This window comes from Helianthus annuus, chromosome 2, assembly GCF_002127325.2.
Source record: "Helianthus annuus cultivar XRQ/B chromosome 2, HanXRQr2.0-SUNRISE, whole genome shotgun sequence".
In the NCBI taxonomy this organism is placed as follows: domain Eukaryota; kingdom Viridiplantae; phylum Streptophyta; class Magnoliopsida; order Asterales; family Asteraceae; genus Helianthus; species Helianthus annuus.
Window position 1 is genome coordinate 22,453,926 of NC_035434.2, and position 72,089 is coordinate 22,526,014.

Here is a 72,089-nt window from a genome sequence, read left to right on the forward strand (position 1 = left end):
TTATAGTAAACAGTATATAACTCAGTGCATGAAGCGAGTTTTAACGTCGAAACAAGCAATCTGATCCAGTCCCAGGCCCCCCTATTTATACCCGAATTTGGTACCTCCCGCGTGTCGCGGAAGAATCCACGACACTTGTCGCGTGTCGCGGGGCAAGTCCCCCTAGCCTAGGGTAGGCTTGTCACCTGGGTAACCCTGCTGAGTTGACGTACAACGAAAATTCTATTTAGACAACGAATTCGGAAGATAATTATCAATTAGGGTTTACCCCCCTGAGTTTTAGGGGCCCTGATCCTGATTCTAATTGTTCTGAAAATTTTAGGGTTTATGCAGAATTACTTGGGTTTCTTAGTTAGGGTTTCCTTATTAGACAATTAACATAATAAGTATTGATTTTAGTGAGAGTTGTTACATCCTCCCCACCTTAATAAAAATCTCATCCTCGAGATTTACTAGAATAGATGAGGATATTTCCGCTTCATTTCTGATTCCAGCTCCCAAGTGTATTCTGGTCCTCTTTTTGAATCCCACTTGACTTTGACTAGCACTAGTCGTTTGTGCTTGAGAAACTTGATTTTTCTATCTTCTATCTGTAGTGGTTTCTCCACAAATTTTAACTTTTCATTTACCTCTATATCTTGAAGAGGTACTACCAGGGATTCGTCTGATAAACATTTCTTGATATTGGATACATGATATACATCATGTACTCCAGCTAGTTCTTCTGGTAGTTGTAAACGATAAGCAACTGGTCCTATTCGTTGAATTACTGGAAATGGTCCTACATACCTTGGACTCAGTTTTCCTTTCTTACCGAATCGTACTATTCCTTTCCAAGGAGAGACTTTCAAAAGTACTTTGTCTCCGACTTGAAACTCTAGTGGCTTGCGACGATTGTCTGCATAGCTTTTCTGGCGATCTCGAGCCGTCTTCAGTCTTTCTTTGATTTGAGTTATCTTGTCTGTGGTTTCTTGCACAATTTCAGGACCTGATAATTGACTTTCTCCTATTTCTGCCCAACATACTGGAGTTCTACACTTACGTCCATATAGTGCTTCAAATGGGGCAGCTTCAATGCTTGAATGATAACTATTGTTATAGGAGAATTCAATTAAAGGTAAGTGGTTATCCCAGTTACCACCAAAATCAATTACACATGCTCGGAGCATGTCTTCTAGAGTTTGTATTGTCCTTTCACTTTGTCCATCTGTTTGTGGATGATATGCAGTACTTAAATTTAGTTGGGTTCCCATTGCTTCCTGAAAACTAGTCCAGAAATGGGAAGTGAAACGACTATCCCTATCCGATACAATGGAGAGCGGGACTCCATGTAAGGATACTACTTCGTCTACATATAACTTGGCTAACCTTTCCATGCTAAAGGTTTCCTTCATAAGTAGAAATGGGCTGATTTGGTTAATCGATCCACAATTACCCAAATCGCATCATTACCTTTTCTGGTTTTGGGTAACTTAGTGACAAAATCCATGGTTATGAGTTCCCATTTCCATACTGGCATTTCTAATTGTTGTAGTAGTGCTGAAGGTTTCTGGTGTTCGGCTTTAACTTGTGAACAAGTAAGACACTTAGATACATATTCAGCTATATCCTTTTTCATTCTTATCCACCAAAAATTGTTTCTTAAATCTTGGTACATCTTATTGTTTCCTGGATGCATGGTATACCTAGATTTATGAGCTTCCTCTAGAATCTTATTTCTTAATTCTCCCTGCTTAGGTACCCAAATTCTTTTCTTGTGGAATCTCCAATTCCATCATTTCCTTGCTCTAGTTCCTTTATGTATCCTTTCATTCTTTCAGCATCGTCTTCGATTGCTGTTTCCTGAAATTTCTTCAATTGTTCCATTAAATCTAATTGTAGATTTAATCTAAGCATACGAACTCGTCGTTGCTTCTCATGATACTTACGACTTAAGGCATCTGCAACTACGTTCGTCTTTCCTTCGTGATATTGAATATCACAGTCGTAATCGCTTAGGATTTCCATCCATCTTCTTTGCCTCATGTTCAATTCTTTTTGCCCAAATATGTACCTTAAACTTTTATGATCTGTATAAACAGTAAACTTACTTCCATACAGATAATGTCTCCAAATCTTAAGGGCAAAAAATATAGCTCCTAATTCTAAATCATGAGTCGTATAATTTTGCTCGTGTTTCTTCAATTGCCTGGAGGCATACGCAATTACCCTCTTGCGTTGCATCAACACACATCCAAATCCTAATTTTGAAGCATCACAATATACTTCAAAATCTTCAGTTCCTTCTGGCAAGGATAAAATTGGAGCATTTTTCAACCTATGTTTTAATATCTTAAAAGCTTCTTCTTGTCTAGGTCCCCATTCAAACTTAACTGCTTTACAGGTTAGCTTAGTCAAGGGTACAGCTATCTTAGAAAAATCTTTAATAAATCGTCTGTAGTATCCAGCTAAGCCTAGAAAACTTCTAACTTCCAAAGCTGATTGCGGGACCTTCCATTTGGTGATGGCTTCTATTTTAGAAGGATCTACGTAAATACCTTCATGATTTACCATATGTCCTAAGAATTGCACTTCTTGCAGCCAGAATTCACACTTCGAGAATTTGGCGTAAAGCTTTTCTTTTCTTAACAAAGTTAAGAGTGCATGCAGGTGCTCACAATGTTCTTCTTGACTTTTGGAATAAATAAGTATATCGTCGATAAAGACAATTACGAATTTATCCAAGTATGGTTTACAAATCCGATTCATGATGTCCATGAATGTCGTAGGAGCATTTGTTAGTTCGAAGGGCATGACTGTAAACTCATAATGACCATACCTGGTTCTGAAAGCAGTTTTAGGTATGTCTTCCTCTTGTACTTTCAACTGATGGTACCCGGAGTGTAAGTCTATCTTAGAAAAATACCTAGCTCCCTGGAGTTGATCAAAAAGATCATCAATCCTAGGTAATGGGTATCGATTCTTAATTGTAACCTTATTCAATTCCCTATAATCGATACACATTCTCATCAATCCATCTTTCTTTTTCACAAACAACACTGGTGCTCCCCAAGGGGATGAACTAGGTTGTATAAATCATTTTCTTAGTAATTCATCTAACTGCTTTTTCAATTCTAACATTTTAGTGGGTGCTAGCCAGTAAGGTGCTTTGGCTATTGGTGTAGTTCCAGGAATTAGATGAATTCTAAATTCTACTTCCCTGTCAGGTGGTAATCCAGGTAGTTCTTCTGGAAATACATCAGAATATTCTGAGACTACTGGGATTTTCTGAAGTTCCTTACTCTTAGTGTTAATGATTACAGAAATCATATACACCATTCCTTGTTTTCTTGAATAACTGACCAACTGCATCACTGAAATAAATTTCAGTGGCTTTCGAGGTTTATCTCCTGTAATTAAAATTACTTCTCCTGTGGGGGTACGAATTTCTACGGAATTTTTATCACATAAAATTCTTGCATGGTTGGCTACTAACCAATCCATTCCTAATACCACATCGAACCCAGCTAACTTCATAGGTAACAGGTTTGCAGAAAACTTATGGCCTAAGAGTTCTATCTTTCCTTCTTGCAAAACCTTATCTATATTAACAGAATTTACATCTGCTGTTTCGACTGTAAAAATCTGCCGGTGGTTAATGGTAAATTAAGAGCTTGGCAGAATGAAATATTGATAAAACTTTGGGTTGCACCAGAGTCAAATAATACTTTTGCATATACATTATGCACTAGGAACGTACCAGCTATCACATCGGGAATGAGTCTGCTTCTTGAGTAGTCAACTGGAATGCTCGTGCATTCTTCTTGATAGTTCCGTCGGTCGGTTTGGCTTTGTTGTCTGCTGGTTTAGTTAGCTTAGGGCATTTTGTTTGAAAATGTCCATGTTCTCCACAGTTGTAGCAGATTATTGTTTTCCTTCTACATTCTTCTTCCCGATGTCCTATAGCTTTGCAAAAGTTGCAGGTCACATTGCACCTTCCAAAGTGTTTCTTCCTACAATTTCTACAAAAAGGAGGATTTGAGGATTGCCCCGTTCCTCTTTTCTTAGTATTACCCATACGAAATCCTTGGGTAATCTTTTGAGCCAACTCCTTCTTTCAATCTTCTTCTCTTGTGCGCACCAGTTCATCAGTTAGGGTATTAGCTAATTCCACAGCGTCGTCAATGGTGCGTGGTCTCGCAGATTTAACAATGTTACGGATCTCTCCAATTAATCCCCAAATATAACGGGAAATAAGCACCGGTTCTGGCGAAGCCAGGGTTGGTACCACTCTCGCATATTCGAAGAATGTCGAAGTATATCCCCGACAGTCTACACCCACCATGCAATGGCTCAGAAACTTATTTGCCATTTGTTCTTTTTCATACTCGGGATAGAATTTTCTTTCCATTAATTGCTTAAATTCTTCCCAATTCATGGCATAGGCCACATTTCTTCCTTTGGCTTGAAGTACCGTATTCCACCATTCTAGCGCTCCTTCCTTGAAAAGATGCGAAGCATACATGACCTTACCTTCTTCAGCACATTTACTTATCATAAGTACTGCTTCGGTTTTCTCCAACCAACACAGTGTCGCAGTCGCCCCTTCATTGCCTGCAAATTCAACTGGTTTACAAGCAAGAAATTCTTTGTAAGTGCAACCAGGTGTTGCAGCTTTCATTTTCTTAAGGAGTGGGGCTTGCCGTGGATCATTGTCATGATTATCATGATTGCCGCCTCCATTTACACTATTACTGAAATTATCTTCTTGAGTACGTTTACTAGGAATGATTTGTTGTGGTTCGGCAGGTTTCTGAGCAGCAGCCAGGATTGCTGGAATAGCATTGGCTATCCCTTGGGCAACGATATTCTCGATATCTTGCCTAGTCATAAATTGATTTTCCTGATTTTGCTCAGATTGATTCACTTCATTAACTGGTTCGTTACCAGCGTTTTCCATCTTCTATTCCTTTGCCAACTGGCATTTTAATAGCGACGTTCCCTCTCGTCGTATTTCCAGGAGATTTGTTCTCCCATTTCCCGGATCTGATTCCCTATACCTATCAGTTCTTCACCAAACTGTCGGAGTTCGGCTAAGTTTTCGTTGCTCATCGGTGGGTTTGGTATAGGTTCTGGGTCGAACTGAGGGAGAAAGGTATAGGGACTATTTATTATGTTTTGAAACTGCCAGTCGTTAGTCCACCACTCGTCCATTCCTCCTAAAGGTTGAGTGTGGATTAGAGGGTCTGGAATAGCTGGTTCCAAATTAACTGGAAGTTGGGTTTCGGCAGGATAAGGGTAGAGATTGTTGTTGATAGGTCTAATGACATCACAACTTGCCAGTAGGCGATCTATTTCTTCTTGAAATGTTATTTCTTCAGTTTGCTTAGAACTTTCTCCGATTTCAATTCCCGTTTGCCTAGAATTTTCCCTGATTTCTATCCCTGCTGGCCTAGAACTCTCTCCGGTCTCGCTCCCTTTTCCTTTATCAATAGGGTTTTCTATTTTGGGAAGGTTCCTAGTTGCTGGTTTCCTCCTGCGTACTTTCCTCCATCCTACATATCTTCTTCTTTTCTTAGGCTTTGCTTTTTCCGGAGGTGGAGCTTGAAATTCCATGGGTTCCTCCACATCAGCAAAGTATCCAGTAAAGTCGTTAGAGACTTCGATTGGTACTGGATAGAGATTGAGATTCTGAAAAGCTTCAGATAGCTCATTCATGCTGTTTAGCATATATGCAAAATGCACAAAAATGCTAAGTTAAAATCTTATAATTTAAATAAATATTCAAGTTTTATTGCGTACCGTGCGATTAATTTTTTTTTTTTTACAAAAGATAACAGAAAATGAGAACATACTAAGATTTATTTATTTATTTACCGGGTAATGGGTTTCTGGATAGGAGTGCTAATACTAGATCAGGGTACTGGTAGTTTAAAGGTTTGCATTTTCTGCTACAGTAGCTAACATATAAAGATCTGCCCATTTTTCATCTAATTTGTCTTCCCAAGGTGGATTATTGCCTATTTCCTGGATTTCTGGATTAAACCTCACTTTCTTTGGTTGTGATTTCTTTCCTCTCTTCTGACTTTTCCTAATAATCGAATTTCTTTTCTCGGGGGTAAGAGGATTCTCATATTGTGCCATACGGACAAAGATTCCTTCTTCAATTTCTGCTGGATATTTTGAGGAAGTTCCTTTTTCTTTAGGTGAAGTATCTAATTTATGATAGATATCTAAAAGTCTTTGTTTACCCATACTGTAACTAACAAATAGTCCGTTAATAAAACACATAATCACAGAATGGCAGTTAGTAGAATTAAGTATTTTGCTGAATACTTAATTTGCTTAAATCAGTGGCTCTGATACCACCTTTTCCTGTCACGACCCTCGGCCCCGGTTTGACCCGGTCCAGAGCCGTGGGACAGGAAATCCCGTGGTATTTACTTTAGGCGACAGCGGAAGTCTTTAATACAGGATCTTTTAATACTGAAAAAAATGTCCGTTTACTTTATTACATAATTTAGGGATAAAACCCTGTAATTTACAATAACGTGATTTCACTGGGAAATCTTTATTTCACAAAACATGTTTCCTTTATTCATTTATATTGAGCCACTTCTCTAAGCTTGTAGTGCTTCACGGCACTTTTCTTGGATCACAACAGATCACCTGAAACATGTTTGAAAAAGGTTTTGTCAGCGGGGAAATACTGAGTGAATCATTTAGTTTAATTTTAAACGACACATTTGTTATAATTTACAGTATTAAGAGCGATTACAATGTTTCCATATCAACCAACTACCCACAGTATTTTTGTCACTCGACCGGATCTGTGACTGTGGTCATATCACTGTTGGGCCCGTTCACCCAAAAGTGACGTATATCATTATTTAGGTCCGACTGCCTAATAGTGTATATCATAATTTAGGCACGCTCACCTAAAATGATAAAAACAGTAGTAACGTGCACAATACCCCACAAACCGCTTGTAATTGAAGACTACAAAGACTTAATCCCTGTAATTATAACTTTGGAAAATAATTTGGAGTATTGTAAAATAGTTGATACAAAGAGAATGACTCACATTGCAGATTTAACGAGCAGTGTATAAGCCTACTGATTAGCCTTGTTTAACCTAATTTAAATAACAATGCACACAAACTGGGTTAGTAACTAATACAGCATCTACGACAATTCACGAGATTAAACCCTCACAACGATTGACAAAGTGCGATACTTAAAAATTCAGCGGACTCACAACGAATGACAGAGTATAGCCCGAGTTCGGGCAACACTCAAACATCCTGTCGAAATCACGATGAATAACAAAGTATAACCCTAATGCGGGCAGCACTTAAACATCCATTGGATAGTTTCAATCGATCGGACGTTGTATCGTAATAGCGATCGAGTTATTACCCTGTTTGTCGTGGCCGCGTTTCGTGCGGTGTGTGTTTTATAGTAAACAGTATATAACTCAGTGCATGAAGCGAGTTTTAACGTCGAAACAAGCAATCTGATCCACTCCTAGGCCCCCCTATTTATACCCGAATTTGGTACCTCCCGTGTGTCGCGGAAGAATCCACGACACTTGTCGTGTGTCGCGGGGCAAGTCCCCCTAGCCTAGGGTAGGCTTGTTACCTGGGTAGCCCTGCTGAGTTGACGTACAACGAACATTCTATTTAGACAACGAATTCGGAGGATAATTATCAATTAGGGTTTACCCCCCTGAGTTTTAGGGGCCCTGATCCTGATTCTAATTGTTCTGAAAATTTTAGGGTTTATGCAGAATTACTTGGGTTTCTTAGTTAGGGTTTCCTTATTAGACAATTAACATAATAAGTATTGATTTTAGTGAGAGTTGTTACAGTAACTAATACAGCATTTACGACAACTCACGAGATACAAACCCTCACAACGGATGACAAAGTATAACCCTAATGTGGGCAGCACTTAAACATCCATCGGATAGTTCCAATCGATCGGACATTGAATCGTAATAGCGATCGAGTTAATACCCGGTATCGTGGCAGCACCTTACTACTTTGAAAATGAAATTCGGACAGATTATGATTGATTTTGAAGGTTTCGTCGACACCATTGAATTGCTCCTGACCCAAGCTATTTATAGCTGAAAAATGGGTCTCTCGCGGCCCGCGTGAGCCATGGGCTCACCCTTACGCGGCCCCCGTGGCCACCTAGTCTACGTGTAGGTTTGCTGGGTCATGAGTAGGGTTACCAGGTGGATGCCACGTGGATGCCACGTGGACTGGGCATGCTTATCCGGTCAAACACATGTTGACGCGGCCCGCGTAAGGCTATGCTCAATCCTTACGCGGCCCGCCTGAAGATCAGTTTTCTTGTTTTCTTGGTTTTTCATGTACGTTAGGATTTCAAGGGTCCGGGTTTTCACTTACGAGTCGTTTAGGGACATTTTTGGCAGTCCTTACACACTAATGTTTAGAATGGCTTCTACCTCACTTAGCCATTCATATGCCTCAATAGCACATTTCTTCCCGTCGAATGAAGGAGGGTTACACAAAATGAAGGTCTTGTAGTTGCATTCTCTATAGATTTATGTTTATGTAGCTTTAGTTACTTTAGTATCCTCCTCCTTATTTTCTTGTTGAGGTTCTTCTCGTGGAGTTGGTGTAGGTGTAAGTGCTTCCCTTGCATTGCATTGGTCGTTGTTTATTCTGACATTCGCGTCCCTGTGCATTGGAAAGGATTTGCGTGACTCAGATGGCTATTCGATCGATCACATCATCTCCTTTCTTTACGGATTCGCCATGACGATAAGAGTCAACAGGCTGATCGATCGGTGGGTTAGGTCAACGATTATCATTAATCGAAGGCTCTACTGACATTTTCTAAATTTCTAGGAAAAACACTACTTCAATATTTTATTCATTAATAGGCAGTTACAATGATTATTTTACGTAGTACAAAAAATTTTCAAATATATCACATTGAAATAGGAAATCGGTACAAAGTGGTAACCAAATAAGAGTTTATAGGATGTAGTTATCATTATAAATTGCGCTTGATAATTTTGCATTCCTATCAATAAACTACTTATAAAAGTATGTAACTTACTTTAAACAGACCAAATCTCAAAGGTTGAAGCCTAGATATTCCTAGATATTATACTTACAATTATTTGTGGATGTTGGTGTCCAGAGTATTAGGCTAAAAAAATGGGCCAAAATTATTGAAATAACCTTTGATTTATGCCTAATTACATCTCCCCTCCACACATATGCTTTAACTTTGGGAGGACTAAAATGCAACTTTGATTTCTCTCTTGAATTAAACGTGTATTTCACTATTTTGTTAATTCAATAACCATGAAATTATAACGACCTAAATTTGAGTATGTTTTTGTGACGTGCTTTTTTTTATTTAACTTTTGATATATATATATATATATATATATATATATATATATATATATATATATATATATATATATATATATATATATATATATAGTTTTTTTTCTCAAAACCGAGTTGTGAGTAATAATGTACAAGTGATTAAAGCACAAATGTTATTATAATAACAAAATGTAATGCTTTATAAATTTCCAACTATGCCATTCTTGGTGCTACAGGACCACATCTTAAGAGACAGTGGCATATGTGGTATGGATTCTGATTATGTTTGTGCTTTAGTTTGTCTTCATCATATGATTCCAAACTTTGACTTCAGCGGTTTCACTAATAAGGACACCGCCCCCTAAAGCCCAACATGCATTGGCGAGTGCTCTTTTTAGTAAAATTGTCCACGACATTGAAGTACAGTTTAACTTGACCATTAAACAAAAATATGTTTTTAAGTGTCTACGAGCACCACATGCACAAGATTTTCTTCTTGCTATACCTATAGATGGGTTAGGCCAGCATATGTCGCCGGTGGAATACCGTACTATCTTTAAGTATCGCGTCATGATTCCTTTATTGCTAGATGATGAGATATGCCATGTTTGTCATAAGGTGTGTTTGGATTCTTTTGGGGAGCATATAGTTCATTGTAGAGAGCTCTCGGGGTTCAAACACCGACATGATTTGGTTAGGGATGTCCTTTTTGACATATTCAGGTGTGCGGGTATTATTGCTAAGAAAGAGGCACCCGTTAATTTCTTAACTGACCCATTGGAAGGGAGATCTACCCTTCGACCAGCCGACATTTTGGTCTTTGGATGGGTAGGAGGAAAACATGCATGTGGGGATCTAACAGGGTTTTCCCCGCTTGTGGGCATAGGGCGTAGTGCTTTCACGGTGGGTCAGGCTGCTTTGGGCAAAGTGACCAAACACGAGAAAGCTTGCCTTGACAACCAGCGTGTGTTTATCCCATTTGCTTTTGATATTTTTGGTTTCCTAGCGCTAGCAGTTATGGACCTACTTTGTCAAGCATGCATAGTAATGTTATGACCCCGAGATCTATGGACGTAGTTTTTAAAAGACTTGGTTTTGCTATTCAGAAAGGGGTAGCAGCGCAACTTGTTGCCTGATTACCATCTATCTTGATGTAAATTAAAATTGCGACATGTTTCTTTTTATTTACCTTTCGATAAAAGTTTTTCTTTCAAGATCGAATGGGTCAAAACCGATATAGTCCAAATAACTTTGATACATGTATCATTATTCTTTTTATGGTTTCTAGAATAAAATTCATTGAAAACGGAGTTCTATTGGTAATGAAGTATCTTTTGGTATCTTAAGCTATAATGAGTGTCGACAACATACTGGTAACGTGACGACACAAACTTACGTCGTCCAAACAATATCAGTGTCGGTACTTGTCTTCATTTTTATCCTTTTCTCTAATAATGAATGAACCGATACTGACTGAATTTTTGCAGTAAAATGCCGGAGAATTCCGCCGATTGTTAATATGCGAGTTATTGCATGTACCTTGTTTCATTATAAAAAGAATGATTGATGGTGATATACGAGTAAAATATTTATATGCGATTATGAGATGAAATATAATATACATTTAACTTACTAGAGTCCATATAACTGAAGAAAAAGTGGATGCATTTAAGTGACTAGTAAAACAACCGCCGTATCACATAGCTATAGGTCATAAGATGTTCCAATAATTCAACTTTAATAATAATAATAATAATAACAACAACAACAACAATAATCTTACTTATCTTAAAGGAAAGATGAGCATGACATCACAATGCTAACGTGGCATCCATCTAGGCTATCCCACAATGTCATCTTATGTCATTATTGCATCATTAGTTTTATATCTTCAATAATATTTAAATTTTATATTAATATTTAATAAATGGGTGGTTCTTTGATTTTGAAATTTGAATAACTCTGTATATGTCAGAAGTCATGTTTATAGGATTGAAACTAGGCCTTTTCACCATTCTAATCTACAAAAGAAATTCAAAACCTCCCACAAGAAAAACTCCATGAATACAAACCCTCAATACAAACCCTTTCCTTTACTTCCAATTCCTAAACTGCCGTCACAAACCCTAATGGTGAAACCAGAAGCGTGAATTTCATCTGCTTCTCAAAATGCAATCTTCGTCTGATAATCTACAATCACGTCAAGTTTAGGTTTTTTGTTTCTTTTTTTTTTCTACTTACACTTCCGACGATCTTGTCGGACGTGGATGATAGAGAGGCTGAGGAGGAAAACCGGACAAGGACTGCCAGTAGCGGCGGGTGAGGACGAGGACTGCCAGTAGCTGAATTAGGTTTAAAATATACTCCCTCCGTCCCATTTTAGATGTCATGGGACCCACATCACACAGTTTAAGAAATATTTGAGTATTATATTTTCTAAGCTCTAAAATGACAATAATGTCCTCAACTTATTTCGCTAAAAACCATTTTGTCTTACATTACACCATAATTGCCGCCTACTTTTTGCCGCCACATTTTCATGGAACCAACAATTATACTTTTACTTGTATTGTTTAAAAATGTTTGAATCCTTTATATTTTCACTAATTTTAAATTGTCGCCTACTTTTTTGCCTTCTATTTGAAACACCCACAATAAAGTGTTTGAATCCTTTACATTTTCACTAATTTTCTTTATTCCATTAAACTATGGAACACTCAATAAACCCACGTACAAAAACAAACTTGGCCAATGAGCAACGACAATCCACTTACCAAATGTTATTGCAACAAAGTGTCAATGGGGGGATTGAAAAGTGAATTCACAAGGGATGTGGCGACACTCTTCTCTGTATCTATCCGGACTATAAGTCGCATTTGGCATGACGCTAAACTTCAACTTCAACATGGATCAGTTGTTGATGTATCTTCGAAGAGGGCTAATGTAATTAGACGAAAAAGGATACAAATCGATTTTACTCATGTCTCACAAATCCCACTACGTCGTCGAACAAATATTCGGTCTCTAGCAAAAGCAATAAACGTTTCAAAATCAACAATGCATAGAAGAATTAAAGAAGGAGCTTTAAGACCACACACAAATGCGATCAAGCCGGATTTAACCGATCAGAATAAGAAAGCAAGGTTAGAGTTTTGTTTATCAATGGTTACTCGATCTTTTTCAAGTGCTAGTCCGACATTTTATGATATGTTTAATGTGATTCACATAGATGAAAAATGGTTTTATATGTCAAAACCATCCAAACGTTACTACCTTGTTCCCAACGAGGATGAGCCGTTAAGAACATGTAAATCAAAAAAGTTTATCACAAAAGTAATGTTTCTAGCTGCAGTTGCACGACCAAGATACAATGCATTGGGTAATGAAGTGTTTTAAGGAAAGATCGGTATATTCCCATTCACAACTTTGGAACCTGCAAAACGGTCGAGTAAGAATCGTGTTGCTGGAACGTTAGTAACAAAACCTATCTTATCGGTGACTAAAGAAGTAACAAGGTCTTGATTAATCGAGAAAGTACTACCGGCTATTAGATCTACATGGCCAAGAGATCACACGGGTCCAATTTTCATTCAATGATATGGAGTTCATACACGAGGCATCTAAAGATGGGTTTGATATCCGGCTATGTTTTCAACCTCCAAACAATCCAGATTTAAATGTGTTAGACCTCGGCTTTTTTCGGGCGATTCAATCTCTTCAGGAACAAGAGGTTTTAGGATCAATCGATGAATTGGTTAGTGCTGTTAAAACGTATTTTGAAAGAATTCCATCACATGAGCTTAACAAAGTGTTTTTAACATTACAAACATGCATGAAAGTTTGAGGTGGCAATAATTATAAAACACCGCATATCGGCAAAGATAAGTTAGAAAGACAAGGGAATTTACCACTACAAATCGAGTATGACGAGAACTTGATATATGAAGTCCTTTCGTATTTGGGTCAGTAAAGGAATCATATTTAGAGGCGAGCTTCATGTCTTTTTTGTTTGTTGGTGGCAATGAAGACAAACAAAGCTTCATATTTACTCTAGAGCTTCATGTTCTTAAGGAAAAAGAAAGAAAAGAAGTTTTTGTCTTTTCTTAGTTTTGTACTCGTACTACTCATGTATGGATGTAAAAAATGTGTATGTAATATGCTCACGTTTTGTAGTAAAATAAAAGCTCTGTTAATTAAATTGTCTTTTGTCTTTTATATACCACTTAAATGTTTGTATGTAATATTAAGGGCAAAATTGGAAATTGTATTTCTATTTTTTGGAAATGGACATTTAAAATGGGATAACAAAAAATGTAAAGATGGACATTTAAAATGGGACGGAGGGAGTAATATGGATTGCAAGTATGGAGGTTAATGGCTCGGTAACAAAACTATAAAAGAGCTCAATTCCATCAACGAGGATATCAACGTAAGTCTTTATCTTTGTCCTCTGATGCTATTAATCAAGTTGTTTAGGTCTTTCATTGTGTTCTTGTAAAAATCACATGTGTAGGGTTTATACGACTATGAGATATTTGGAAATGAGATCTCGGCGAGAAGTTATTGATGGTTTAAATTCCATTGTTTCAGGTACGTGTTAATATTTCTTAAGAAATTCCTTGTTTTTCTTTCTACATTTGTTTCGATTTGGTTTATTATTTATGCTATTTGAATCCTTCTGTTAGGAATGTTTATAAAGTTTTGTTTAGGGCTTCATAGTTGCTTAGCAACAAACGCATGTGAATTTGGTCTAAGATTTCTTACAATTTTCATCCTATATAGATGAGTCGTTCTTCAGCTGTTCCATGTTGCTTGTAAAGTTCCCAACATGTTGTCTAAAGCTGATTTGTTCACCCTGTTGAAACATCATGTGAGTCTATCACTAAAATTATTATGCTTTATATATTTTTCTAAGCCAAGTTATGGAAATAAATTATATAAATTGAAGGAGGGTGGAGTTTACTAGACTTCTTCCCGTTTTGTTTCTTCTAGAATGCCTGCGGAAGGTGATGCACAATTCACTCCTTGCATTATGCCTATAGATGTACCATAAGGGGTTGCATAGGCGGGAAGGAGCGGAAGTCCCAAAAAGTCCCCTGATGACGGCAATGGTAAGATTATTCAGTAAGTTTGCCTTTCTCAAGGCCAAAAGTGGCCTCTTATCATTGATTGTGTATGACTTTGATTGTGATTATTGGAAGTTGTAATGTTGAATTAGGCAATTATGAGTTTTAAGACATTCAAGTGGAGTTAAGTTACAAATTTGGGTTTATTATATATATCAAACCAATTACAGATAAAAGCTATCAAGGGTTTGTTTTGTTTGTGAAGTTTAGATTCGCTAGAAGTAATGCTCATAACATTGATGTAAATGTTTTTTTTGGGTTTTGTTATCTTGGATATTAGTATGTTGACGTTGATGTATGTATATTGTTGTTGAACAGAAGATCTGATTACCATGATAGTGGAATAGAATCAGATTGAGGTGAAGGATGAAGTTGCAGATGTAAGTATATGTTGTTTATTTATTTCTATTTTTTACTCTCAAGCATCCCTTAAATGTTATTATTGTTTTGACTCAATGTTACAAGAATAATAATTAGAGTAAACTGCCATTTTGGTCCCTGAGGTTTGGGCAGTTTTGCCACTTGAGTCCAAATCTTAAACCTTTTGCATCTGGGTCCCTGTGGTTTCAGTTTTGTTGCCATTTTGGTCAAAAAGTGAAATCAGCTCAAATTCCTCAAATTAAATCATGATGTTTTGTCCTTTTCCTCAGGGGTAATTTGGTCATTACAAGTATTATTATTTTAACAAATTATTAATTAAAATAATTAAATTAATTAATCCCTTTACCTTATAAAAGAAGCAGACTTATCATCCCCCAACCCAACCATCATCTTACATCAATTCAGAAACCCTAACTCACAGAGACAGTGGTCTACTCAGGTGTGAGATCGTGAAGCAGACGCCGGCCGGCGGAGAAGAGGGTTTTGTTGGTGATTGCAACGACAACGGTGAGAGAAAGCATGGTGTCGTCGACTTTTGGGGCGGCCGATTTGGGGATGATTGAAAGGCGGGGAGGGGAGGAGTCCGGTGAGGATTTGTCGGACGTACGGTGGTCTTCGCCGTCGCTGTTGCCGGAGTGTTTGTATATCTGTAATAGGTCCATGAATATACTTACAGGGTATTAACATGTTGAAGGGGGGATAAGGCTTACCCATGGCATTATAGCCTAGTGGTATCTTGGTGGTGGGATAAGGCTTATGACCATTAGGTCATGAGTTCGATTCCCACAAAGGGGGGTTTTTCCCAGATTTATTGGGTTTCCTCCTGAATTGGTGTATAGGCATTATTGCCTAGTGGAGATGGATATGATCGGGTGGTTCTGCTGGTGGCACGATGATACTCCAGTGGTCCGTCAGTGATCCAAATTTGTCGTTCAAAAAAAAAATAGGATGGCACATGTATTGTTTTCCTATTATATCATGATCTATTTTGTTTCGCAATTGGAAAGTGTAGGAACATAATTAATTCAGCTTTTATTATTTTGCCCATTAATTGTAGATCGTAACTTAATTAGGTATTCGTTTTTAGTTCACTCCTTTTAATATTAGGGAACCTTGATCTCGTAGATCATAACTTAATTCAGTTTTTATTGTTTTGCACATTAATTGTAGATCAAATGTAAGTGTACATGCTAGAAATTTGCTAAAGAATGAAGATCGAACTAAGTACATGAAGTGTTTTAAAGAGTCAAGATTCATGTGGTGTTATTTGATCATGAGCTCAGTGATGAAGCTGAGTTGTAGATGAGGATGAGGAGGAACGTCTCTTGAAGAGTCTAAGATGGATAGAAAAATGCTTAAACCAAAGTGCATTGATTGCTACACATGATTGAAACACTCTACCAAACACCAAAATACTTAAATAGTTTATCTTTATTTTTTAGGTCTAAGCATATTGATATAGTTATAGTTTTCCTTACTGGAAACAATCTTCGTTCTGATAAATTGGATTCTATTCCAGGTACATAGGGCTGTTGATCCCTGCAAGAGTGTTTTAAGAGGCTTGCATAGTAAAAAGATGGGATGGTTTAGAAACCTGCACATTCAGATTTGGATTAAGAATTTGTTCATAAGTCAGTTTACTATTGTCATTTTCGCCGTCGCTGTTGCCGGAGTGTTTGTATATCTGTAATAGGTCCATGAATATACTTACAGGGTATTAACATGTTGAAGGGGGGATAAGGCTTACCCATGGCATTATAGCCTAGTGGTATCTTGGTGGTGGGATAAGGCTTATGACCATTAGGTCATGAGTTCGATTCCCACAAAGGGGGGTTTTTCCCAGATTTATTGGGTTTCCTCCTGAATTGGTGTATAGGCATTATTGCCTAGTGGAGATGGATATGATCGGGTGGTTCTGCTGGTGGCACGATGATACTCCAGTGGTCCGTCAGTGATCCAAATTTGCCGTTCAAAAAAAAAATAGGATGGCACATGTATTGTTTTCCTATTATATCATGATCTATTTTGTTTCGCAATTGGAAAGTGTAGGAATATAATTAATTCAGCTTTTATTATTTTGCCCATTAATTGTAGATCGTAACTTAATTAGGTATTCGTTTTTAGTTCACTCCTTTTAATATTAGGGAACCTTGATCTCGTAGATCATAACTTAATTCAGTTTTTATTGTTTTGCACATTAATTGTAGATCAAATGTAAGTGTACATGCTAGAAATTTGCTAAAGAATGAAGATCGAACTAAGTACATGAAGTGTTCTAAAGAGTCAAGATTCATGTGGTGTTATTTGATCATGAGCTCAGTGATGAAGCTGAGTTGTAGATGAGGATGAGGAGGAACGTCTCTTGAAGAGTCTAAGATGGATAGAAAAATGCTTAAACCAAAGTGCATTGATTGCTACACATGATTAAAACACTCTACCAAACACCAAAATACTTAAATAGTTTATCCTTATTTTTTAGGTCTAAGCATATTGATATAGTTGTAGTTTTCCTTACTGGAAACAATCTTCGTTCTGATAAATTGGATTCTATTCTAGGTACATAGGGCTGTTGATCCCTGCAAGAGTGTTTTAAGAGGCTTGCATAGTAAAAAGATGGGATGGTTTAGAAACCTGCACATTCAGATTTGGATTAAGAATTTGTTCATAAGTCAGTTTACTATTGTCATTTTCATTCAGATTTGGATTAACAATTTTATTTTTACTTTTTTTCAGGCTGAGAAACTAATTAGTTTAGACATTTGGAATCATTTTCCCTAATGCACATGGGATGGTTTAGAAACCTACACAACTCCAATGCCCTCAAGGTACTTATTAACTATCGTTTCATTTTAGGTAGTTTTTGTTACTACAGATTTGTTGTTAGTTAAGTGTTCATATATGTTCTGATGCATTATTGTTACATAATGATGAGCTGTTATGCAGATTTGTTATTAGTTAACGGTTCATATATGTTTTGATGCATTGTTGTTGCTTAATTACTGTGTTGATCTATGTATCTGTTTAACTGTGTTGTTAGGAGAAAGTTTTAGGAATTAAAGGGTAAAATTGTCATTTCGCCAATTGATCATTGATAACGATAATAACTCTCCAAAAAATAAAGTCCGAATTTTGTTCATTCGATATTAAATAGTATTACAAAACTTAGATTTGAAAAATATTAAAACATTACATGCTACATTGAACACTTCCTAGGATTTCTAAGACCCTCGCCTTCTTCCATGCAATTTCATCTTTTATTTTATTTTGTTGATCAACTAACACATCACAAATCTTTTAATCCTGTTTCAACAGTTGTGTGATAAATTCTTCTGCCTTATCCTTGAACTTTGATGGAGTAGAATGGACAACTTCATTAAGCAATGCAATACTACTCCAGGTTTGCTTATAGTAATTTTCACTCACGATACCAACTTTTCTGTTGAGTTCTTCGTCTGTTCTCCGTTCTTCAAGTGACCATCTTGATAGTTGCGTTTTAACAGCGTTAGTATCTGCCCATTGGTAAAAACTTTTGTTTGCTATATAGAATATTTTTGGTGTTTTTGGATGGTTTGTTTTTGGATGAACAATTTTTTAAAAGTAAATTGTTGATGTTTTCAATTAAACTAATCATGAGTCTTTTATGATGTTTACAATGGGTGATATGGTAAATGAAGAGACGATTCCTAAATATGATAACTTGTTTTTGAAGGTTTAAATTTTGGCCTTTGGGTTTCTAGATATTTAATTTTATTCGCTTTCCCATGAAAACTCATTTTTGAAAGGTTTTGCATTAAATGGACACGAATTTTAAATTATAAATGTACATGTTTATATTAAATGTACACGTATTTCTCTCCTAAATCATCAAATGTACATGGATTTTAAATATAAATTTTTATTTAATGTTTGCATTTAAATCGGACATTTGGGCTGTTAGATATTTAATTTTTATTTCTCTATTTAATATTGATGTGCGTTAGGTGTTATATATTTTTATTGATATTTTAAGCCCATTTTACACATTAGTCAAGTTTTAAATTTATAAAACACGATATTTTACTAACACTAAATACACATATGGGCAAGTGCACCCATCGTGAGCGTAGTATAGCGTTGGTATGATCTGAGGTCGTCCAAGGACACAAGAGCTTTTAGTACCGGTTTATCCTCAACGTCTAATCAAATCAAAATTTTTAGAAGAGGATTTAAACATGAAAAATAAAAACTAAAATGCTGAAAATAAAAATAAAATAAAAAACAGATAGACAAGATGAATCTCTTGGATCCGACTCGCCTTTAATGTAACCTTTGATGATTTCCGCACTTTTGCACTTTTTAAGAGATTATCTTAGTTATAGTAGTAGGCCCCTCTTTTGAAGGTGACGTTACCCTCAACCCAGTGGTTTGAGTCAGCAAGGATAGAATCCCAAAGGGTCGGAATATTGGAAGATAGTTAATTAAGTTATTAATGCGTAAAGAGGTAGGCCCCTCTTTTGAAGGCGACGTTACCCTCGGCTAAGTGGTTTGAGTCAGCAGGGATACAATCCCAAGTAGCCGGGTTAATGTATTAATAGTAGTTTACATATGAGGGGATCAAGCTATTCGCACCCCCGCCATCCAATACCAATGGGTATTGAAGGAGGTCCTAGTAAGCTTGACCCAGGTCCTTGCAGGATCTATACACTGAACAAGGCAAGAACCTTACTAAACATTCCCTTAACCCCCGACCAGGTAGCCAACATATCTCTATATAGACCGTAGAGATATGAATGGTGAATTTCTTTTACTTTATATAGACAGTAAAGTAATGCCAAGACACCACGGACAAATGATAAAGAAGTTTCACCTTCAACATAAGAAACTAGTTATTAAAGTTATTAATACAAAACCAAATAAAAAGTGCGAAAAGATTAAAAATCAAAAGTATTACATTAAATGCTTGTCTTCACCAAGTGATGTAAGAGGCTTAGCCAAATATGGCCTTTGATTGATAAGAACTCTTACTATCAATCTTGGATCCCGAGACTACTACACACACTCTAAGGTGGATGATGGATGTGGGTGTTGTAGTGGTGGTTGAGTGGTGGTGAAGTGGGAGAGAAGTGGTTTGCCAAGGGATGCCGTTGAAGTGAACCAAGCACCCCTATTTATAGCCTGCATAGAAGCCCGGACACGGCCCCGTGTCCACTGGACACGACCCCGTGGCCATCCTCTTTCTCTTTCTTCATTAATTGCAATTGTTTGTATTAGGCTCCACACGCCAAACCGTGTTCGCTGGGCACGGCCCCGTGTGCAGAAGCGTATCTGTACTATCAAGATTTGCAAGATTCTACGAATCTTAGTGTTGACCACGGCCCGTGTTGAGCTGGGCACGCCCCCGTGCTGGGAATAGAAGCTTCTATAACTTTGTCATTTTCTGCAGACACCTGGCCACACCCCCGTGTCCGCTGGGCCGTGGTCAGCCTTCTATTTCTTGTTTTTGCTTGGCAAGATGCTGTCGAGGGGTTGGGCATGCCACGTTTATTCCTTTTCTTTGTATTTATGTTAATTTTTGCTGCATATTTGTTCCTTTTGTTCATTTAAGCTCATTTGGTCCTGAAAATACAAAAGGAAGACAAAAGCACGTTTTTCCAACATTAGTACTAAAAAGGGTTAGTTTTATGCCTCATTTGATGTAATTTATATGTTGCATTTTACACATATCAAATATCATTGCCAATTCAAAGGCATCAACTTATCACTTCAATATTTAATTCTTATTTCTCTAGATATTTAAGTTTTGCATCATACACTGATTCATTTACTTTATCAGTTCAATAATAACAATGCCATCAACTTCTGTACAATCTGATGATTTGAAGCAGCGATTTATTAAACAAATTGAAGAGCAAGTCTATGCAGATAAGGCTACTCTTCAAGAGTTGAAGAGGTGTTTTGATTGATTGCAACTTCGCCTACTCACAAGAGACCAGGTTTCCAGAAACTTGAGGGCGATGTCAACCACTTCCATTCGTGACTTGTGTGTTGTGAGTAATATAGAATGTGGTGATAGAGACTTGGAGTTCATGACAAAGCTCAAGGATATAGACCGATAAGTCCAGTATCGATGGAGTTAAAGTTAAAATTTCTTAATTCTTGCTATTAGATTTTAAATGTCTGGTTAGTTTTCATTTTCATATGTAATTGTTACTATTTTAATACTTTAAATTTTAAACATCTTACGGGTTGTTTGTTTACCTCTTAATGAGGCTCTTAATGGTTCAGACCTCTTACTGGTTTAGCACTTAATGGTTCAAACCGTTTGTTTCACGAGCAGATGTCTGAATGGTTCAGACATTTGCCTGTGAATGATTAAGCATTATTCAGAGTCTGAATGGTTAAGACCTCTAATCTGAATTGGTCAGACATTTGCCTCTGAACGGTTAAGAATTATACAGGCTCTTAATAGTTCAGGCCTCTTACTGGTTCAGACCTTTTACTGGTTCAGCACTTAACCATTCAGATGTTGCCAAACATCCCCTTAATCTTTCTTATCACAGTTTAGTTTTACTTATTTTTATGAGTTTAAAGATTTATTGTTTCAAATTATTATTCGTTTTATGTTGTATAAGTTGATTGCAAGCAGTAATATATACGTGTCCATGACAGACCAAAATCTAAAATAAGTCGCATGATCCAAAATGTTGAAAAATATCTTTGACTTTGCTCAGATTTTATAGTGTTCAGTAAATAGTTAACCGGTACTCGATTTTGGTAGCTTTCGATGTTATGTTCATATGGAGGATCTGTTGGTTATGGTAAGTTCTTATTTGATCCGTTTCTTGATCTTTATCGGATAAGATCTAACATACTCTATGATGCAGGAAAGATTCTACTAGTGAGCAGATCTGACAAACAATTTGTAGAGGATACTGAACAGATTGACATGTTCAAATTCAGTTGAAGTTCAGGTGTGTGTGTGTGTGTGTGTGTGTGTGTGTGTGTGTATGTTCTGATGCATTATGGTTGCTTAATGATGAGGTGTTATGCATATTTGTTATTAGTTAACGGTTCATATAGGTTTTAATGCATTGTTGTTGTTTAATTATTGTGTTGATCTATGTATTTGTTTAACATGTATGTTATGTGTTGTTTGAATTGATAGTGTGTGTTGTTAGAATTACTTTTGATCTGAATTGTGATGGATATATTGATGGTTGTAAATAGATCTGATTGTGATTATTGTGCTAGGCCTATAAATCTTGTCTGCTGGAAACGTGCAGTTTGTTTGGAGTTCATGGAAAAGGTTAGACATGTGGAAAGTTGCAACGGTTTTGAATTTAGAAATCAGTTGATCCAATCCTTATTGAAGTTTATCGCGTTCTTGTATGTTAACTCCAGTTGAGACTTTTGATCTGTATTTCATGTCTAGTAATTTCTATTACAGGCTGATGTTCTGGAATATTATGATTAGACTGTGAACTCTTGTCAATGGATCATTCTATATACCTGATGTTTTAAGGGTAATTTGTTGTTAAATACTATGTTATCGGTTTATTAGTTCTTCTGGAAGAACAGTGGTTTGCACCATACATCAGCCAAACATTAACATATTTAAACTTGCACTATGTAAAGCGGAAGGAATCGCTCTGCAGCAGTCAATTTCATTCAGGAATTGACATATTTAAACTTGGCTGTGACTTATTGTTTTAGGATCTGCATTCAAGTGGTATATATGGTGTTTGGTCTCTTATTATTGAAGGTTGGTGTGGTTTTGGACCTTTGGTCACCATTGTCAATAAAAGATAAGTTGAAGCATATCATAACCAGTTTCATCTTATTCCTTGTGTAGGATCATGTGGTGAAGGTTATATTTTAAGAAATGAAGATGAAAAATTTATGGAACTCTATACCCCAACAATGAAGGATCTTGCATCAAGAGATGTTTCACGATTTACGATCATGGAATATAGAACAATGTGTGCTCGATTGTTATTTATTTGTTATTTAAAAGATGTTCCCTTTTATTTATTATTTAAAAGATGTTCCTTTTTTATAATCTACTTTTGATTAGACATTAAAAAATGTACTCATTCGTCGTTGAATAAAATGTTGTATGTAAATTTTCTAAAAACCACTCGTATTTTCGCACGGGTTTTACATCTAGTAATAATAGATTGTTCATAAAGTTTAGTGGCTGAAATGCTCAGTCATTAAACGCTAAGTTTTTTTCTTTGTTTTTGAACTCTGAACGATTTTATTAAAGTTGGATCAGCAAGGAAGTGTAAAACCTAAAATAACTTTATAAAATTATACTTTTTACATTGAAATCACATCATCTCTCCCATTCTAAGCTATTAAATTTTGACCGACTTTAAATACACAAAAGCGAAAACATTTTAATTTCCTTCACTGTTTTGATTGCCGGTATGAAGTTGGAGTTGAATTCCTTTTCCGTAAACACTAAACATTAGTGAACGATAGGAAGCTAATATTGTACTGAAATTAGATGTTACACACTATTTTTTAAATATGTTGTTTGAAATGAAAATGGTTTATATCGATTGACAATTTGATATTAGAAAAAGTAAATCTACATTGTAGCCAAATACAAAATCAAACCCATGTTCCATATTTCACAAACACCATTATTCGTAGCACTTAAAAATAAAAGAAAAATACTCCATCAAATGATTAATAGGATTGTTCATGAGCCGAGCTAGGGTAAGCTCGGGCCCGGCTCGATTATAAACCGAGCCATATCGAGCGAGTTTTTTCCGAGCTAAATCCAAGCGAGCTCCGAGCCGCGAGCTTTTTGGCTTAAATGGTAAGGTATGATGCCTAATGGGTGTTTGCAAATAAGTAGAGGTAACATATTCAGCTTCATATGAACCCTATTTTCACCAATTATAAGATAGAAATGTACAAAAGAAAACCAATTTGAATTTCCAAACCGGTCTTGTACCACACCTGAAACCATTTTGACCCAAACCGCCATTTTGTATATCGGTTCCCACCCTCGTTATTGAAACCATTGTGAACCCAAACAGATTTAAAAGATCAGTTTAACAGGTTTCAACACGACCCAAACCGATTTGTATAGTGTTCAAAATATTTCCTCCATAACTGGTTTATGACCCAAACCAGGTTCGACTAAAACTGGTTTTGACCAAAGTTGACCAACCAATTCGGTTTACAACCCAGACCAGCTTTGCCAAAAAAAAGAACCATGTACACCTCTACCCGTAAGTACATGAGATGTCATCTAAAGCCCGTGATGCGATGCGAGCCCCACACCTTTAAATTTTAAAACATTGTTAAAACAAGATGGGGTCAAGCGTAGAGGTGCACAAGCCGGTTATTACTTTAACCGATTGATTAACCAGCTTAGTTAATTAACTGGTTTTTTCGGTTAATAACTGTTTTTTTCCTTTTTTTTTTTTTTTTGAATTTTTTGGTTAACCGGTTAATAACTAGTTCCTATACTAAATATTTATAAGCAGTTAACCGATCAATAACTGGTTCCGGTTTCGGTTAATAACCGGTTCCAGTTAATTAACCGGTTTTTTTGCCCACTAGTCAAGGGTGTCAAAGATGGGTCAAAACGGGTTTGGTCGGATCATGTCGACCAACTAATATGATGGTATATAGTAAGCGAAAGACCTACGGATTAACAGGTAGATTGAGATGCAAATAATATATGTTTTTATTTCAGCTAAACAACCCCATTTTACAACCTCAAAGTGACAACCAAAACTACTCTTTACACATTTATTATTTCGCCTCTTGATTTTGCCTGTACATCCTGTTTATACTCGATTATTTGTGTGAAATCCCCTCTCATCGGCACGCCATTTGTCACTTAAAACCCGATGATAGATATACGGGATCACATATCTAGACAACTAAAGGGATAATGTACACATACACCATAAAAATATCCCAAAGGTTACAATCATTTGACTCCTTTTGTTTCGATTTACATCATTTTTTGTGAAATGACTATTATACCCTTGGTTTGTGTAACCTTTGCAATACTTACATGATGTATGTATACATTATCTCGTAAACAGAGTATCAAAGAGATTTCTGATTACAAAGATTGTAACCAGATATGAGCGCGCTAAGGGCAAACGCAAGAAAAGCTAAAAACGACATTCCTATTGATGCAGTTGCCATTTCTGTGAAATCGTCTTTTCCCCAATTTGATACCCAATCGTCCACTCTCGTGGCTGCTGAAGAGGATGCCGATATCAAAAGATAAGCCAATATCTGCAAGTTATACCGATGGAGATTATATTGGTTTGTAAAAAAGAATTTAAAGATTACAGGTGGCAAGATGGGCGAGGCGGAGGTCAAAACAAGTCATTGATGACATGGGTCATTTTAGAACGAGTTGAAGTAGATTAGAGTGTTTTGACTCGCGGATATTATTTATACATTTTAAAATAATAATAATAAGAGTTAAATGCCATTTTAGTCCTTGTGATTTGGGTCATTTTGCCAGTTTAGTCCAAAAGTTTCATTTTTCGTCTGTGGGTCCAAAAAGGCTTCACCGTTGCCATTTTAGTCCACTGGGTTAACTTCATCCATTTTTTTGTTAACGTGAAGGGCAATTCATTGATTTTATATGTAATTTTGTTAACTAGAAGGGCAATTCGGTCAAATAAAATGACCTAATTGCCCTTCTCGTTAACAAAAAAAATGAAGTTAACCCAGTGGACTAAAATGGCAATGGTGAAACCTTTTTGGACCCACAAGCGAAAAATGAAACATTTGGACTAAACTGGTAAAATGGCCCAAACTACAAGGACTAAAATGGCATTGAACTCTAATAGTAATTTTAAACATATTTAGAATAATTGTCTAAATCTCTGAATAAAACTATTTTGAAGGTTACATGCGTTCAGACTAGGATTTGTAAGAAAATTATTGTTTTTTTAAGTTAGAGAAGGGTTAGACGCGTTGCGACGGCATTGAAACGTAAAGTAACTCGAATTTAAACCGTCTAATGAAAACATATTATATTTGACCCGACTCGTTTTAGAACAATATTTACGTCAAAACGTAGACCAACTGTAAACGTACATAAAAATAAGCACGAAAACGTATTATAATTTATATCTGTGTAACCCATTTGTCCAGTTTAATACAAAACACAACCCAAATCGACACATTTAAAAGTAAACGGGTCACTTTGGCAAGCGTATCCAATTTCTATGAAAAAATAAAAATTAATAAAAACGTGTTAAAGTACTTAATTATACAAACAAGCAACATTTGTACAAATAATTATTAAAACTTCATAATAACACTATCTAAAAGATTATATGCGTTAAGATTTAAACTTTGGGCAAGCCTGTTCGACCCATTTGTGCAGTTTGATATCGATAAATAGGTCAACATTGCCACATCTAATATTAAAGGTTGATACGTGCAATATATGCTAGTAGTACTTGCCTGATCTGTAGAGAAGTCAAAAAGAGGGCGAAGAGAATATGAGAAGATGTGCTTTTTATAAATTAACCGATACGTCATGTCAATTGCTTGAAATGCAGCATATGCAAAAGCAATAGCGTTCACTGCCACGACATACCTATGTCACCAATATTAGAAAATACAATCAATAATGACTACCATTAGAAACTTGAAAAATGCTGACCGTAAAAAATTAATTTTAAGCAGATCGCTTTTGGGGATGTGAAATGGGTGGATCGAGGAGGTCATATAACGAGTTAAAACCGTTAAGAAGACATATTTTAGTATAAAAGCAATTTAATTAGAATCTTAATCTGAATCTTTGAATAATTTGATTTATGAGGTTGCAAGCATTAAAATGTTGTGGAAGACTTTAGTTTTAAATGTTTTCAGGACCAGACCGGACGTCGTACCAGTCTCCTTACCTCTCCTTACCGGTCCACTGGTCGGGCCGGTTGGACCGGTCGAACCAGATGTAAGAACAGGGTGTTGCCGTGAATAGCAAATACTATAAAAATAAATAGCGTACTGTTGATTTTAAAATGTCCAACCGGCCGTTTCGACTCAAAACGGGTCTGATAGGGTGAACCAGACCGTCAGACCCCCAGTTCCTGATTTGACCGGCCAGTCCAATCCGATTTTCAAAACATTGTTTCCATGGTTTTAAAAAACGTTTGAGGTGTGCGCCTCAAGGCGCGCCTCGAGGCGAAACGACCAAAAAACGAGTTTGAGGCACGCCTCATGATGTTTTTAATGTATATGCACCTCAGAGGGGATGAGGCGCTAAGAAAGCTGCGCCTCAGGTGCGCCTCAGGGGATTTTGATAACTGTTTTTTATGTTTGACTTTTTGTGTCAATTTCAAGCATTTCATGTCTTTTTGAAGTGTGTTTTTGATGAATCTAGATGATGAAATTAGTTAGTATTATTAATTTTATAATATATACAATTTTTATATTTATTTATTAATACCAGCTCGGCCTTACGCCTCGTTTCGCCTCGAGGCTTACGCCTCGTGAGGCGAAGGAAAAATGCCTCGAAACTCGTTTCCGTTCTTTTAAACCTTGATTGTTTCATAGCTAAATGGTTTCAGACCCATTTGAGCCAACACAGATAAACGGGTCAAGCTATTGACACGTTAAGATTCATAGCTTTTACCACTTTGCTTATTTTTTCTTGAAATCGAAACATAAGTAATCTACAGACTTGAAAATTCGTTTTGTCGCGTTTGATGAATCCAAATCTTATTCTGATTTCGACACTTGAAAGCAAATTGTTCTAAGCGGTAGCAAGAAGTTGATGCAAAAAAGTGTTTTGCGCCTAATTATCATATTCAGATTTCAAACTAATGATTCCGGAAAAACATTTTTTATTCTCACATCCAAACACCCTTTTATTCTCCTTTCTAGAGGAATCATATACAAAGCATGTCTTCCTTATTTTCACAGATCATCCTCAACTTTATTTGAATAAAAAAGAAAGAATAAATCCTTTACTTCCTTTCTACTTTCCACCAAATATGTTCAACCTAATCAACACAAACCTAAAATATCCGAATCCCATATCCCTAAATTTAGCATACAAATCCCTAAAACTAGTAAAAAAATCCCCAAAACTTACCGCAAAACCCTAAATTTGGTATAAATCCCTAAAAAATTCAAAGTTCAACTAACTACAAAAACAAAATTCAAAATCTCTAACTACTAAAACAAAATTCCAAAATCCCAAATATTAGTAAAAAAATCCCCAAAATTGGTACAAATCCCTAAATTAGTAAATAAATCCCCAAAACTTGCCACAGAACTCTAAATATTTGGTACAAGTCAGTAAAACTAACCCCCCCCCCCCAATTTCTCAAGGACTCCAATTAAATTAAGTTCAACTAATTACTAAAACAAAATTTTCAAATCCCAAATCCCTAAATTAAGTATATAAAATCCCAAATTTTAGCACAAATCCCTAATATTAGTAAATAAATCCCCAAAATTTGGTTAAAAAACCCTAATAGTTTAAAATTAATCCCCAATTTCTGAAAGAATCCAACTAATTTCAAATTCAAATAACTAAATATCTAATAAAGTTAGAAATTTCCAAAATTGCAAACTTGTGTAACACGAAATCATCATACCTGTACTCCTTGTACCGATCAAAAGAATCACCACTCCACCCCTGAGTCTTATCAGAAGCCATAACAGAAAACGCAATCAAACATAAAACCACTTCCAAAACCCTAAACCCTAGCGCCGCTCGATCCAACACCACATCTCGCTTCACTCTCCTCGCCGGCGACACCGGCCTTCCTCCCTCCTCACCGCCGCTAGGGCTCATCTTTGTAACTCCGGTCACCGGCTCCTCTCTCTCCGTACGGTTATACGCCGCCGACACCACCACCGGCGGCGGCAGAGGCACTGTTTGCGGCGGCTTCTGGTGGTTTGACGTCGGTGATCTGGCGGTTGTTGTGAAGTACTTGTTGTCGGAAACGACCAAGGCTTTGGATGGAGATGTGGGGATATCGTGGAGAGGGGAGTGGAATTCGTCGTCGGTGTCGGACATTGAACGGTTGTTGGTGGTGGTGTGGTGGCGCGTAGTGGTGGTGGTGGTGGTGGTGTGGTGGTTGTTTTCCATGGTGGTGGGGTGGGGGTGGGGGGAAGATGAATAATTGGAAGGGGTGAGGTTTAAAAAGGATGTGTGGAGAGAGAGGGAAAAAAGCAAAATTGTTCTTTGTGGGTTTGGGACCAATTATTAAAATAAAATAAAATAAAATATAAAATAAAATAACATTATTATTTTGATATTATTATTCTTTATATTATCATTATTATGAGTTAAATGTCGGTGTGTGGGTCATTTTGCCAGTTTAGTTTAAAGGTTTTATTTTTTGTTTGTGGGTTCAAAAAGATTTCACCTTTGCCATTTTAATCCACTGGGTGAACTTCATCCATTATTATTGTTAACGAGAATGACAAATCGGGTATTTTATATGGCCGAATTGCTTTTCTAGTTAACAAAATTACATACAAAATGATTGAATTGCTCTTCTCGTTAACAGAAAAAATGGATGAAGTTAACCCAGTAGACTAAAATGATAACGGTGAAACCTTTTTGAACTCACATACGAAAAATGAAACCTTTAGACTAAACTGGCAAAATAACATAAACCACAGAGACTAAAATGGCATTTAACTACTATATCATATTAACTTACAAAAGAGAAATTCACATAATTTGAAAAATGACAAGTGTTGGTGAAAGTTCATGGAAACTATTAGAGTTTTACATCTTATATTTGTCCTTGTTACTTGTTTTTTAGTACTTTTAAATTCAAATGGAAACCAGCTGCATAACATGTTTAACTACTAGATCTAGTTAAAATGTCAAATACTGGTTGGAAGTGTTGAACCAGTAAAGCTAAGTGGTTGGACCAATTAGTATTTTTTTCCTTTCAGGTCATATTGTCGAATACCATATTAGGGTGTAAGGGCACTCCTTTAAGTGGGGAGTGAACTCTTTTACCACAGCCAATCAGTACGTGACACGTCAACTCCCCACTTAACTCCCCCCACACCCTCAATTTGATGGCGGTACTCCTCTCTTGGGGGACTTGTTTTTTTATTTTTTAATTAAGTTGAAAAAATCAAAAAGAAAAAAAAGGAAAATAACTTGATTGGTTGAAAATCTGGTGGGCCACCCTCTCCCTCTCTCCCTTCATGCGGTAACCAAACGCCGAAATCCATCCCCTCCATGCGGTGAAAGATGATGGCGACACCTCCTCCCCGCGCGGCATCTCCTCCCCGACCCCATTCACCGAGTACGCCCCGGACACCCTTACATCACAAATAATTCAAAAACAATATAAGTAAACGACTAATCTAAACTAATTTATTTGTGGATTTGCAAAATCTATGAATTATGATATAAATAGGGGTTTTTACATATTTTCCCTTCTTAAGTGCCCTTGTTACATATTTACCCAACTCAAAAAATCAATTACATATTTCCCCTTTTCTTTTACCTAGTTACCCTTGCCCTATTTCTATTAGATTCAAGATAGTGCTTCCCTTCCCACAACGCTGCAATAACCAACGCCCTCTTCCCTGCTTCCCCTTCCTCACGACAGCCCCTACGCAGTTTCTGATTAGGTATGTTTATTCAACTTCTATTTTACGTATTAAAAGTACCCATCGACCATATGTAGCTTCTGTTTGATTCAACTTATTCATAGATCGTGCCATTACATTTTTAAAATTTATATTTTATTTTGCAGAGTGTCTATTGTTGACCAATTTGAGTTTCAGAAAAGTTGGGTGTTATACTATGTGCACGAGAATTCAAATGTTGTAATTATAACAGATTTTCAGTTTTGTTTATTTGTTTACACACCTGCTAATTAGGATGCGGTTATGTATGTTTTATGTTAGTAATTCAATAATAGAAATTTTCATTTAATAATTTCACTAAGGGTAAAATAGTAATTCGTTAACATAAATTTTAATGAAAAGGGGAAATATGTTATATACATGGTTTAGGAAGGGGAAATATGTAATTGATTTTATGGGTTGGGTAAATATGTAATAAGTACACTTAGGAAGGGGAAATATGTAAAAATCCATAAATAAAATATGAAGTCTAAATTAGTAAATGAGAATGTGAAAAGCAAACGATTTGAGAAGGGGGCTACTAAACGTACCCCCACTTGTTACTTTTTATACCTCTTTTCTAAAAAATCACATTTAAACTTGTCATATTTACCCCTTAAACAAGTCATATTTTTTTAAAGTATTCTTTTTTGTTACAAAACAAATTTAAAAGTGTCAAAATATATTATAGATGTTTTTAAAAAAAATATGTTTATTTAAAAAACCATATTTTTTAAAAGGTTTTCAAATATTTTTTACACTTTCTCAAATAGTATTTTGAATATGTTTTCTTTATTGAACATCTTTACAAATTACTAATAACGTTTTTCATATAAAAACAATAATAAAAAAAGTTTTGAATTTTATTTTTGAAAAAAGTCTACATTATATTTTTTTTCCTCGTCTAGTTTGTATTTTAAATGTCTTATATTTATTATTTTTAATATTTTAAAGTGTTTTTTTTTATTTTGGAATGACTTGAAGTGGGTATCTGATGTGTGGTCGAAAACCGATGATTATTCCTAATTAAGTTTATGCTTTTACATGACTTTTGGTTTCGAATGACCTACTTTTGCTTACAAAAAAAATCCACATATATTTTTGAAATCAACAGTTTGATAACATTTTTTAAATGAAGAAGAGAAAAATATTTGTGAATCAACCCTATCCATTTGTTTTGCTTTAGAAAAGTGTTCACTTCGATCCAAGTCTTAAACTGGTTTTAACTTGTTTATAACATATTCTTTACACTAATTAAATTTGAATTTATATAGATTGTTAATTTTTAGTTTGATCAAATAATTTTAGTATCTGTTGTTTATTTGTTCACTTACATAGATGGGCTGTAAACGCAAAGTTTTTTTTTTTTTTTTGCTTTTTTGATAAATAAAAATTGTTAATTATTTTATAAACACCTCAAAAGTATTAAAAAATATAAAAGTAAGACCTTTAAAATACAAACTAGACGAGGAAAAAACATAACATAGACTTTTTTTCAAAAAGAAAGTTCAAAACCTTTTTTATTATTTTTATAAGAAAAAATGTTATTATTTATTTGGATGTTCAATAAAAAAACATAATCAAAATACTATTTGAGAAAGTGTCATTAGAAACAATATATAAAAACTTTTAAAAAATATGATTTAAATAAAAATTAAAAAAAATAAATATTTAAAAAAATGTCAGTAATCTTTTTTTACACTTTTGAATTTGTCTTGTAACAAAAAGAATATTTTTTAAAATGATGATTTGTATAGGGGGGTAAATATTAAAAGTTTTAATGTGATTTTATAGAAAAGGAGTATAAAAAGTAATAAGAGGGGGTATATTTAACCTACCCCTTTGAGAACTAGTGTAATTACGGAGACATTAATTGTCACACCATGTCATGTCAATTTTTACATAAAGGATCCTAATTGTAAGAAGTGTAAGAAGGATTTATAGAGTGACAAGTGTCCAATAACCTAAAAAACCCACTACACAAAAAAACCCCACTAAAAAAAAAAAAAAAAAAAAAAAAAAAAAAAAAAAACCTTAAACATCTACCACCACCAAAACCCCCCCCCCCCATCACCCACCCTTTTTTTTTGGCCGAGGGGGTGGGGGTTTAGGTTTTTGGGTGGTGGTGGGGGTGGGTGTTTAGTTTTTTTTAGATTTTTTTAGGTTTTTGGGGGGTGGGGGGGTTAGGTTTTTTTTAGGTTTTTGGGGGGTGGGGGTGGGTGGGGGGGTTAGGTTTTTTGGGGGGTTTTTTGGTGAGGTATAGTTTTTTTTTTTTTTTTTTTTTGCCGCGGGGGGTGGGTTTAGGTTTTTGGGTGGTGGTGGGGTGGGGGTGGGGGTTTAGGTTTTTGGTGGTAATGTAGTGGGTTTAGTTTTAGGTTATTGGACACTTGTCACTCTATAAATTCTTCTTACACTTCTTACAATTAGAATCCTTTGTAGAATAACTTGACCCTTCTTATAATTATCCGTTCATTTTTTTTAACAATTTACATTAATTTTTATAAGGAAACTTTTTATGAAAAAAAAAACAAATAAAAAACAAAAAAACTACGTGTCTTTTTATATGATGTTAATGTATATGAGAGGGGCAAGTTCATATACCAAGGTAGTGTTTGGTATGCAGGAATGAGAGGTGGAATGGAATGGATGATTACGAAGGAATGAAGAAAATGATGTTTGGTTGGTCAATGGAATGGAATCACCAATTCCAAAAGGCATTCCATTCCCTCAAAATCATTCCTTCCACCCCCCATGTTTTTTTTCCATTCCATCCCCTCTTGCACCATTCATCAACAACACCACAACCCACCACCTTCGCCACAACCCACCACCACCACCACCACTCATCACCGCCGCCATCGCCGCCACCCGCCACCACCTCACCCAGACAGCCATCGCAGCCGCTGCCACCCACTCGCCACCGTTATCACCCACAGCTGCGACCAACCGCCAACGCCACTCGCCGCCGCCGCCCAGCACCATCGTCGACGCCACCAACTGCCGCCGCCACCACCAACCACCACCTCTACTGCCACCCACCACCAACGGCCACCTTGCCGCCACCACCACTCATCGTCACCGCCATTCGCCGCCGCCGCCACCACCACCCATCGCCGCCGCCGACACCAACCATCGCCACCTATAACCACCCACAATCACTATCACCGACCACCACCACCACCACTCACCGCTGATTTTATTACTCTTTTTTTTCCTACCGAATAATACACAATAATAATCCATTCCATTCACACATGGTAACCAAACAAGACATGGAAAGGTAATGATCCATTGCATTCCCTCGTCCATTCCATTACCTCATCCATTCCATTCCTTTGTTCATTCCATTACCTCATACCAAACAGACCCCAAGTGTTTGGTGAAAGCTATCAATATATGTCTACAACTTAATTCGGATGCATCTGACATAATTGTTATAAATAGGTGTTACATTTTTTTGTTAATATATTTAACATACCAAAATGACAACATATTACATGTGTGTTTGTCAAGGCTTAAGATTTATAGTGATTGAAACATAAATATTTATTTAGTTATATAATAGCCAAAGTTTAATAACTTTTTGGCAAAAAAGAAAACAAAACACAAAAATGATGATGGTGGATTGGTGGTTCATGGTTGGTCTAGCAAGCCGAAGTCTAATATTGATCAGCCAATTAGATTTAACTCATTAGACCACCCGTAGTGACCCAAATTTTGGGGCTTTTTTTCACAAAAGCACGCCCCCAAACGCCCCTATGACCGCCTCCTGGTCGTTGTTGAGGCAAAATTGGTGGGCAGCGTTCTTTAATCCACGCCTCTCCTTGTTTTCTTTGGCCGATAGACTGTTGCCAACATTAGCAACCTTAAAAATGATTGGATAGATTTTTTTTATCACTTTTAAATATATACTTACCTTACACCTCATTAACCACTATACCCATTTTAAGATAATTCCCCATAAAGCCCCTTTGCTGACTGGACTGTCACATGACGCAAAACACCCAAGGGTCTTCCCCCTCCTACTACACATGCTCTTATTCACATGTAAAATAAGATTTAATGCCCACTTTAAAGAGCTTCTTCACTAGTCTCTTGATCATCACTTACCCCTCTAATACATATATATCTTTAACCCCGCTTACAATTGGAATGTACCATCTAGGTATTTTCACACAATTATCCCAGATTATAGATGTGCTATATTTTATTTTAAAATATCCGAGTGAATTTTTCATTCAAATAACTCAATCTTGCCACGCCTACTATTCTTCACGAATACCTAAATGGATCGCTACATTAACAGTGGCGGATTCATGAACTTTTTTCAGTGGGTTCGTTTTGGTAGGTTCTCATTAACTTTTTTCAAATCATACAAGGTTCTTACTATTTTTTTTTAATTTTTTCCAAACCGAGTGGGTTCATGTGAACTCACAAAATAGGGCTGGATTCGCCATTGGCTACGTATGCTACTAAAGTACTAAGATTGGTAGGCTATACGTGATAGTGCACGAATTGATAAATTGTAGGTGATAGAAGTTCTACTCTACTTTATCTAAATCTCCACTTTATCATCATATAAGGCACGTGAGTGAATTACAAGACAAATTTGATGAAAATTCTAAAACCATATTATAATATTATTAGGGTATCTAATTTTTCTGAGAATTTACAAGAAAACTTTTTTAACGGTTAACCCATGAGAATAAGTCATAGATGAAGAAAAGAGATTACTTGAATTTCAGAATTATGCCACTACATAGTACAAAGTGTTCCAACATTTACTTTGGGAGTAAGCTAAGCTTTCCCCAAGTTATAAAGCAGACACAACACAAGCACCACCTTTTATTCTTTCCCCTTTACTTCAGCCAACCAAATTCTCACACACACACACACACAAAAGATTCTATAAAAATAATTATAATATTTTTTAATATATGTGATTTACAATGAAATAATTTCAAGTCAAAACAAGTTACTCTTAATGCATGCAAGGTTAAAAAATATATATTTTTATGAAATGAGTTCAAATATACAACGTTTAATGAGTTGGTATATAGATTTAAGGAGCTGTTTGGCAACATCTAAATGGTTAAGTGTTGAACCAGTAAGATGTCTGAACCATTAAGTGCTGAACCAGTAAAAGGTCTGAACCATTAAGAGTCTCATTAAGAGATAAACAAACAACACCTAAGTCTTTAACCAACGTTTTCATAACCATAACTGCTCGGTCCAAATGAAGACAGTTCAATACTACTCAACCAACTAGAGTAGACGCCTCCCCGTTGGACTGGCATGTCCGATTTGGTTAAGAGAACAATGGATTTTTCCTTTTCAAGACAGAATATAACACAAATCAAGCCTCTTTTTAGGAAAACAGTTTGAAAAATGGCAGTCTCAATCTTATGTCATGGTCCAAAGGTTATCATGAAAACAAACCAGAAATTGTTTTTGATCTGTCAATTATAGATACCATCAGCATCCACTTATTCTACTTTATAATAAAGATCCTTTGTTCAACAAAACCTACCCCTTTAGCTTTAATGCTTTTTAACCCTAAAAAGCTAAATCACACACACAGCACACCTATGGTATGAACACCAACTGAATACAAAGCAGTATGAAGAATATGAGAATTAAATAAATAAATAAAACAAAGAAATGAAACCCATGATTGAACCTCTAATAATGCAACACTGATTATTATATAAGCTGGTGGAGCCCACAAATGCCACTTTCAAATTTTAAGTTTTTAACACATATGTAGCTTAAGTAATCATTTTTTAAAGGCAACAATTATCATTCTCTATATGAAAATTATGCTAATACTGCTTGCTAACGTGTATGATAGTTACATTGTTGTCGGGGACCGGACCTATTTGAGAAACAAAGAGATCTCGTCTCATCAAAATCTAGCAACGTGACGGGCTGCGTGTGCTTATTCCGGCAGTCTTAAACGGTTAAATAGCACGAGAAAGCTTTGTTCAGGGACAACGTAAAGAAAACCAAGGTCTGCGCCTTTGACATACGGTCCCATACCCTGTAGAATGTTTAGACTTTAGCGGTTAAATAAGTTTAACCTTTGAATGATATGATTTAGGAGGACCGAGAAGCATTACCTTGCCGTTAAGTTGGAGGAGTTCACCCTCGACCCACTTTGGATTTTTGAACCCGAATTCAGCGATCCTACCTTGACCTTTGTAACTCGAAACCTAACAAAAAAAAGTCATTATATTAGATACTGTTTGTATCAATCAAGTATTTAGGATTGGCCCAAAACACCTTGCATACATATTTTATTAAAAAAAAATAGTGTTACATATGATTACAAAGCTGTATTATCATTATAATAATCAAAAAAAATTTAATAAAATGAGTTAGGTAGTTTTATGCATTAAAAATGGAGTTTAGGCAACTTTCAATCTGTTCGACTTTGTTGACCCGTTTCCTTTCTAGCTAAGTTTTGAGTTTACCCGTTTGACCTGTTAGAGATACAAATACAAAGAGAAGAGATGTTTGCACAATTACCACTCCTAATTCATCTGGATACATTCCACGGTTCGAAAAATGGCCCCCTTTTGCAATTTTAGCACGAAATGTCACCTAAAAATAAAAAATAAAAATCATGTTAAGACATGCCATAATTAAAAATCGATGGTGGCATGACAAACGAGTCAAAGAGGTTGGGTAACATGTCAAAACATGTTTATGTTGGAACCGGTCGAAATGGGCCGGGTCATAATGGATGAACATGCAAATACTTGTCTGCTTTGCATTTTCAGATTCATGTAAATAGCTTATGTGTTAATTTATGTGATTACAAAAACAATAATGGTCTATATCTTTAATTAGAAAAGAACTAAAAGATTGTATGCTCTGTATACAAAAAATATGGTGCCTTTTAACATGTTTGACTATTTCGCTCATTTTAGACGGAACACAACTAGAGGTGTGAATTTCTGACACGACACGAACTTGACACGAAATTCACCTAGCGGGTTTGGGTTTACTCTAAACAGGTTCGGGTCAATTTCAGGTTGAACCCGCAAGCCCCGTTAGCTAAACGGGTCAGGTTCGGGTCAATTTCAGGTTGAACCCGCAAGCCCCGTTAGCTAAACGGGTCAGGTTCGGGTCAACCCAGTCGGGTTGACCTAGTTGACCCATTTATTTTATATTGTACTTTTTTACAATATGTTCATGTCGTAAATTAAATTGGGTGTGTATTTTATGCCATAATAATAACTTAAAAGGAGAAATTGACATAAGATTTAATAAGTTAAATGTAATTGTATTATATACATTTGTCTTTTTTTAGTAAATTTAATATATTAATTTGCGGAAAATAAAAATAAAAAAATTCAGGTTGAACGGGTCGTGTTCAGGTCAACATGCGAATATTCAAGTTCATATGTATGACAAGATTTTCGGGTTCGGGTTCGTCTAATATTTACGAGTTCGGTCGGATTGAACCCACCAACCCGCAAACATGACCCGTTTAGCACCCATTTACACAACCCAAATCGACCCATTCATAAGTAAATGGGTATAAATTGCCACCACTTAAAAACGCAAGTTGTTGAAAAGCGACTAACCTGGCCTGCAGGAACATTAAGATCGCCTGTCACTTTCACAGCTTCAACATACTCAAAAAACTCGACATCATTCGCACCACTCCAGTTGCCATATTTTCGCTTCAGTTGTACTACCTCAGTACCATATGGGCCAAATGCACCAACATAAAGGCCTATAAAGAAACCAAATAACCATCTTAATTATTATTTGCAATTTGAAACATTTTTCATGTTTGAATAAACATCTTCGGCTTCTGATTATTTTGTCATGTTTGAATAATCAATTTCATACCAATTCTAGCAAAACTGGTGATCTAAGAATCAAATAATCAAGTTCGGATAATCAATTTCATACCATCTCTAACAAAACACATAAAAGAACTCTTTACATAATAGCTTCTAGAATTATCATAATATTCCAAATTAACACCATTGCTATTTAATTATTAAAACTTGAAACAGCAGAAGCACATCCAAACACCGTTGTTAATGCATATTTGTGTGGCCGTTACTGTGCGAATAAGATAGATCGAGTCTGTAATGAATATGTAGTTGTAAGTGTGTTTAAAAACGTATGGAACGGTCAAACATATGAGAGATGCGTTTGACTGAGTGCCAAACAATCGAATGTGTCAAACATATGAGACATACGATTGAACATATAAAACGAATGAGCCATAAATTTGAAGCTCCCAAACGTATTTCTACCGCATTTTTTATATCGAAACTTTCGTCTTGAAGGCGTTTAAATACTAATCAATAATCATTAGGTTTTCTTGATCCTATCACGTAATTTCAACGGTAGATACAAAAAGAGACTCACCGTCAAATGGATCTAAATCCCCTTTAGATGTAGTGATCCGACTAAAATTTGTATATTCTGATAATTTCTCACGCTTCTTTGCTTGACTAACCGCAAACTTGACGATTTCACGAACATCCCTTGAGACCTAGATATTCATAGTAATGGACTTCTGTTAGTACGGAAAAAAAATATGTGTGAGGATTAATATGAAAAAGGAAGATTTGTTGGATAAAGACATATCCTATAACCTAGAGGCATTTGGCCATTGGCTAATGTTTAAATTATCATGGGTCATTTGGAAATGACAACGTAGCTAACAAAGGAAATAGTTGGAGCAGGTCAAAAGTTTCCCAAAGCATATTTTTAACGCATAAAACCTTGTAAATAACTTTGTTCATAAACTTATAATATTATTATTAAAAGTAAAGTACACGTATGGTCCTTGTGATTTACCAAAATTTTGGATTTGGTCCTAGCTTTCTAAAAGTACATGGATGGTCCTTGTGGTTTGCATTTTGTAATGCATTTAGTCCATGTGGTTTGCACTTTATAACGCATTTAGTCCCCAACAAAAAAATCTAAAGGTTTTTGCAGGTCCAAGTTAGGGACTTGATGCGTTACGAAGTGCACATCATAGAGACCATCCATGTACTTTTGAAAAAAGCTAGGGACTAAAGGCGTTACAAAGTGCAAACCGCAGGGACCATCTGTGCACTTTTGGAAAGCAAGGGACTAAATTTAGAACTTTGATAAACCACGGGGACCATCTGCGTACTTTACTCTTATTGTTAGTATTATAACATAATTTTTGTAATCATATATGACACTAATTGCTCATAAAATAGTTGCATCTTTTGGATAGAATTGGTTTTGGGTCAACTCGACTCAACTCGTACCAAAAGATTACAGGCATACTATACATCTTTAATAAAAGGATTTAGGAGGCTGTATGCATATTTGAACAAGATTTTCAGCCCTTTTAATTCATATGACTTGTTTGCCTTAGAGCTAATTCTTCTTGACCCATTTGACACTAAAACAACCCAAATCGACTCATTCAAAAGCTGGTTAAAATTACCAATTTAGCCTTACCTTCCTAGAAACTTTATCAGAACTCCATAAAGCCTTAGCCACATCCGGAGGCATCAATTCAGAAACACCTTGACTAGCAATAGCCGCTATTTTTACCTTCGACGCAATGCTTTCCTCACTATCATTATCATTATGACTCTTAACCGGAACATGAAGGACAAAAGAGTCCTTCTCCATCTCTTCAATATTAGCAGGAACACGCACAAATTCATCTTTTGACGGTGCATCGTCTCTACTGTGTAAAACTCCCCCAACAAATAGTTTCATTTCTAAACTTTTTGCATCTTCTGGTTCATCGTTATTTGAATCCGTGTTTCCATCTTCAGATTCAGATTCTTCATCCGAAGTTGATTTCTCATCATCTTCTTGGATCAGTTGATTAACAGTATCATTATCCTCGATTACTTGTTCAACGTCGACTTTCATAACCTTTAAATCTTTGATTTTTAGTTCAGGGATTTTCTCTTTGAGGAAATTAAACACGCTTTTTATCCCGTCTTCGGTGGATCCCTCAAAATTTATGCTTTTCTCATCGTTTTTGCCAGGTTTATCTTCGTTTACTTTCACATCAATCACAGATGCATTTTTAGTATCACTCATTGATGTCCCTTCAGTGGATGAAGAATTCGATGGACCGGTGGCTTTCGAGTTGCTTGCTTTAGCTCGTTGCATGAATACCACCTATCAAGATAGAATGAAAATCAGTATACCTCAATGTACAATACACAGATAAATCGGGCTAAATGGGGTGATAATTTAGGGGTGTGCACGGTTCGGTCTTCAGTTTTTGCAAACCATTCGATTTCGGTTTTTTCGGTTTTAGCAATGGTCCGGTTCGGTTTTTCAGTTTTTTTTAGGTTTTTTGAACAAAAATACGTAGGAGTCAAAAAGAAAAAGTATAATCCAAAATTTAAGAATCTTTCTTAGATGTTTACATTTAAGTTATTATATTTAACCTTTTTAATTAATATTGTTCACATAAACCTAACCTTCTAATCTAGTTTTTATGTATTTCCCAAGTTTTTATTAAGACAATTTCTTTTATAATACTTTTTGAAAATTATTTAATGTTTATGTAAAATTTTGTTATTTTCTTGCAGGCAACAAATAAATCATCCAAAGATAAATAAACATGTTAATGTTTTTATTATAAATACTTAACAAAGTTAGCAATTCCTAAATCAATATATAAAACATTAAAAATGACTTTTTAGGTTGTTCGGTTCGGTTTTTTTATAAAAAGAAAACCGTAAATTTCGGTTCGGTTTTTTGTGCAGTTCGGTTATTTTTGGTTCGGTTAAATCGTTTTTTTCTGTTTCGGTTTGGTTAAAACGGTTTTTTCGGTTTTCTGCTCACCCCTAGGCACTATTGGTACTGGTAGAATCGTAGAAGCAGCCAAGCAGGTATGGTTGATAAGAAACACTTGTGTTCTTATTATAAATGATTTATGTGTTAAATGATTACAAGAACGTGAATGGTGTGCGTTGTTAGCTGCATGCATGCAAGCTTGCATACTGTTAAGAATAAAAGGAGGGGATAATAAATAATTATGTTTTACGTGAGAAAGTTAAGGGTTAAAGAAACAAATCATCTCTTTTATGCGTTCACAGCACCTACTTAAATTTGGTGTTTGCAGCATAGCATATATGCTACCATCCCCTTACATAAGAATATACATTGTTTTGTTTACTTTTTAGCTATCTATTTTTTTCATCTGACCCGTTAGAAATATTTAGATAACATAACCTGGATCGACCGGTATACATGTATATGGGTCAAAATTCTCACATCTAGTTTAAGGTTTATGGTCAGACATACAACATACCCCATGCTGACCTGTTTAAATTAAACATTAAATCTGACACATTTTGTTCTTTTTAATATATTTATTTATGTGTCAACTATGGGAGTATAGTACATGAATGGTCCTTGTGGTTTACCAAAATTTTGGATTTAGTCCCCCTAGCCTTTCCAAAAGCACACAGATGGTCCCTGTGGTTTGCACTTTGTAACACATTTAGTCCCTGACCAGTGGCGGACCCAGGATTTTATTTCAATGGGGTCCATTTTTGGGTCGGTCCTCGTTCGGGTCGAGTTAAAGTGAGGGTTGAACTACATTTTAAAAAAAAATAAGAAAAATGGGCTTATCAAGGATTGAACCCATGACCTCTTGGTGGAAAAGAGGAAGATTTACCACTACACCAGCTTTCTTTTTATTTCTATGGTGTCCACCTAATTGTATTTATGGGGTCCATATACAATTTAATATACCGAATCTACTATTTTTTTAAAAAAGATTGGGGTCCGGGGACCCCGGTGGCACCAATGTGGGTCCGCCCCTGTCCCTGACTTGGACATGCTAAAACCTTTAGATTTGTAGGTTGGGGACTAAATGCATTACAAAGTGCAAACCATAGGGACCATCCATGTACTTTTGGAAAACTAAGGACCAAATCCAAAATTTTGGTAAACCACAGGGACCATCCGTGTACTTTACTCTAAATATGGTTACAAAAAGTATACAATAACAATCTATTTTTATAATAGAGATTTTGTAGATATACCACTGAAAACACACTTTGACCGAGTTCGACCAGTTCGCATGTTCACCTTTTAGCTAACTTTTATTCAACCCATCTGACCCCTTAAAAAACATAATCCAAATTGACCCGTTTATTAGTAAAGGAGTCACAATTGCCACATGCAGTGTAAATTTACAAGATCAATCCGACAATCCCTTCACTATGCAAGATTGTTGATACAGAGCCCATTTTTCAGATCAAAGAAGAAGCATCATATTGTAAGTTACCTGCATAGTGTATGTTTCATCATGCTCTTTAACCACAAATATTTCGAACAGAGGAGTTCCAGGAGATGCAGAAACCAATTGTCTGTAATAAGCAAATATTACCACTGATATCCGTAAATATTATGTGAGCCAAATGGAAATTTAAAAATATACAATGTTCTCCTTTTCAATCATTATATGATACCTTGGGTTATAGCTTTTGCCAATAAATCTGCCTACACCAGGTGTTATGCGTATAAGTCTTCCAAACGGGTCATCGGAATCTTTAGAGTAACCCACCCACCAACCAACCTGAATATATTAGGGTGAGCAATTCGTTAATGAAGATAAACACATGTCCTTGGATAATAAAAAAAAAGTAAAATGTCATTTTCGTCCCCGAGGTTTGGCCAGTTTTGCGACTTTCATCCAAAGATTTGTTTTTCCGCATCTGGATCCAAAAGGTTTAAAATTTTGTCATTTTCATCCGGCATGTTAACTCCATCCATTTTTCTCCGTTAAGTCCGGGATATTTTCTGTCTTTTTTGTTAACTTAAAGGGCAATTCGGTCTTTTTCACTTTATGTACAAGCATTTAGCATAATGTACAAGTATTCAAAAGACCGAATTGCCCTTTATGTTAACCAAAAAGTCGAAAATACCCCTGACTTAACAGAGAAAAATGGATAAAGTTAACGAGCCGGATGAAAATGGCAAGATTTCAAGCCTTTTGGATCCAGATGAGAAAAAACAAACCTTTGAACGAAAGTCGCAAAACCGGCCAAACCTCAGGGACGAAAATGACATTTTACTCAAAAAATATTTCTATGATTATCATAGTGGAGGCAATTTCAACCCATCTAACAAATATTACCAGCCCACTTCCTGTATTTTTACACAACTTTGAAGCTTCATGGTAACGCTCTTCATGTATTGCATTCTGCAAGAAATAACCTGTGAGCTCTACAATTCTTACAAATGCGTAGATTTCTAACTAAGTCAACTCTGATCTGACCTTCAATTCAGACATAATCTCAGCAACACTATCCTTTGATGTCGCTTCTGCTATAGCTTTTTTTAACTTTATAGCTTCCTGGAAATCTTCTTTCTCTATTGCTTCTTCTAGTTGAAACTGCAAAGCACGACAACTATTTAAAACAAATGAACTAGCATATACCAAATCATCCAATGTATGGTACATTGTTAATATAATTCAAATTTGAAATGGTAGATTAGTCAGTGAGTTGATCATCTGTGTATCCATTTTTCATCGTGTCCCCTAGAATTTAGAAATTTGTTATAAATATGTAACATCCGGCCTCTCATACGGGCCATGCCAACCACTGAACTGATAGAGTGATATCTGTTTTACCCACGCAGAGCTCACGGATTTCTTTTTGGTTGCCCGATTGAAAACATCCTAGGAGGTCACCCATCCTAGAAGTATCCCCACTCAAGCACGCTTAACCGTAAAGTTCGCTCGACAAGCATTGCACCCAAAACGCGTTGGTAATATTCGAGGCGCGACATTCCTTATGCCCCAGTATCTCTCATGTTAACAAAACATAAGGCTGTAGGGTATGGGGAACGTCCCCCACCCCGTCGAGCTCCGGCGACGCCGGCACACCATGCCACCCCCTCCCGTCCCGCCCTCAGCGGCAGCATCTGGACATTGGCGACGAAGCAAATCTGGTGGGCCCCCTTTGTTTGTGTTTGTGTTTGATTTGTACATTAGGCATTACTACTTGTACATAGTGCATAGAGATGGACCATCCTCCATACCCTCTAGTTTTGTCGGATGGATCATCCTTGGGAGGACTATGACGTGGCGCCTACGTGGCGGATCATCCTCCCTTGGAGGACCATCACCATACCCTCTAGCCTAAGAATGCACCCTAGCTATTCTAAACTAGACTACTAGTATACTACTACAATCTTCAGACAAAATCCAAACAACATAAATAAACGAAAACAAAAATCCTACATCACAAATCACACACCGAATCGCAATACTGTTAAACCAAACTAACAAAACAACTAGAAACCTAAATCACAATAAACTATAAGCTAACAATTTCCAAAACCCTAGCCATATAAAACAACCAATCCACTACAAACAACTCACAAATTTCCTTAATTAATCAACTACTCATATCATCAACAATCAACAATCAATTGAATATCAACTGTATGCATCAAAACTACCTGAAGAAGTGAAACAGACCGCTCAGCAACCTCAATTTCATCAAAATGACGTGTCCACCTAATCCAATCCCAATCCGATGACGTGGCATGATCAGAACTGGCGCCATTACTGCTACTGCAACGGCAACTGGTGTTAATCGGTGAAGATTTGAACGAGTTACTGGAACCTGAAATGAATTTCAAATTATAGGGTTTCTTCGCAACGGATAAATCGAAATTGGACGATATAGGGGGTCTGGTTTGGGGGATATTGGGAACTGAGGTTCCAGTAGCCCAATAAGCGGTTGTAATCGCCATATTTAATGGTGAATTTGATGAATTAGGGTTGAGTTGAGGAAGATGAAGAAGAATTTCTAGGGTTTGTGGAGAGTGGGAGTTGGGAATGATGGTGGGTTTGTGTGGATAAAATCGCCGGATAATATCCGAAGGTGGTATGTATATGTTACAAGATTGGTGGGACCATATTTGGGTCCGGATTCGGATAATGAGACGGGTATTCGAGTATGACGTCTGGTTTAACGTTTCTAAGACCTAAAACGGATCTTATACGTGTTGTCGAGATTGAAATCGAAGATAGAAGTGTGATGTAATTTTTAAGAAATTATATCAAATAGTGTTTTAACGTGGTTAGAAAGTTAGAATTATCACTATCAAACGTATTCAATTTAGTTTCCAAAATAAGTTTGAGATTGCAGTAACGTGCGAACCAGTCTTTGGTAATCCGTGCGATGTGGAATAACTGAAATATTAGCGGATGGACTTGTTCAACGAATGAACAACTTTCAGCGGATGAAGAAACAACGAATGGAGTTGAATCTGCTAGGTCTGTGCGAATCAGTAATACACTGATCAGTGAACAGTTCTTGATTAGTGCAAATTACAAACAAAAAAGCAGCTTCTCTGTTGATCCGTAAATATGTGTTGTCAGTTATTGGTCCGTAATTGTGCAAACAAATGATTAGATCCGTGGATTAGATTTAATGTTGAATCGTTCCTGTTGGTTCGTGAATACACAATCAAATAAGACTCTTCAATTTAATGTGGATGGATGATATATCAATCTATGCAGATATGCAATTGTCAATTTGTGAATAAAGACTCTTGAATCTCCCAAGTGTGAACCCAGTTCAGAACAAAACCTGATGCGTAAACAACCAGCAACTTTAATTTCTTGACTGAAATCGTGCAAATCTACTAATTGCAGATCTGTGTATAATCAAACTGAATTGTTAAGTGAGAATGTGCATTTTCCAGATTCGTTCTTACACCAAATGATGAATCTCAGATGCGTAACAAATGTACACTGCCATGGATTTAGGGGTTTTCTTTGCTGATGGGGAAGAAGATGAAATAGGGTAGGCGATAATGGTTGTTAGGGTTTTAAATATGATTCATTAAACAGGGTTGGGAAAAGACATAAATGCCCCTCAGGTGATTTGCACGTGACATGGGTTAACTGCATAAATGGATGAGGTTAAGGGGCGGGGAGCAAAATCATGAAAGCCTTCAAAGATCAGGGAGTAAAATGGCTATTTTGAAAGGTTTGGGGCAAAACTGTTAAAGTGAGTAAACCACAGGGAGCAAAACGGAAGTTTACTCTAAGTTTGATATCAAGTTTTAACCATTAAGGATTCCTATGGGTAGAATTTAACCACAAAAGTTCATAAGTTGAGGTCCTAGCGAACCGGTAAACCGATAACTAATAAGTAATAAATTATTGTACCGGTGTTATGCTAGGTATGAGATGTTATTGTCATCCCTAGTAATTTGTCACAGTTTTATCAAGTTGTTACGATAAATCACTAATGACAGTTAATGTAGATTGTATGACTCTTAATGAGATTTTTAAACTAGCGCGCCTCTTTTTCTTCTTCCGGCTTGAGTTCTTAATGTCTGAAGAGAAAGACTCTTCGACCACATTAACGGCTTGAGCAAGAACGTAAGGAACTGAAATTGCTCGTGACTCAAGATTTGGCCCAGTCAGAGGATTTTCCATCGATCGTGACTCAAAAATCTAAGGAACTGAAATCGCTCAAAAAGATAAATCATTACTGCCAGGAGGTACCACAGTCTCACAGACTTATTTTATCCTTTTCATACGGAAAAAAACTATCAGGCCTACTATATATACAGGCTAAGATATAGTTGGAATGCTTGAGATGAAACCCTTAGGACTCAGAGAAAAGAAGATGAACCTTACTATCGCAAGACTCAAAAGATGGAACAGAAAAGGTACTCGCTCACTGAAGGTGCGAAACAAAAAAGAGGTTCATTCGTCAGGTGAAAAGTTACCACAATCTCAAGCTATAAATAAGAATATTTCATTTGCATAACTAAGGGGTGAGCTTGGGTAATTGGGTACCAAAACTCGTTGTGGTTTTTTTAAGGTGTTGCTAAAATAGACACGATTCGCATTAGTGTACACTAGCCCAAATATAACATTATACGAATTGTATGACATGGTGAAAAAAATCACAAGGATCGTGTGAGTTTGCGAGTCACAATAGTCATATCTTTATCGGCAAAAAAAATCATACGAGTCCAATGATTCAACTCTCATAGTCTCATATGACCCCATATGACCATCGCCAACTATCATATGACTTTTATTAATCACTCTTTGTTATATCATATGACAAGTATCTTGTATGCCATGTCAGTGGCATCTGAATAATGTGTCAACGGTATTTGTATAATTATACCCTTTTTTTATATATAAAAAAAAAGTAAACTTTATTTCTTTAACATGATCAAGACTTCATAAGCTACAATCAATCAATAGAACTAGGTTTTTTTACCGTCAAGCGTTGCAGCGAAACAAAACAAATGATAATGTAAAACAAATGTTATTTGAAATGTAGCATGTTATTTAGAAAGCCAGAACGTTAGAATCGCTTCGGTTTATCATCGTATCATTTTACGATACCAAATAAATACTTTATCTTAAGTATTTGTTTTTAATAAAACTTATACTGACCGAGGGTAAAATTAAATACAACTACGTTATTAAAGAACTAACAAATTAATTGATAAAGTCAAGATGATTTAAAAAAGAAAGAAAATAATTATTGAAAAAAATGATAAAGGAAAAATGGTTTTAGAAAATGAAAATACGTTAAAAACTAAAAGTAAATAGGAAAAAAATGAAAATATGTTAAAAGTAAAAAGTAAATATTAAAAATAATATATTGATATAATAGAATATAAAAAAGTATATATTACTTTAAATTGAAAATTACTATTCATGTTTCTTCGTAATATATATATATATATATATATAACTATTTGATGCTTCGCCCGCGTTGCGGGCCGTTGGGCAAAATATTTCTCAAACAATTAAAAAAACGAGTGAATTGCAAGTTTTGTCCTTTATCTTTAGGCCTCTTTGCAGGCGATGTCCTTTATGTTTAAAATTGACGAGTTTTGTCTTATATGTTTTCAAATCATACACGTTTTGTCCTTTAACGCTAACCCAGTTAGATTTTTCTGTCAAATCTGGTCATGTGCAATGCACATGAGGGTAAAATTGTCTTTTCTCCCATCTCTCATCTAAAACTCCCCCCTCTTTCCTCTCTCTCTCTCTCTCTCTCTCTCTCTTTCTCTCTAACAACAACAGGATCATCAGCTTAATCCCCCAACCACCTGCTCTTCACCATCCACCAATCTCACCAAATTCACCCTCAAAGCCCTAAAATGACCACCACCATCTACCACTACCTCCTCCTCCACCATCCTCCTCACCACCACCACCATTGTAACACCCCGTGTTTTCGAATGTCAAAGTCAAAGTCAAAGTCCAAGTCAACTCGGACTTCCTTGACAGTTAAATGTTCTTTTGCTTTCCGTATTATGTGGAGTAAGTGTTGTTTAAATAAAATGATCGAATGTTTAATCAATGCGACCGATTTACGACTGTGAATAGTAGGAAGTAACAATGCGATAAAGTTAATCATCAAGTAATCAAATCAATCATCGAACTCGAACCTCGAATTATGCGAATTTTGGTATTGTTATATGTGTGTGTGTGCCTTATGTGTTACTTGTGCATGTTTACTTTATGTTTGTGTGGTATTCAATCGGATCAATCGAAACTCGAATCGAAACTCGAAAAGCAATCAAACCCAATCGAAACCGACATCGAAACATGACTTATAGATGATTGTATGTTAGATATAGTAGTTGGGACTGAAAGTAATTTGACTAGGAACTCTACCGTATTCGTATCATCGTCCATCGAAATCGAAATATCGAGGATCGTCGCGAAACACTCAAGAAGGTGTTCCTGATCGAACAGGAATCACCGATCGAACAGACTAGCCGATCGAACATGTTGTTCGATCGAGCAGCCCAGCTGATGTGTGTAAAATGCAACATATAAAACACATCAATTAAGGCATAAAACTAACCCTTTTTAAGTACTAATGTTGGAAAAAGAGTGTTTTTGTCTTCCTTTTGTATTTTCAGGATGAAATGAGCTCAAAATCACAAAAGAAGCAAAAAGACCCCTAATTCTATCATAATTACAAGAAAAGGAACAAAAGCGAACTGCCCGGACCCTCAACGGCACCTCCCAAGACAAAGAGAAGAGAACAGATGTCTGAACACGCCCCGTGTCCAGTGAACACGGGGGCGTGCCCAGGAAGCAGCAGAAAAGACAAACCAGTAGAAGCTTCCATTGCTCACCACGGGGCCGTGCCCAGCGGACACGGGGGCGTGTTGAAAGTACAGCAGGCGCATTAATTGTAATTCGCAATTACAATTAATGAAGAGAGAGAATGTCAGACGGGCACGGGGCCGTGTTCAGCGAACACGGGGCCGTGTCCAGCGTTCTGTTCAGCCTATAAATAGAGGAGCTTGGCTTCATTTTCTCTCATCCCTTGGCACACCACCTCTCTCACACTTCATCCACCACCCACCACCACCATAACACCATCATCCACCACCATCATCCATTGTCCATCATAGAGTGTGTGAGTCGTCTCGGGATCCAAGATTGATCGTAAGAGTTCTTGACAATCAAGGCCATGTTTGCCTAAGTCTCTTACATCACTTGGTGAAGACAAGTGTTTAGTATAATACTTTTTATTTTTAATCTTTTGCACTTTTTATTTGGTTTTGTATTAATGACTTTAATAACTAGTTACTTATGTTGAAGGTGATCTTTCCTTATCGTTTGTCCGTGGTGTCTTGGCGTTATTTTACTGTCTATATAAAATAAAAGATTTTCACCATTCATATCTCCACGGTCTATATGGAGGTATGTTGGCTACCTGGTCGGGGGTTAAGGGAACGGTTTGGTAAAGGTCTTGCCCTTGTTCAGCGTTTAGAGGTCCTGCTTGGGACCTGGGTCAAATTTAGTAGGATCTCCTTCAATGCCCATAGGTATTGGATGGCGGGGATCCAAACTCTTTGACCCCCTCATAAGCTAACTACTATTAATACTATAACCCGGCTATTTAGGACTGTATCCCTGCTGACTCAGACTACTTAGCCGAGGGTAACGTCACCGCCAAAAGCGGGGCCTACCATAATTTGCATTAATAACTTAATTCATTATCTTTCAATAATCCGACCCTTTAGGATTGTATCCTTGCTGACTCAAACTACTGGGTTGAGGGTAACGTCACCTCCGAAAAAGGGGCCTACTACAATAACTAAGATAATCTCTTAAACAAGTGCAAAAGTGCGAAAATAATCAAAGGTTATACTAATACACGTGTCGGATCCAAGTGATTCATCTTGTCTATCTGTTTTTATTTTATTTTATTTTTCAGCATTTAGTTAGTTTTTATTTTTCTTAGTTTAAAACATTTTTCTAACTTTTTGATTTGATTAGACGTTGAGGATAAACCGGTATTAAAAGCTCTTGTGTCCTTGGACGACCTCGGTATCTTACCAACACTATACTACGTCCACGATGGGTGCACTTGCCCATATGTGTGTTTAGTGTTAGTAAATATCGTGTTTTATAAATTTAAAACTTGGCTAAAAGTGTAAAAAGGGCTTAAATATATATCTAAAAATATAACACACTTCACGCACATCAAGTTTTTGGCGCCGCTGCCGGGGACACAAGGATTTTAAGAAAGCTTAAAATCGACGGCCTAATCAGTTTTTCAAAACATTTTTAAAACGCGCGCATTTTTCTGCATTTTAGTTTAGTTTTGCATTTACAGTAGCTTGAACACGGGGCCGTGCTCGCTGAACACGCCCCCGTGCTGCATATTTTAGAGTAGACACCCAGATACAGAGTCTGACCACGGGGCCGTGTTCACTCAACACGCCCCCGTGCTCAACGTGACCAGTTAATTTAATTAAAACGCCCAGATACAGTCCCTGAACACGGGGCCGTGTTCACCCAACACGGGGCCGTGCTCAGCTTCTGTTTCCGTCTTATTTTTGTTTTCTGGTCCCGAGACTCAGTTGTGGTCTGTTGAGTGATTCCTATGGATCAATACTCAAGAGATTACAACTACACCTATGATGAGGATGATTATAGGGGTAATTATTGCACTAATTGTCGTAATGCACACTCGGTTCAATATAATACTTCATATCAACCATCCAATTCATACAACCATTATGAGGAGCCCAGGTACGAGCCATCAACTTCATACACATCCTATGAAGACCAAAGGTATGAACCTCCTTCCTCATACTCATATTTTGATGAACCAAGGTATGAGCCTTCATACTCATACTTTGAAGATTCAACATATGAGCCACCACCTTCATACTCTTATTATGAGGAACCATGGCGTGAACAACCCACCTCATATGAGTACTATGAAGAACAAAGTTTCGACCCTTATCCATCATATATTTATAATGAAGAACAATGGTGTGAACCATCTACTTCATATGAGTACTATGAGGAACCAAGGATCGAACAACCGGATTCAAGCTTTGAGGATCCAAATTCTTTCAATCTCACCGAAGTGACCAATAGGATATTAGAACACATTAAAACTATCGAACGTTGCATAAAGGAATCTCGCGCAAGGGAAGAGGAATCCCGCGCAAGAGAAGAGCTAAAAAATGATAATAACGTAGAGATAGTTGAAAGTGTAAAAATGGAAGAACAAGAAAGTGAAAAACCGACACATGAGTTAAACAATGAAAAAGGTGAGTCCGATAATGTTAAAATTCAAGAAGAGTCTAATTTAGATGAAATTATTCTCTTGTCACCTACTTTCGAAAACCATTGTTTAATAACCCCTCATGCCAAGTTTTTAAAAGAGTTAAACACTAGTGCTAAAATCAAAGAAATGGTAAGTGTTAAGTTAACTAATGATCAAACCTCGCTAATAAAAGAAGATCCTTTTGAAATTAACATCACACCGGTTCCATGTTTCTTTCAAAATTCGTTTATTAGTAATGTCACTATTGATAAAGATCTTTGTGTTAACATAATGCCCAACTACATTTTTGAAAAATTAAGTATTAGTGATTTTACTCCACTTCAAATACCCATTTTTCTATCCGACCGAAAAGTAATGAAATCAATCGGTGTAGTCGAAGATATTTTGGTTCAAACAAATCAAATGGTAATCCCAACCGACTTCGTCATCTTAGATGATGCCCCCCTAGTCTTGGGAAAACCTTTTGTACAAACTCACAAAGCTTTGAAAAACCGGAAATTCAACACTCTAACTCTTCAATTAGGGGCATTCAAAAGGAGCATAGATCTTGAGCGCTCAATGAAATATCCTTTTGGCAACAATGACCCCCTAATTGAAGATGAAGCTGAACCACCTGATACAAACCACGAGGAAGACCACCTTGTCGACGAAGAGGTAGCCATAGAACAAACTTTTAAAGTTCTTGATCTAGATGAACCACAAAATAAGGTGTCTCCTAAAGACCCACCCATCGAGCTCAAAGAACTCCCTAAGGGTTTGGAATATGCTTTTCTAGGCAAAGATGGTAGTTTACCTGTAATTATTTCGTCTAAATTAACTAGCATAGAAAAAGAGAAATTAGTTAACCTACTTAAAAAACACAAAAATGCGATCGCTTGGAAGCTTGTAGATATTAAGGGAATAAGTCCTTCCATGTGCACGCACAAAATTTTAATGAATGATGACTACAAAACGGTGATTCAACCACAACGAAGAGTGAACCCCAATGTTCAAGAAGTGGTTAAAAATGAAGTCATCAAACTGCTTGACGCCGGACTAATCTACCCTATCTCCGATAGCCCGTGGGTAAGTCCCGTCCAAGTAGTCCCAAAGAAAGGAGGTATGACGGTAATAATTAACGAGAAAAATGAATTAATACCCACAAGAACCGTCACAGGATGGAGAGTCTGTATAGACTACAGGAGATTAAATGAAGCAACAAGAAAAGACCACTTTCCTTTGCCCTTCATTGATCAAATGTTAGAAAGATTATCCGGTCATAAATTTTATTGTTTCTTAGATGGTTTTTCAGGTTACTTTCAAATACCGATAGCACCAGAAGACCAAGAGAAAACAACTTTCACATGCCCCTACGGAACTTTTGCATATCGACGCATGCCATTCGGTCTATGTAATGCGCCTGCAACATTCCAACGTTGTATGGTCGCCATTTTCCATGATATGATTGAAAAAACCATGGAAGTCTTCATGGATGACTTTTCCATCTTTGGAGACTCATATGATCAATGCCTCGATAATCTTGAACGAATGCTATCCCGATGTGAGGAAGCTAACCTCGCCCTTAACTGGGAAAAATGCCATTTCATGGTAACAGAGGGAATAGTACTCGGACATAAAATCTCAAGCGAAGGAATGGAAGTTGATCGAGCAAAAATCGAGACTATATCTCGATTACCTCCTCCATCCTCCGTGCGAGCAATCAGAAGTTTCCTAGGGCATGCCGGATTCTATAGAAGATTTATCAAGGACTTTTCGAAAATTTCAAGACCTCTAACAAAATTGCTTGAAAAAGATGCACCCTTCATCTTTGACAAGGAATGCAATCAAGCATTTCTGACCCTCAAGGAAATGCTAGTCAATGCACCTATCATGATAGCGCCAGATTGGAAATTTCCTTTCGAAATCATGTGCGATGCAAGCGACTTTGCTGTTGGAGCAGTATTGGGACAAAGAAAAGAAAAACATTTCCACCCAATTTATTATGCTAGTAAAACTCTAAATGATGCACAAGAAAATTATACAACTACAGAAAAAGAGTTACTAGCGGTGGTGTTTGCTTTTGATAAATTTCGTTCTTATCTTGTTCTTTCTAAAACAATAGTTTATACAGACCATGCAGCCATCAGGTACCTCTTCAAGAAGCAAGACGCAAAACCCCGTTTGATAAGGTGGATTTTACTCCTCCAAGAATTCGACATCGAAATCAAGGACAAAAGAGGAGCAGAAAACACTGCTGCAGATCACCTCTCACGCTTAGAAGACCCAGCTTTGGAGACAACCAGGGACGAACTAATCAACGAAAAATTTCCCACGGAGTCCCTGGAAATGATGGAAAGCAGACAAGAACCATGGTATGCCGACTACGCTAATTTCTTAGCCAGCGGTATAGTCACCAAAGGATGGCCACATCATCAAAGGAAAAAATTCTTTGCTGATGTAAAGCATTACTTTTGGGAAGACCCCTATCTTTTCAAAATATGTGCTGATCAACTCATCCGAAGGTGTGTCCATGGTAATGAAGCACGAAGAATACTCCGTCATTGTCATGAAGGTCCATACGGAGGACATCATGGTGCCTCAAGTACAGCGAGAAAGGTATTTGATTCTGGATTTTACTGGCCAACCATTTACAAGGATGCACAAAACCTTGTAAAGATATGTGATGCCTGCCAAAGATCAGGTAATATTTCTTCCAAAAACGAAATGCCCCAAAATGGCATTCTCGTTTGCGAAGTCTTTGATGTGTGGGGACTCGATTTCATGGGACCTTTCCCGCCTTCAAAAGGAAACAAATATATACTCGTGGCGGTCGATTACTTGTCTAAATGGGCAGAGGCCGAAGCCCTTCCAACAAATGATGGAAGAGTAGTAGTAAAATTCCTAAAAAAATTGTTCTCTCGTTTCGGCACACCAAAGGCATTAATAAGTGATAGAGGTACCCATTTTTGTAATCATCAACTCGAAAAAATCTTAACAAGATATGGGGTCTATCACCGGGTCTCAACAGCATATCATCCTCAAACAAATGGGCAAGCCGAAGTGACTAATCGAGGTTTAAAACGAATACTTGAGAAAACCGTAGGGATAAATAAAAAAGAATGGGCTGACAAACTAGACGACGCTTTATGGGCTTTTCGAACCGCTTATAAAACCACTATAGGCACAACCCCATATAAACTAGTCTATGGAAAAAGTTGTCACTTGCCAGTAGAAATTGCTCACAAAGCCTACTGGGCAATTAAAAACGTAAACCTAGACTTAGAAGTTGCCGGTAAGAATCGATTTTGTCAAATAAATGAATTAGAAGAACTTAGGAATTATGCATATTCTAACTCCGAAATTTATAAGGAAAGAATGAAAAATTTGCATGATAAACATATTAAATCTAATGAATTTCGGATTGGAGATCAAGTTCTACTGTTCAATTCGCGACTTCGATTGTTTCCTGGTAAGTTAAAATCTAGGTGGTCGGGACCTTTTTCAGTCACCCATGTTTTTCCACACGGTGCAGTAGAAATTAAAACTCGAAATGGAACACCATTCAAAGTCAATGGCCAACGGCTGAAACTCTACAGAGGATCCATTGAGGATGAGGAAGAGGAAATCGCACTTCAAACGGTCAACGAATAAACTCATACCCGACATGTTACAGGTAAGTATACATTCGAAACTGGTAAAATCATCTAACCATTATTCGGAAATAGGGGCATGCACACAAGCACGTAAAAAAAAAAAAAAAAAAAAAAAAAAAAAAATTTCAAAAATTTCACCCGGCACGGGGCCGTGTTCGCTGAACACGGGGCCGTGTCGAGGCGACTGTCGGGATAAAACCCTCTTTTTCTATCAGTTACACCATTCCACACGCCCCGTTTCGCCGAGAACTCTCTGGTTTAGAGCGATTTTCTACCGATTTCGAACGTTACCGCCAAGCCTAACAACGTCAAGGTATGATTCTATCCTTCTTAGTAGTTAGATTAGTTACTTGCATGTAGTTAAAACATCAAAAATTGGGGGAAATCTAGGGTTCTTCATGTTCATCCGGATCGAACTCAAAATTTTTGATGAAAATTGTTAGTAGTAGTTTAGAGTAGAGTAGTAGGAAGTAAATAGCCATGTATTGTTGATAGATTTGTCCGATTTCCAACTAAAAACACAAACCCTTGTTCTTGAACCGAAAAACACAAAATCGAAGGGGTAATTGGTTTGATTTTGGAAAAATGACACTTAGGGTTTCATTTTCGGGGGAAACCGCTGCTATTAGGCTAAAAATTTTCAGGTTTTCGAAACCGGGACGAAAAAATGAAAATTAGGTGTTACAGACGCCTGAACACGGGGCCGTGTTCGCTGAATACGGGGCCGTGTCCAGCCCACTGTTCGCAGTTTTCAACCCGAATTTCCATGTTTCGCACTAACTTTTGTTGTATTCTTTTCAGATGTCCAAATTCACACGGTTCAATGCCAGCGAACTTGACGCAAGGGCTCGCTATGAGGTCTTACAAACAAGGCCCGAAGAGTATCCCAGGCGAGCATGTACCGATCTTCTGACAATGGTAAACCAACTGGACCGCTTCAACAACATAGTGACAGGTCCACTGCACGTAGCATTGACTACCCGACTTCGGTCGGTCCATCAATGCACATTGGAGTTCTATAGCACGTTCATCTTCAACTCGAGACGCGACCCGTTTGATCACGAGGCGGTCGAGTTTCGATGTGGGGGTACGACCTATAGAACCTCCATGGCGCAGTTCGGATCAATCATTGGGCTGTACAAAGACGAAGAAGCGGGGAACGAAGAGAATACCGGAGGATTGCGAGACTTGGACGCGACAGAACGCCAAGCCGCATGGGCTCAAATCGGTGAGGGGATCTACAACTCCAGCAGCACAAAGAGTACCAAACTGAGAGACCCGTTATATCGCTACATCCACAGGCTCCTCACGTACTCGCTGAACCAACGCCATGACAGTAGTGGCGTTGTTGGGGTTAGAGATTTGGTTGTCCTTCACTGCATCCACAACCGGAAGCCTCTCGATGTTCCTTACCTCCTACTGCGGAACATGCACTTAAACCGCCTTGCCACTGCTCCTACACCAATCTTCTTCGGGGGATGGGTGTACCGTCTTTTCAAGAACTTCGCGAACATCCCGAAGTCCTTCGAAAGGAGCCCATGGTCGGGACGGGTTGATTACCATATCTGCCGGGCCATGAACTTGCTCTATGAAGCGGAGGACGGGACGGTGAGCTTTCAGAGGACGCAAGGCTACGCATGGAACCCGCAAGAGGCTCTAGTTCTTCATGCACCACCTCCACAGTACCAATACCCTCCCCAAGGCGAACAGGGTCAATCCTCCTCTCAAGGAGGCGGTTTTCCTAATTTCCAAAGTTTGCATGATCTTTTGCAGGAAAACCTCATGTGCACCCGGAACACCTACAACCTCGCCAACAACACACACCTCCGGGTAGGAGCTATCGAACGCAGCGTCAACGATATACAAGATGATATCGGTAGCATCCGGGAGTACATGGCGAGGCAGGGAGGCGGAGGTGAAGACAGTGATGAAGATATGGAGTAGGAGGCCGGGAGGAGCAAAGGGCTAGCTGGTTATGAGCCCACAGGTTTGATTACCCTTCCTATCGAACAATTCATGGCCTGCGTGCCATTTGTCAAGACAATTTACTTTCCTTAACTCTTTTCTTTTTATTTTTACTTTGTTTTTACTTTGTGTTGGATAATGTTTAACTATGGTAAGATTAGGATGTTTGGTGCTTGGTTGGATGGTATTGAATGCTTGAACAGGTGCAATGCAAGGGCTAGAATGCTAAACATTAGCACTCATAGCCCTAGGAGGAAGAAACCGGGAGAAAACCATATTTTTTTCGGCTAACAGACTGTCACCACGGGGACGTGTTCACCCAACACGCCCCCGTGTCCATCTCCCAGTTCTGCTGTTTGGCTACTGACCTGCAGATTTTTGTCGGACACGTGGCCGTGTTCACCCAACACGCCCCCGTGTTCACCCTCTGTAAGTTTTTCGTTACTGGCAGTTCAACACGGGGCCGTGTTCAATGAACACGGGGCCGTGTCCAGATCGCCAGTAACACAAATCTTTGTTTTTAAACACACTTTTACATATTCTAATCAACCAAAAACTCTATTTTTGGACACATTGAGGACAATGTGTAATTTAAGTGTGGGGGGGGGATGCTAAAACCTTGAAATTTTGCAAAATCCTAAAACAAGCCTTACACAAAACTCTATTGGAACCGCTAAACACCCCAAATTTTTTTTTTTCAAAAACTTTTTCATTTTTTTGTCTTAGTTTAAGTTGGGAATAACAAGTTATAAAAGGGTTATATTTTTACAAACTTACAACCGATAGCGTCGTGATAAAAAGAACTAACATAAGAAAATTATGAAACGGTATAACAAGTCTAGCTAAAATTCAATTATATATGCTTGGTCACATTAAAAAACCCATTCCCACAAAAAGTGAGTTTTGAGCCTTTATTGAGCATAAAAATACACATATTTAGATTAAATGCTCATTTTTCGTTTCTTGTGTGAATAGCCGCTCGGTCTTTACAAATCTAGAACTTGCCACGATGATACATTCCCGGTCCTTACCAACTTAAACCCAAGTAAGTAAATGATGGAGGCATTAGGACTAACTATTTTTCTTTCAAAACCATTATTTTTCATTTTTTTTTACCTACCCAAAATCCCCCTAGAAAACCCCTTTGAGCCTAAACCTTTCATTTCATTACCCCCAAAACAATTTTCTACCCACCAAAAACCTTTTTCATTTTTTCACCTTTATTTTAGTGACAAACTCGGTTTTTCATAAACATACCTTTACGTGATCAAAAAAAAAAAAAAAAAAAAAAAAAAATGAAGTCAAAAACAAACATAAGCTACAAAAAGCTTGTTTGGAGAAATACTTCAAAAATAAATGTCACCAAAAATAAGGTATTTTACGAAAACCGACACTTGTTACGATTTTCGCCCTTTTTACTAACCACTAACCAACCACCCACCTTCAAACCCAAGCCTTCACCCCAAAAAGACCTCTTGATATTTACAAAGGTAAAAGTTAAAAAGGAGGAGGATTGATCGCTTGGTAAGCATATGGAAAATGTAAATCCGTGCCGCTCTCGAGCGATTCACTTAAATATACACCTTCGGCCGAGTGATTGAGTGATCTCCCGTGAGGTATGTGAACTTGTATATAAATGGAATTTTAATAAGGCATGCTATGCCAAATTAAGTAGTTTATCTTATGAAAAGTTCAAAATAAACCATGACGAATAAGATTGTAAATAAAATAAAAATAGAACCTATACAAACCTTGGATTCCCGACACTCTAGGACAAGTTAAAAAACTTCTCTTCTACCTATTCCATTTGGGAGTGTAAGCCACATTAAAAGAGTTTTGCTTGAGGACAAGCAAAAGTTCAAGTGTGGGGGTATTTGATGTGTGTAAAATGCAACATATAAAACACATCAATTAAGGCATAAAACTAACCCTTTTTAAGTACTAATGTTGGAAAAAGAGTGTTTTTGTCTTCCTTTTGTATTTTCAGGATGAAATGAGCTCAAAATCACAAAAGAAGCAAAAAGACCCCTAATTCTATCATAATTACAAGAAAAGGAACAAAAGCGAACTGCCCGGACCCTCAACGGCACCTCCCAAGACAAAGAGAAGAGAACAGATGTCTGAACACGCCCCGTGTCCAGTGAACACGGGGGCGTGCCCAGGAAGCAGCAGAAAAGACAAACCAGTAGAAGCTTCCATTGCTCACCACGGGGCCGTGCCCAGCGGACACGGGGGCGTGTTGAAAGTACAGCAGGCGCATTAATTGTAATTCGCAATTACAATTAATGAAGAGAGAGAATGTCAGACGGGCACGGGGCCGTGTTCAGCGAACACGGGGCCGTGTCCAGCGTTCTGTTCAGCCTATAAATAGAGGAGCTTGGCTTCATTTTCTCTCATCCCTTGGCACACCACCTCTCTCACACTTCATCCACCACCCACCACCACCATAACACCATCATCCACCACCATCATCCATTGTCCATCATAGAGTGTGTGAGTCGTCTCGGGATCCAAGATTGATCGTAAGAGTTCTTGACAATCAAGGCCATGTTTGCCTAAGTCTCTTACATCACTTGGTGAAGACAAGTGTTTAGTATAATACTTTTTATTTTTAATCTTTTGCACTTTTTATTTGGTTTTGTATTAATGACTTTAATAACTAGTTACTTATGTTGAAGGTGATCTTTCCTTATCGTTTGTCCGTGGTGTCTTGGCGTTATTTTACTGTCTATATAAAATAAAAGATTTTCACCATTCATATCTCCACGGTCTATATGGAGGTATGTTGGCTACCTGGTCGGGGGTTAAGGGAACGGTTTGGTAAAGGTCTTGCCCTTGTTCAGCGTTTAGAGGTCCTGCTTGGGACCTGGGTCAAATTTAGTAGGATCTCCTTCAATGCCCATAGGTATTGGATGGCGGGGATCCAAACTCTTTGACCCCCTCATAAGCTAACTACTATTAATACTATAACCCGGCTATTTAGGACTGTATCCCTGCTGACTCAGACTACTTAGCCGAGGGTAACGTCACCGCCAAAAGCGGGGCCTACCATAATTTGCATTAATAACTTAATTCATTATCTTTCAATAATCCGACCCTTTAGGATTGTATCCTTGCTGACTCAAACTACTGGGTTGAGGGTAACGTCACCTCCGAAAAAGGGGCCTACTACAATAACTAAGATAATCTCTTAAACAAGTGCAAAAGTGCGAAAATAATCAAAGGTTATACTAATACACGTGTCGGATCCAAGTGATTCATCTTGTCTATCTGTTTTTATTTTATTTTATTTTTCAGCATTTAGTTAGTTTTTATTTTTCTTAGTTTAAAACATTTTTCTAACTTTTTGATTTGATTAGACGTTGAGGATAAACCGGTATTAAAAGCTCTTGTGTCCTTGGACGACCTCGGTATCTTACCAACACTATACTACGTCCACGATGGGTGCACTTGCCCATATGTGTGTTTAGTGTTAGTAAATATCGTGTTTTATAAATTTAAAACTTGGCTAAAAGTGTAAAAAGGGCTTAAATATATATCTAAAAATATAACACACTTCACGCACATCACCAGCCGATCGGAGATCCTGGCCGATCGGCTGACACTTTCCTCTTTTGGAGCCTATAAATAGCCATGTCATTGTCACTCTTTCTACTTTTGGAAAGCTCTGACCGAACCAGCCCTTACTCTTCACCTTTTCTCAGATTTCTCTCAACTCCGGTAAGTTTTCACTCTAATTCTTGTACGTTTTTTTATCATTACCCGATTCTACACCTTTCTGTCTTTCAAAATTTGATTTCTAACGGTGAAATCACCAAGATCTAAGTGTTCTTGGGTGATGTCATCATGGTTTTCTTGAAGAACATCATACTTTGGCCTCATTCAACCGTGAATAGCTTAGATCTGACCGATTTCCACATAAACAAACTAGGATTTGTAAGAATCTTAACATTTTTATGGAAGGATTTCCAACTTTCTTTCAACTCTTTTACACTCAAAACCTTAAAATCAATAGAAACAGAGCTCGAACCAACTAACTAATCACTCTAAACAGTCAAGAGGTTCAAGATTCGGACTTTATCTATGAGGTTCACCGATTTCGGGTTAACATCAAACTACCGTTCCGAACAGTTCACCAGCCGGACTTGGGTGATTCCTGTTCGAACCGGTGAAGCAAGTAAGAACCCACGTTCTACGGTTTAACTCGCTGTCAAAATACATTAAATCATGACAAATAATCAAACAGCCAAGTGTTAGACGAAAGGCCGACCAGGTCAGAATTGCTGGCCGAACGGCTAGGCTGTTCGAACGAACAGCCCAGCCGATCGAACATACCATCCGATCGACCGGACCAGCCGATCGGCTAGCACATGGTCCCACACTTTTCAAACTTCATGAAGTGTGCTATTGACGAAGTGATGTTCGATCGAATATGCTACTCGATTGGTAAACATTACTCTTCGGATCATGAGATATTATGCTTCAACACTTAAACGATTTTGCAACTCGTTCGTGGTATGGAATGCCAGCCGATCGAACAGGCTGTTCGATCGAGTGACATCCTGCTGAGAACTACTTCTGAAGTTCCTAACCGATCGGTTAAGCCGGCCGATCGAACAGGCCGTTCGATCAATCGACCTGAAAGGTAAGAACACTTCAGTGTTCTCAAATACTACAACGAAAACTTCAAAAGTCCAAACCATCATACACAAACACATCAGAGGAAGAAACAATCCACTCGAATGGTCCAGCCGATCGAGCCTACCGGCCGTCCGAACAGGACTGTTCAGACAGACTTTCAAGCTGAACGAACAGCCCATTCGATCGAACCTGCCGTTCGATCGAACTTGCCGTTCGATCGGCCAGGCTATTCGATCCATTCACACTTGTTTACATTTCCGCGTTACTCATTATTGTGCTATCGAACTATTCATGCTAACCCTACTCTCAGCGCTCCCTTCAATCCATAATCAATCACTGTGAGTATACTCGAACCCTTTTTGCTTTAGCACTTTTGGGTGTTACATACGTTACTTATCAAAATCACAATTGAACACACTATTCAAACTATTTGAACGCTAACCGATTGCATGTATTACGTGACTAAATGTATCTTTTTGTTATGATTACACGTGGAATGCTGTCTACCTGCCTTAGCAATGTAGTACTATAGTTTGGACTCAGCGCCCGTTCACACGGGGGTTGTTAAGGACAATTACTTGCATGGATTACGGTGGTAATCATGTATTGCGAACTGTCTCGGACAGTCAACCCGCAGTCGTTGGTATCGATAGGTTCGTGTCGATAATTAACATGCATCATTTCCCTCCGTGTACGTGCTGGTTATGCGTAAACTATTCGAACTCTATATGCTATTATTAAACTTGTATGCTCACCTTTACATTTTATGTATTGACTTTATTTTAACGTATGTGACAGGTGTTTAAGATATTTGCTTGCTAGGGAAGTGAAGCTAGAATAAAGCTTTAGAGGCCCCCAACAAATAGTTGTCTGTCAGGAACAAGCAACTAGGGCATAGTTGTCTGTAGATCTTGGCAGGCTGGGTCTTAGGAGCATTTGAACAATATTTATGTTTTGTCTTAATTTAAATCTGAGTTGTTGGAACAGAACTACTTGTTTGGATGTATCTGTAATAATGTGTTTGTTTATTCGGGATACCGTATGGGACGTATCTTTAACTGGATTATATAGATAATTGTTATGGAAACTTCTGAACAATCTGTTTCGCTCAGTGCCATGCTCCGATGATTCCGCCATCGGTTGGGGTGTGACAGATTGGTATCAGAGCCATAACTATAGGGAAATTAGGTGAGACACGACCTAGTCCGGGTCGCTGTCTTAGAGACCTAGACTATAGTTAGGAACCATCAGACCAAGTTTATGTGCTTTATTCTGCAATTCTTCGCTACCACTGCACTCGAATTTTTAATTAAAGTTAAGCGATTTGGTCAGGAATAGGTGTGAAAACCGCAAACTCCCGACTAAATTACCTGACTTATGATGATTTTACCCAATTACTCATGCTTATCCTGATATTTTCACTAATATACAAGGAGAATTATACCAAATCAGGAGTGAAATCCCCATTTTGATGAAAATTCTTCTTAGATTTTCCTAAAAACAAGGAAGAAATTGCTAAGCCAGGGGTGAAACCCTAACCTTGGCAATTTATTCCGGACATGTTTTATCTCACCAAAGCTTCGACGGACTCCAACGACCTGAACTCACAAGTATGACCTAGGGGACGCGTGTGGAATGCCCAAGAATCGAGGCAGAAACACGACCCTCAAGGTCGAAAGTGACGACAAGTCTACTGTGAATAGTCGGATTACTTTGGGTAGTCGATGTCTAGTAGCCGAAGACAATCTATCACCCGATTTTATGTGTTTGATTCTGAGAACCGCAGCCGTGTACTCTGATGACTCGTTGACTTTACGTGTTTATATGTGCTCTATCTATTTATGTGTTATATTTTGTATATTATTCGATTTTGCTGCCATTTCGATCAACACACACGACTCGCATTGCTACCCTATCTCAATTCGATATTCAGTTACAATCTAGACGGTACTATGCTATGTTGTGCTATACGACTAAGATAGGCTATATTATGCTATGCTACCCAATATGCCCTACGTGACCGCTATACGAACGACACTCGACCTTGGAAGGATAGGTTTCTGTTTTCTGACTGCTTCTATGTGAATTAGTGTATGTACTTCTGAGTTCTATGCTCTGAGTGCTTATGTGCTTCTGTGTTTACGTGGATTTCGTGTTATGTGCCTATGTGTTTATGTGATATGTGTTCCGACGTGTCCCTAAGCTTTAGTAATCTAGACGTGTGAGGTGAGATTCGATTACGTTGTGTTGAGTCCTGTGACGATGTCTGTTGCAGACCATGTCGTCATCTGGATCCCGACACCATCTGACTCGCCAATAGAAGAGAGATAAGCGTCTTGCCGCTATCATTGCCAAAAGCGTGGCAAAAGCTGTGAGCAATGTTTATGAAAACGTCAGCAAGTCGACTGATGAATCACGTACAGACGCACCCAAAGATGCTAGCAAGGCTGCTTTCAGCTTCAAGCAGTTCAAAGCATGCGGACCCAAATAGTTCACTGGCGAGGATGGCCCTACCGCCATGTTTCACTGGTTTGACTTGGTTGAAGTCACTCTGCGCCAAAGCGGCTGTCCTGAGAATCTCCGCACCCTCAACGCAACAGGCGTCTTCCAGTCCCGTGCTCTAGACTGGTGGACAGCCGAACGAAACAAGCGCGGAAATGATGCAGCTTACGAGCTAACATGGGAGGAGTTGAAGGCAATTATAATCGACGAATTCTGCCATCCTCATGAACGCCAAAAGCTGGAGGACGAGTTTTGGACCATCAAGCAGAAGGATGGAGACAACGCTGCTCTCACTGCTCGCTTCAAGCAGCTTAGCATCATATGTCCCGATCAGGTCAAGACCCCAGATCAAACCATCAAGAAGTACATTCGAGCTCTGCCCGATTGTGTAGCCGACTTTGTTCACGCCGCCAAGCCAGCAACGATTGAAGAGACTTACCTACTCGCCGCTGAGATCAATGACAAGCGAGTGAAGTCTGGTTTTTAGGATAAGCATACCAAGTCTCTGCACCAAGCCACCACCGCAGCATCCACCGACTCATCTGCTCAACTCTCCAAGTCATCAAGAAGAAGGAAGAATAACAACAACAACAACAGCTCCAGCAACAAGAGCTGTGCTGCCGCAACAACTGCTGCTCCTCTACAAGCTGTACCAGCTCAGCAGCAATAGCACCACCGCTCAGCTCCAGTGATCAATGCACCGCCAGCAAAGCGTGCATACACAGGCCCTCACCCGACCACGTTTTTGCGCTCACTGCAACCTTTACGGTCATTTCACTGCGAACTGTCGCTATGGTCCCCGTCAAGCCCCAGTGCAAGCTACTGTCAACCAAGCTCTGCTCCTCGCCCCTCAAGGCCAACAAGCAGCTCAAGCACCTGCAGTCAATGCTCGAGTCTGCTTTGCATGTGGTGATCCTAACCACTTTGCAAACAGGTGCCCGAACAGGGTGGTTAAGCAAGAGCCCCAGCAGCAACAACAGCAGCCTCAGCAACAGCAGCAAGCAGCCCATGCTCGAACCTTCAACATCAATGCCCGTCAGGCTTAGGCGGATAACAACGTGGTTAATGGTACGTTCCTTGTGAATGGTATTTATGCATCATGTTTGTTTGATACTATAGCCGATAACTGCTTTATGTCGTTTGAATTCGAGAAGCTCCTTAGTCGTAAGCGCTCTTATCTGTCCTCGTCATTCGAAGTCGAAGTCACTACTGGAAGAACTGTCGCCGTTAATTCTGTTCTCCGTGATTGTACTCTAGAGCTCAACAATCACATCTTTCCAATCGACCTTATTCCAATGCGACTCGGAAGTTTTGACGTCATAGTAGGCATGGACTTTCTTCACGAAAACCATGCTGAAGTTGTGTGCTTTGAAAAGATGATTCGGTTCTCGCTCGCAAATGGTGATCTTCTATGTGTATACGGTGAAACAGCGTCGAAAGGTCTCAAGCTTATGTCGTGCATTCAAGCCAGCAAGTATCACCGCAAGGAATACCGAGCCTTCTTGGCCAACATTGTAGTAGCGGAGAAGGAAAAGAAAAAGAAAGCCGAAGTCAAAGACGTCCCAGTGGTCCGTGAGTTTCCTCAGGTGTTCCCTGATGATCTCCCTGGACAACAAGCAGCTCAAGCACCTGCAGTCAATGCTCGAGTCTGCTTTGCATGTGGTGATCCTAACCACTTTGCAAACAGATGCCCGAACAGGGTGGTTAAGCAAGAGCCCCAGCAGCAACAACAGCAGCCTCAGCAACAGCAGCAAGCAGCCCATGCTCGAACCTTCAACATCAATGCCCGTCAGGCTCAGGCGGATAACAACGTGGTTAATGGTACGTTCCTTGTGAATGGTATTTATGCATCATGTTTGTTTGATACTAGAGCCGATAACTGCTTTATGTCGTTTGAATTCGAGAAGCTCCTTAGTCGTAAGCGCTCTTATCTGTCGTCGTCATTCGAAGTCGAAGTCACTACTGGAAGAACTGTCGCCGTTAATTCTGTTCTCCGTGATTGTACTCTAGAGCTCAACAATCACATCTTTCCAATCGACCTTATTCCGATGCGACTCGGAAGTTTTGACGTCATAGTAGGCATGGACTTTCTTCACGAAAACCATGCTGAAGTTGTGTGCTTTGAAAAGATGTTTCGGTTCTCGCTCGCAAATGGTGATCTTCTATGTGTATACGGTGAAACAACGTTGAAAGGTCTCAAGCTTATGTCGTGCATTCAAGCCACCAAGTATCATCGCAAGGAATACCGAGCCTTCTTGGCCAACATTGTAGTAGCGGAGAAGGAAAAGAAAAAGAAAGCCGAAGTCAAAGACGTCCCAGTGGTCCGTGAGTTTCCTCAGGTGTTCCTTGATGATCTCCCTGGACTACCGCCAAGTCGTGATATCGACTTTCGTATTGACCTTATTCCTGGAGCTAACCCCGTTGCCAAAGCTCCTTATCGACTCACTCCATCCGAAATGCGGGAACTCTCAAACCAACTCCAGGAATTACTCGAGAAAGGCTTTATTCGCCCAAGCACCTCTCCTTGGGGCGCGCCAGTCCTTTTCGTCAAAAAGAAGGACGGGTCGTTCCGGATGTGCATCGATTATCGGGAGTTGAATAAGCTAACCATCAAGAACCGATACCCTTTGCCTCGAATCGACGACTTATTTGATCAGCTACAAGGTGCCAAGTGTTTCTCGAAGATCGATCTACGTTCAGGCTATCATCAATTGCGGATTCAAGAAGAAGACATCCCCAAAACCGCTTTTCAAACCCATTATGGCCATTATGAATTCGTTGTTATGCCTTTTGGTTTAACTAACGCACCCGCGGTCTTTATGGATCTGATGAATCGCGTGTGTAAGCCTTTCTTAGACCGTTTCGTCATCGTGTTCATTGACGATGTCTTGATCTGTTCCAAATCGAAGACCGAACACGCGCAACATCTACGTTTGGTTCCCGAGTTACTTCAGGGAAATCAACTATATGCAAAGTTCTCCAAGTGTGAATTCTGGTTAGAGGAGGTTCAATTTCTGGGTCATATCGTGAATAGTCAGGGAATACACGTCGATCCCGCGAAGATTGAAGCCGTCAAAAGCTGGATTACGCCTAAGAACCCGTCTGAAGTTCATTCTTTTCTCGGACTAGCGGGCTATTATCGACGATTTATTGAAGGATTCTCCAAAATCGTTGTGCCGCTTACCGCTCTTATTCATAAAGACAAGCCTTTTGTGTGGGGAACCGCACAAGAGTCTGCCTTTCAAACCCTCAAGCACATGCTGTGCAACGCACCGATTCTTACGCTGCCCGACGGAAGCAACGATTTCATTGTCTACTGTGATGCTTCCAACCTTGGTCTTGGTTGTGTTCTCATGTAGCGAGACAAGGTTATAGCTTACGCATCTCGACAGCTCAAGATCCACGAGAAGAACTATACAACCCATGACCTCGAGCTAGGCGCGGTTGTCTTTGCATTGAAGATTTGGCGACACTACCTGTACGGCACCAAGTGTACAATCTACACTGATCACAGGAGTTTACAACATATCTTTAATCAAAGGAACTTAATATGCGTCAACGCCGATGGGTAGAACTCCTCAATGATTACGACTGTGAGATTCGTTATCACCCAGGCAAGGCGAATGTGGTTGCCGACGCGCTCAGCAGAAAGAGTTACGTGCCCAGTATCCGAAACGTTCAAGCCCAACATAACCTCGAAGCCCTTATTCGCGAAGCTCAACATGCTTGCTTTAACAAGCGTACATTGAAGAAAGAGATGATCTATCACGATGGAGCTCAGTTAGTAAGCAAATCAGATGGGATTTTCTACTATCTGGACCGAATTTGGATCCCTAAGCGGACCGATTTGCGAAAGATTATCATGAATGAAGCCCATAAATCCCAATACTCTATTCATCCCGGCGCTGATAAGATGTACCAGGATCTTCGTTATAAGTACTGGTGGCCGGGCATGAAACGGGATATCGCCCTCTACGTTGGAAGTTGCTTAACTTGTGCAAGAGTCAAGGCTGAACATCAAAGACCATCCGGCTTACTCGAACAACCGCCGATACCGATATGGAAGTGGGAGAGTATAGCTATGGATTTCATAACGAAACTCACGCCCACGCCATCAGGTCACGACAGTATTTGAGTTATAGTTGATCGTCTAACCAAATCAGCCCACTTTTTGCCGATACGAGAAGACTATAAGGTGGAACGACTAGCCCAGATCTACACCGACGAGATCATTTGTAATCATGGTACGCCTCGCGACATCATCTCTGACCGTGATGCTCGGTTTACTTCTCGATTGTGGGAAACTTTTCAAGCGGCTCTTGCTACGTCGCTTAATCTGAGTACTGCATTCCATCCACAAACCGACGGACAGACTGAAAGAACGATCCGTACTCTTGAAGACAGGCTCCGGGCGTGTGTCATAGATTTTGGTGGTAGTTGGAACAAACATATGCCATTAGTCGAATTCTCGTACAATAATAGCTATCATGCCAGCATCCAAATGGCACCATTCGAGGCTTTGTATGGAAGGAGATGTCGATCGCCTATTGTGTGGCACAAGATCGGTCATTCTCAACTAACCGGTCCCGAAATCCTACAAGAAACGACTGACAAAATCTACCAGATTCGAGACAACTTGGTGAAAGCTCGGAACTGATGTGTGTAAAATGCAACATATAAAACACATCAATTAAGGCATAAAACTAACCCTTTTTAAGTACTAATGTTGGAAAAAGAGTGTTTTTGTCTTCCTTTTGTATTTTCAGGATGAAATGAGCTCAAAATCACAAAAGAAGCAAAAAGACCACTAATTCTACCATAAATACAAGAAAAGGGACAAAAGTAAACTGCCCGGACCCTCAACGGCATCTCCCAAGACAAAGAGAAGAGAACAGAAGTCTGAACACGCCCCGTGTCCAGTGAACACGGGGGCGTGCCCAGGAAGCAGCGGAAAAGACAAACCAGTAGAAGCTTCCATTGCTCACCACGGGGCCGTGCCCAGCGGACACGGGGGCGTGTTGAAAGTACAGCAGGCGCATTAATTGTAATTCGCAATTACAATTAATGAAGAGAGAGAATGTCAGACGGGCACGGGGCCGTGTCCAGCGGACACGGGGCCGTGTCCAGCGTTCTGTTCAGCCTATAAATAGAGGAGCTTGGTTCCATTCTCTCTCATCCCTTGGCACACCACCTCTCTCACACTTCATCCACCACCCATCACCACCATAACACCATCATCCACCACCATCATCCATTGTCCATCATAGAGTGTGTGAGTCGTCTCGGGATCCAAGATTGATCGTAAGAGTTCTTGACAATCAAGGCCATGTTTGCCTAAGTCTCTTACATCACTTGGTGAAGACAAGTGTTTAGTATAATACTTTTTATTTTTAATCTTTTGCACTTTTTATTTGGTTTTGTATTAATGACTTTAATAACTAGTTACTTATGTTGAAGGTGATCTTTCCTTATCGTTTGTCCGTGGTGTCTTGGCATTATTTTACTGTCTATATAAAATAAAAGATTTTCACCATTCATATCTCCACGGTCTATATGGAGGTATGTTGGCTACCCGGTCGGGGGTTAAGGGAACGGTTTGGTAAAGGTCTTGCCCTTGTTCAGCGTTTAGAGGTCCTGCTTGGGACCTGGGTCAAATTTAATAGGACCGCCTTCAATGCCCATGGGTATTGGATGGCGGGGATCCAAACTCTTTGACCCCCTCATAAGCTAACTACTATTAATACTATAACCCGGCTATTTAGGACTGTATCCCTGCTGACTCAGACTACTTAGTCGAGGGTAACGTCACCGCCGAAAACGGGGCCTACCATAATTTGCATTAATAACTTAATTCATTATCTTTCAATAATCCGACCCTTTAGGATTGTATCCTTGCTGACTCAAACTACTGGGTTGAGGGTAACGTCGCCTTCAAAAGAGGGGCCTACTACAATAACTAAGATAATCTCTTAAACAAGTGCAAAAGTGCGAAAATAATCAAAGGTTATACTAATACACGAGTCGGATCCAAGTGATTCATCTTGTCTATCTGTTTTTTATTTTATTTTATTTTTCAGCATTTAGTTAGTTTTTATTTTTCTTAGTTTAAAATATTTTTCTAACTTTTTGATTTGATTAGACGTTGAGGATAAACCGGTATTAAAAGCTCTTGTGTCCTTGGACGACCTCGGTATCTTACCAACACTATACTACGTCCACGATGGGTGCACTTGCCCATATGTGTGTTTAGTGTTAGTAAATATCGTGTTTTATAAATTTAAAACTTGGCTAAAAGTGTAAAAAGGGCTTAAATAAACATCTAAAAACATATACACACTTACGCACATCAAGTTTTTGGCGCCGTTGCCGGGGACACAAGGATTTTAAGAAAGTTAGGAATCAACGGCCTAATCATCTTTTTATTTTTCTTTAATTTTTAGGATTTTTTTTCAGATTTTTCAGCTTCTGCAGAGCTCAGCACGGGGCCGTGCCTGGTCGGACACGGGCCGTGCTCAGCAACGTTACTGGCAGTTTTTGTTTTTCAAGTTAACAGAAGGCTGACCACGGGGCCGTGTCGGTGCAACACGGGGTCGTGTCCAACTTCCAGTAACTGGGATCTGAAAAACAACCACTGTACCTCCGACCACGGGGCCGTGTTCGCTCGACACGGGGCCGTGGTGAACCTTCTGACCAACATTCTTTTCTGTTTTTATTGCAGGACTTGGAACCCGACGCCAACCTCGCGTAGTGTATGAGCTCCAGTTCCAATAAAGACATAAAGGAACCATTAGAAGAACCCGAACGCTTTCTCAGAAAAAGGTTAAAAGCCAAAAACCAAGAGAAAGTTTCGGGTGACCCACCCCCAATGGCGGACCAACGTACCCTCATGGATTACTTACGGCCCACCGTAGGTAATCTCGGCGCCGCTATCAATGCCCCGAATGTCGAAGCCAATAACTTCGAACTTCGACCGCACTTGATACAAATGCTCCAAAACTCCGCAACCTTTCACGGGCTCGCGGACGAGGATCCCCATCTACATATAACTAATTTCTTAGAAATATGTGATACATTTCGGATCAATGGAGCATCAAACGACGCCATCCGCCTTCGTATGTTTCCATTCTCACTAAAAGACCGAGCGAAAGCTTGGCTCAACACCCTCCCAGCTGGATCGGTAAACACCTGGGATGAACTAGCCCAAAAATTTCTATATAAGTATTTCCCTCCTTCCAAAACTGCTAAATTAATGGCTGAAATTAACACATACTCACAAGAGGACGGGGAATCCTT

General features: G+C 38.2%; 3 protein-coding genes and 1 long non-coding RNA gene across 4 annotated transcripts; 2 read left to right on the top strand and 2 right to left on the bottom strand.

The window, feature by feature from the left end:
* The first annotated feature begins 12,155 nt into the window (after positions 1-12,155).
* Positions 12,156-12,752, top strand: LOC110888087. Its single transcript, XM_022135629.1, has one exon. It carries the CDS (start codon positions 12,156-12,158, stop codon positions 12,750-12,752), a length of 597 nt encoding a protein of 198 aa, XP_021991321.1.
* An 8,991-nt stretch (positions 12,753-21,743) lies between these two features.
* LOC110902858 lies at positions 21,744-22,381 on the top strand. The gene is made up of 2 exons (XR_002571472.2): positions 21,744-21,813; positions 22,094-22,381. It is a non-coding gene; the product is annotated as an uncharacterized LOC110902858 (long non-coding RNA).
* Positions 22,382-24,524: 2,143 nt separating this feature from the next.
* On the bottom strand, positions 24,525-29,050 carry LOC110913375 (CASP-like protein 4A3). The gene is made up of 3 exons (XM_022158214.2): positions 28,447-29,050; positions 26,303-26,438; positions 24,525-25,114 (listed from the first exon to the last, which is right to left on the bottom strand). Exons 1-3 carry the CDS (start codon positions 28,941-28,943, stop codon positions 24,920-24,922), a joined length of 828 nt encoding a protein of 275 aa, XP_022013906.1. The 5' UTR covers positions 28,944-29,050; the 3' UTR covers positions 24,525-24,919.
* Positions 29,051-36,128: 7,078 nt separating this feature from the next.
* Positions 36,129-45,331, bottom strand: LOC110913366 (protein EXECUTER 2, chloroplastic). Its single transcript, XM_022158206.2, has 11 exons — positions 44,915-45,331; positions 43,725-43,841; positions 43,584-43,649; positions 42,916-43,022; positions 42,732-42,813; positions 39,923-40,603; positions 38,849-38,975; positions 38,047-38,198; positions 36,983-37,057; positions 36,574-36,666; positions 36,129-36,494 (listed from the first exon to the last, which is right to left on the bottom strand). Exons 1-11 carry the CDS (start codon positions 45,209-45,211, stop codon positions 36,393-36,395), a joined length of 1,899 nt encoding a protein of 632 aa, XP_022013898.1. The 5' UTR covers positions 45,212-45,331; the 3' UTR covers positions 36,129-36,392.
* Between the last annotated feature and the right edge of the window lie 26,758 nt (positions 45,332-72,089).

Coding starts and splice junctions, on each gene's coding strand:
- LOC110913375 (XM_022158214.2), bottom strand. CDS start 28,943: ATGGAAAACAACCACCACACCACCACCACCACCACCACTACGCGCCAC. Junction 26,439..28,446: donor GATCGGTACAAGGAGTACAG/GTATGATGATTT, acceptor TTGGTGACATAG/GTATGTCGTGGCAGTGAACG. Junction 25,115..26,302: donor TTGACTTCTCTACAGATCAG/GCAAGTACTACT, acceptor TATAACTTGCAG/ATATTGGCTTATCTTTTGAT.
- LOC110888087 (XM_022135629.1), top strand. CDS start 12,156: ATGGGGGGATTGAAAAGTGAATTCACAAGGGATGTGGCGACACTCTTC.
- LOC110913366 (XM_022158206.2), bottom strand. CDS start 45,211: ATGGCGATTACAACCGCTTATTGGGCTACTGGAACCTCAGTTCCCAAT. Junction 38,199..38,848: donor GGATTTAGATCCATTTGACG/GTGAGTCTCTTT, acceptor GTTTCTTTATAG/GCCTTTATGTTGGTGCATTT. Junction 37,058..38,046: donor TTAATGTTCCTGCAGGCCAG/GTTAGTCGCTTT, acceptor TTTTATTTTTAG/GTGACATTTCGTGCTAAAAT.